The sequence below is a fragment of the Lolium rigidum genome, chromosome 3, assembly GCF_022539505.1.
Source record: "Lolium rigidum isolate FL_2022 chromosome 3, APGP_CSIRO_Lrig_0.1, whole genome shotgun sequence".
NCBI classification, from domain to species: Eukaryota; Viridiplantae; Streptophyta; class Magnoliopsida; order Poales; family Poaceae; genus Lolium; species Lolium rigidum.
This window is the reverse complement of record NC_061510.1, coordinates 2191669-2263757: the sequence shown is the minus strand read 5'-3', so window position 1 is coordinate 2263757 and position 72089 is coordinate 2191669. Positions and strand designations below refer to the sequence as shown.

Genomic DNA, 72089 nt, shown 5'->3' with positions numbered 1-72089 from the left:
GCACCATCCCGCCCCACGCCGGGCAGAGGAAGTAGCTCGCGCAGGCAGCGAAGAATCTCCTAGGCCGGCCCTCCTCCCGCTCCATGGCTGCCACTAGTCGTCCGGCGGGAGCAGCGGTCACTGCACCGCTGAACCATCTGCAGGAGGAGCTTCGACAGCGGCCAAGACTCGCCCCTGTCCGATGCGCCGCCTCCACCCGCTGCTCCATCCGTCGCCATGGTCAGAGGGTCAAATGAACGAAGGAGCTGATTGCTTTTTTATTTTTTTATTTAGGGGCTTTTGTGTAAAAATCTGGACTCAGCCCCATCTCAGCTCATACGACCCACCAAACAACATCTCGACTGAGAATCTCTCACGGAACGTAGGCTACCAAACAAGGCACAAAATCTCAATCTAGCATAGCTGAGGTCAACATGTATGAGGTGAGAAACACATGTTGAGATGACCCGGCCTACCAAACACACCCTTAGTGTTTATGTTCTGCATCATGGCTTACACCCACAGTATTATGAACGACAAGATGTCTAGCACCCAATTGTTACGGCATGCTTCATAATGATGAACTTTTGTGGTGGTGCACACTAAGGGAGAACTAAAATGAGACACTATGAAAATATCTACATCAAATGTATTAGTTGACATGTAACGGGTGAATCATCTACGCAACTAGATCTTCATCATGTGCTCTAGCATGGTGCCCACTTCGTGATGCCTCCAGTTGATTGATCATCATGGCGATGGGCTATCACTACCACTTAGTAACAATTAGTAGCAAACTACTTTTCACCATGACCATAACATGTTACAAACCCCTTTGCAACAAAGATAGACGCTTCAACTTTATTAGTTGTAATTTTTTACGTGGATGTTAGGGTTTTGACGAAAAAGAACCATTCTTACCTACGAACATACAACCATGACACCAGTTAGATAATTGTCTCTCCTGCACCCCTTCGGGGCCTTCCATTGGAAATGCCACACCGCTAAAGTAAGAGAGCAGACACCCCCTAGCCGCATACATGGTACATGCCATGTGTCAAGTGCGGGACCAGTTTTGTGTAAGTGTGCACGTGAGGTCGGTCGGGGCCGCTTCATCAAACAATGTCGTAGTAATGGACAAGTAGACGTGATCGAGAGGGTAAAACGTATATAATTGATGCCCGCATGCAGCGCATGCATTCTAACCGTACAACCATACTACACATAGATTGGCTCTGATACCATTGTAGGGATTCACAATAGAAAACAAAAAATTATAACTTAATACAAACCCTAATATGCCCAAGATATATCCAAGGAGTAATGCAACAGAGATGATATCGGTGACGTACCCTCGTAGACCGATAGCGGCTAACGTTCCGCTAGAATATGGTTGATGTAGACGTACTCTTCGTCGACCCCAGGATCGTGTAGAAGTCCTCTCCCACGACATCGAGTGTTGCGGGTGCAACACCTTGTAGTTTCGCACACGTACGGTGCTCAACGACGCTCCCGACTCTGATCCAGCGAAGTTGCGAAAGTAGATCTTCTGGATCCGGATCCTAGCAGCGCTCCCGCGTACTGGGTGGAGTTGTCTTCCTCCCTATGCAGTTGTTCGGGGAACGCACGGAGAAAAAACTAGAGAGATATATTTCTCTATTTTAATTGTATATTTATTTTGCCCCTATGGATCTCTTTATATTGGGGGCAGAGGGGGGCAATGCTTCATAAGGGGGCAATGTGGGACAAAAAAAGGAGGATGTGGGAGGTAGCCAACACGTGTCCCCTCCTCCTAATCGGCCCGGGTGGGTGGGCCCATGAGGCCCGGCTAGCCACTCCCTCTTTCCTTCCCCATGGGCCCCTTTTTATATGGGGCCCAATTAAGGTAGGGAGGCCCTTTTGAATAAAATAAAACATTTTTAATTAATTAAATATATTTTAATATATTTAATTATTTAATTAACATATTAAATATATTCTTTAATTGCCATTTGCCCGAGACACCTCCCAAACTATTCCGAACACCTTTCGGACAACTCTGAAACCCTATTCCGGGCACGGAAAGCCGCGGCAACATTAACTACAGCATCATCCATGGCACTGGGTAAAACAAAGCATAAGGTCTCTGGCTGATCCAAACAGATAAATAGGAACATATCTGATTTTATGTATGTGGTTCAATCCTACTGAATAAAAAAAAATTCTTTTAGTGTCTAAAATGGGCTGGGCCTACGCTCGAATGTTCTCATAGAAGGCAGGAAAGCCAAGAAGAAAACGACTCGAGTCTGGTTACGATACTTTGTACGGATCGGTCTCTTGTCTAAACACGGTCACGGTCTCCGAGAACCGAGATTCAACTCAATACTCTGCCCTGTACCACCGAAGCATATAAGGGCCGTCGACCGTCTTCCAGCCAGCGTTTCACCTATCGATCGAGTTCCTGTTTCTCGACAGAGTTCCAGATTAGTTCGTTCTCTGTCGAGATCGATGGCTGAAGCTAGTGACATGAACATCGCCTCCCGTTCCCGCGACCGGCAGCACCTCCGCCCAGGGATCGTCATCTGCAAGAGGAAGGCATCCGCCGATCACCCAGAGGCGTCGGCTTGCACCATCGCGCGACGGCAAACCTTCAATGATGGCGGGGAAAAGTTGGCATATCTGGGGACAAACATCGAGCGCGCTGCTGGGATGGCGGTGGCCAAGTCGTCCCAGGAATCCGTACTTGCCGAGGGCTGCCTCGTGAACGACGACCAGCCGATGTGGAAGAACGGCGGCAGCACGATGGAGGTGCCCATCGTCATCGACGATGACGACGACAACGCCAACGGCTTGTCCTGCCCGGAACCAGAACCTGCGTCGCCTTGGTGCGGGGATAACACGGTCGTGTCGCCGTTCGGATACACGACGTGGGACCCCACCGACGGCGGCCGCTATGAGCTGCTGTCGACGTACATGCCTCCGCCCTGCCTCGACGCCGACGAGGAGGATGCCCTGTGGTGGTTGGCGGCCGTCTACACGTCGCCTGATGTATACACATCTCCGAAGGATGTGTTCTGGGGTACACCCGATGGAGTCTGGACATCGTATTGATAATCGGCCGGGGTCGAGTGTCGATCCTGATTGCTTTTTAGGGGATGACGGCTCGCTGAATTAGAATGATGATACACTGCAATTATGTCAGAACATGTGAACTACTACTGGATAATTATATTTAGACGAACCAATTGGCCACTCCTATTTGTCAGTCTGCAACTCCTTCATGCTGATCTGCGGTACCCTCTTCGTGTTATGTTTCTCTTGTGCTAAATTGATTTAGACGGACATCCAAATTTTTGCAATTCTGGGCTATGTTGCCTTGGGCTATTGCATCGCGGAGATCATGCGGGTTGCTTAATGACCTCTCTACTGATTATTGCTGCTCCCATAACGTCGATACCTGCCATAGCAGTTTGGTACAAGGATGCTTGAGGATCGCCTTGAGCTGGTCTGGTTGCCATCAGGTACGCATGTGTCACCATGTAAGCTGCTTCTGGCGTATTGGGCGTTATATGCCCTCTCGAATCTATCGACATGAAGGACATGTCGAGATCTTGGATCAAATGTTCTCCTCGCTGAGCTTCAGGTATGCCTGCCATCCGCGACCTTGTTCTTCCGCGGGGTCCTCTGTGGTTGTTCGTTGAGTTTCCTGATTGCACGCTCAGGTTGGCTCTGCAGTCGCTAGATGCGTCTGCCGCAGCTTTCCTCGCATCGAGTTTCTCTTGCATCTTCTGCAACTCGCGTCTTGCACAGCTGAGTTTATATTGATATGTTGTTAGCTCCTCCGCCGATGCTTACGTTGTCATCGGTTCTGTGCCGTTTATGGCTCTTGCGGCTCTGCAGCCTGGGAAAGCTCCAACTACTCTCTTGGCTGGGCTCCAACATACTTATTTCATGTTCCTCCTGTGAGATCTGTGGGATCGACATAGGGGTTACCGAATGGTTCGAAAGCCTCAGATTGCTCGTCTTCCTCTACTTCACGACCCGACGCTGTTCTGATGGTGTGTCGAGTCTATGCTATCGTCGAGCTTCGAGTCTTGGCTCATCGAGATCTTGCTACGTGGTACTAGACTTAGCATCCGCACATCCTGCAGAGGGTAGGTGACACCGTCGTAAAGATCGGTGAAAACCTCCTTGCTGGCGGTGAGATTGGTGTTGTTGGTGAAGTCGAAGTTGGTGCCTTGAAGCAGATCGGTTTTAGCAGTTGACTCGAAAGTCATACCGCCGAATAGATCGGCGAGTTTCCCGCTGTCAACGGGCTTGGCGAAGTGTAGCGGCGAAATCTCCTCGTCGCCTGAGTCGATGGATGGATTCGACGATCCCGATGATTCAGGCTCGGCCGCCGATAGTCCCGAAAAAATCAGGGCTGACAAGCGATGTGATCCTTCTTTCCCGATGAGGAAACGGAAGCTTCCGAACGTCATCTCCATTGCTTCTCCCAGGTTGACATATGCAAGCAAACGAGCGGGAGGGTGAGTAACAAAATCAACAAGACCAGATTGGATCTGTTTACCTCCTTCCATCGCGTTGCTTGATGCCGATGATGATGATGATGATGATGACAATGCCATCGAGATCAGGACCTTGCTACCTGAAATCCCCACAGATGGCGCCAATTGACGAGGTATCAACTCGTCAATTCCTACAGATTGTAGACTTAGGGTTTCGTGGAAATAGAGTGCAAGTAAAACTTGAAGGTGGTCAGGCGAACAAAGGCGTCTAACTAGAAACAATATGGTGGCTAGTGTTTACAATGATCGATCCTCTTTTTGCCCTCAGCTTCACCTTTATATCACTACTAGGAAAAGGCTTATAGCCGCACTCCTTACCGCCGGCGAGTATGATTTGAAGATGCCGACGGTAAGGGCTGTTAGACCCTCCTAGTGTTACCGCCGGCGAGTTGAAACGGGTTCGCCGGGGGTAGTGCAGTTACCGCCGGCGAAATGTAATCGAAAACGCCGGGGGTAATTTAGCATGTTGTGGGTCTTTTTGGGCCAAAATCAGCGCTGGCATCTGACATTTCTTTTCGCCAGGGATAGATTAGAATCACGTGGCTGCCATACACTCCACGCCGGGCTACTTTTTCGGTAAAACGTGAGGCCCACCACCACCCCTCCTCCGTCTTATCCCCTTCCCGATGCCAACCACCACCACTTCTCCTGCATCCCCCCGGCGCGATGCCGCGCCCTCCTCCTTCCCCATCTCCTGCCGCCGCGCCCTCCTCATCCTTCCCCATCCCCCGCCGCGATGCCGCCGAGCTCGGCGGAGGCCACGACCACCAGCCCCGGAGGCTCACCAGGGCGCCGCGCCTGCACCACATCGACGGCATCGAGGTCGGGGCCTCCGTGCTCCGCATGGACGACTCGCCCAGGGCCACGCCCTCCTCCTCCTTCCCCATCCCCCACCGCGATGCTGCCGACCTCGGCGGAGGCCACGACCACCGCCAGCCCCGGGGGCTCGCCAGAGCGCCGCGCCTGTGCCACATCGACGACATCGAGGTCGGGGCCTCCGTGTGCTCCGCATGGACGACTCGCCCAGGGCCGCGCCCTCCTCCTCCTTCCCCACCCCCCGCCGCGATGCTGCCGACCTCGGCGGAGGCCACGACCACCACCAGCCCCGGGGGCTCGCCAGGGCGCCGCGCCTGCGACACATCGACGGCATCGAGGTCGGGGCCTCCGTGCTCCGCATGGACGACTCGCCTAGGAGATGGCCGCCGTCATCGTCGAGCGGGATGGTGGCGTGCGGCGGCGGTGGGCTTGATCACTTTTTCTTTTCTTTTCAGGGTCCTTGATGTAAACTTGTAGCTCCTGTTTGTATTATTTTTACTTCTAGACTTTTTTGTAATTTGTACACAACCTGGCGCTGCAGATGCGCTGCCAGGCCTTCTTTTTTTTATTTCCAAAAATTGATACCGCCGGCGAGTAGGGCAAATCGGGGCAAAGCGCCAGGGGTATTATCATCTTAACGCTGGCGAATACAAAAACGCCAGGGGTAGCACATTACCACCGGTGAGGTTACCGCCGGCGAGTACAAAAACGCCGGGGATAACCTAAATCTGTGTGCCGGCGGTAACATTATTCCTAGTAGTGTATAGGAGGCGAAGCCGATGCTTTCCGTGTCATACAAGTATACAAACATCGGGCCGCGTTGGGTCTTTCCATATATTATTACAAGTTTCTATATATCGACTCTACTTTCCTTGGCCTTGCATCATCGACTTCATGGGCCTCCAAGTCTTCGGGTCCATAATCCTTCGACTCCATATGCTTGAAAACATAACCAGGGGTATGATACGTCTCCAACGTATCGATAATTTCTTATGTTACATGCTACATTATTGATGATATCTACATGTTTTATGCACACTTTATGTCATATTCGTGCATTTTCTGGAACTAACCTATTAACAAGATGCCGAAGTGCCGGTTCTGTTTTCTGCTGTTTTTGGTTTCGAAATCCTAGTAACGAAATATTCTCGGAATTGGACGAAACCAACGCCCGGGTTCCTATTTTGCCCGGAAGCATCCGGAACACCCGAGAGCCGCCGGAGGAGGGCCACGGGGCCCCGGATGATAGGGTGGCGCGGCCCACCCCCTGGCCGCGCGGCCCTATGGTGTGGTCGCCCCTTCGACCCTCCGACTCCGCCCTTTCGCCTATATAAAGCCCCTGCATCGAAAACCCTTAGAGAGGAAGCCACGGTACGCGAAACCTTCCAGAGCCGCCGCCATCGCGAAGCCAAGATCTGGGGGACAGGAGTCTCTGTTCCGGCACCCTGCCGGACGGGGAAGTGCCCCCGGAAGGCTTCTCCATCGACACCGCTGCCATCTCCACCGCCATCTTCATCAACGCTGCTTGCTCCCATGAAGAGGGAGTAGTTCTCCATCGAGGCTCGGGGCTGTACCGGTAGCTATGTGGTTCATCTCTCTCCTATGTACTTCAATACAATAATCTCATGAGCTGCCTTACATGATTGAGATTCATATGATGATGCTTGTAATCTAGATGTCATTGTGCTAGTCAAGTGAGTTTTACTTATGTGATCTCCGGAGACTCCTTGTCCCACGTGTGTAAAGGTGACGAGTGTGTGCACCGTGTGGGTCTCTTAGGCTATATTTCACAGAATACTTATTCACTGTTATGAATGGCATAGTGAAGTGCTTATTTATATCTCTTTATGATTGCAATGTGTTTTGTATCACAATTTATCTATGTGCTACTCTAGCAATGTTATTAAAGTAGTTTTATTCCTCCTGCACTATGTAATGGTGACAGTGTGTGCATCCGTGTTAGTACTTGGTTTATGCTATGATCATGATCTCTTGTAGATTGCGAAGTTAACTATTGCTATGATAGTATTGATGTGTATTATTCCTCCTACATAAGCGTGAAGGTGACGAGTGTGCATGCTATGTTAGTACTTGGTTTAGTCGTATCGATCTTTCATGCACTCTAAGGTTATTTAAATATGAACATTGAATTGTGGAGCTTGTTAACTCCGGCATTGAGGGTTCGTGTAATCCTACGCAATGTGTTCATCATCCAACAAGAGAGTGTAGAGTATGCATTTATCTATTCTGTTATGTGATCAATGTTGAGAGTGTCCACTAGTGAAAGTCTATTCCCTAGGCCTTGGTCCTAAATATCGCTATCGCTTGTTTGTTACTTGTTTTTCTTGCGTTACTACTTGCTGAGTTACTACTGCATGTTTACTTCCTACAATATTACTACCATCAACCGCACGCCGGTAAGCTATTTTACGGCGCCGTACTACTGCTCATATTCATTCATACCACTTGTATTTCACTATCTCTTCGCCGAACTAGTACACCTATTAGGTGTGTTGGGGATACAAGAGACTTCTTGCTTTGTGGTTGCGGGGTTGCATGAGAGGGATATCTTTGACCTCTTCCTCCACGAGTTCGATAAACCTTGGGTAATCCACTTAAGGGAAACTTGCTGCTTGTTCTACAAACCTCTGCTCTTGGAGGCCCAACACTTGTCTACAAGAATAGAAGCACCCGTAGACATCAAGCACTTTTCCGGCGCCGTTGCGGGGAGGAAAGGTAAAAGGCACTCATACTCCGGTTCCAGGTAACGATGCTTTTCGGCGCCATTGTGTGTGTGCTCGAAGCTATTTCCTTTAGACTCTGCAATTGCGACATTTGGTTTCTTGTTTACACTAGTGAGGCATAATGGACAACAATGACCTTTTTATTCTATTTCCTGATTTAAGACATGGATGGTTTGATGCGAAAATTAAAAAACCCATGGAACATATTAATATGAATGCTTTGAACACTATTGTTGCTAATGCTATGGAAAATTCTAAGCTTGGGGAAGCTGGCTTTGATGAGCATGATATTTTTAGTCCCCCAAGCATTGAGGAAAAAATTTACTTTGATGATACTTTGCCTCCCATTTATGATGATTATAATGATAGTAGTCTTTTGTTACCACCTGTTATGGAGAATAAATTTGATTATGATTACAATATACCTCCTATATTTGATAGTGATACGTCTCCAACGTATCGATAATTTCTTATGTTCCATGCTACTTTATTGATGATACCTACATGTTTTATGCACATTATATGTCATATTTATGCATTTTACGGAACTAACCTATTAACAAGATGCCGAAGAGCCAGTTGTTGTTTTCTGCTGTTTTTGGTTTCAGAAATCCTGGTAAAGAAATATTCTCGGAATTGGACGAAACTTTCGCCCAGGGTCCTATTTTTGCACGAAGCTTCCATAAGACCGAAGAGATAACGAAGTGGGGCCACGAGGCGGCCAGAGGGGAGGCCGGCGCGGCCCAGGCCCCGGCCGCGCCGACCTACCCCTGGGCCCCTCGTGTGCCCCCCGCGTTGACCCTCCGCCTACTTAAAGCTTCCGTCGCGAAACCCCCGATGCGAGAGCCACGATACGGAAAACCTTGCGAGACGCCGCCGCCGCGGATCCCATCTCGGGGGATTCGGGAGATCGCCTCCGGCACCCTGCCGGAGAGGGGATTCATCTCCCGGAGGACTCTACACCGCCATGGTCGCCTCCGGAGTGATGAGTGAGTAGTTCACCCCTGGACCATGGGTCCATAGCAGTAGCTAGATGGTCGTCTTCTCCTTGTTGTGCTTCATTGTTGGATCTTGTGAGCTGCCTAACATGATCAAGATCATCTATCTGTAATACTATATGTTGTGTTTGTCGGGATCCGATGGATAGAGAGTACTATGATTATGGTGATTATCAATCTATTGTTTATGTGTTGTTTATGATCTTGCATGCTCTCCGTTATTAGTAGAGGCTCGGCCAAGTTTTTGCTCTTAACTCCAAGAGGGGGTATTTATGCTCGATAGTGGGTTCATGCCTTCATTGAATGCGGGATCGTGACGATGAGGTTCTAAGGTTGTGATGTGCTTGTTGCCACTAGCGATAAAACATTGATGCTATGTCTAAGGATGTAGTTGTTGATTACATTACGCACCATACTTAATGCAATTGTCCGTTGCTTAGCAACTTAATACCGGAGGGGTTCGGACGATAACCTGAAGGTGGACTTTTTAGGCATAGATGCAGTTGGATGGCGGTCTATGTACTTTGTCGTAATGCCCGGATTAAATCTCACTATATTTATCATATCATGTATATGCATTATTATGCCTTTTTCTATTTGTCAATTGCCCGACCGTAATTTGTTCACCCAACATGCTTTTATCTTATGGGAGAGACACCTCTAGTGAACTGTGGACCCCGGTCCTATTCTTTACATAGCATAAATTCTACTGCAATTGTGTTTTACTATTTTCTTTGCAAACATCTTCCACTCGATACGCTTAATCCTTTTTATAGCAAGCTGGTGAGATTGACAACCTCACTGTTTCGTTGGGACAAAGTACTTGGGTTGTGTTGTGCAGGTTCCGCGTTGGCGCCGGAATCCCTGGTGTTGCGCCGCATCACATTTCGCGACCATCAACCTTCAACGTGCTTCTTGGCTCCTCCTGGTTCAATTAAACCTTGGTTTCTTTCTCGAGGGAAAACTTGCTACCGTGCGCATCATACCTTCCTCTTGGGGTTCCCAACGAACGTGTGAGTTACACGCCATCAAGCTCTTTTTCCGGCGCTCGTTGCCGGGGAGATCAAGACACGCTGCAAGGGGAGTCTCCACTTCTCAATCTCTTTACTTTGTTTTTGTCTTGCTTTGTTTTATTTACTACTTTGTTTGCTGCACCTAAACAAAACACAAAAAAATTAGTTGCTAGTTTTACTTTATTTACTATCTTGTTCTCTATATTCAAAACACAAAAAAATTAGTTACTTGCATTTAATTTATTTTGTTATCATGTCTAGTCATGTACTTGTTTTTATTTTCACTAGTTAGGCTTAATGGAAAACAACAAAAAAAATTAGAGATCTTTATAGTATTTATCTTGAATTAGGACATGATGTGTTTGAAGAGAAAATTAAAAAACCCATGGAACTTTGTTTGCAAAATAGTTGTAGCAAGGTTATTAGCATGAACTCTTTGAACACCATTATTGCTAAAGCTATGGAAGAATTTAAGCTTGGGGAAGCTGGTTGTGATATTTTTAGTCCCCCAAGCATGGAGAAAAATTACTTTAATGATACTTTACCTCCTATATATGATGCTTGCAATGATGAATATGATATTTTCAGTCCACCTACTATTGAGGAGAAAATTAATTATGATTACAATATGCCTCCTATATATGATGATTATGGTGATGAGAATAATAATGATAGCTATTTTATTGAATTTGCTCCCACTACAACTAATAAAATTGATTATGCTTATGTGGAGAGTAATAATTTTATGCATGTAGCTCATGACAAGAATGTTGTATGTGATAGTTATATTGTTGAGTTTGTTCATGATGCTACTGAAAGTTATTATGAGAGAGGGAAACATGGTTATATGCATCTTAATAATATTAAGTTTCCCCTCTTTATGTTGAGAATCTTGAAATTGCACTTGTGTTGCTTTTCTATGCTTGCCACTCTGTTCTTCATGAATTTATTTGTGTACAAGACTCCTTTTCATAGGAAGTGGGTTAGGTTTAAATGTGTTTTGAATTTGCTTCTTGATGCTCTCTTTTGCTTCAACTCTTATTTATTGCGAGAGTATCATTAAAATTACTGAGCCCATCTTAATGGCTATAAAGAAAGAACTTCTTGGGAGATAACCCATGTGTTTATTTTACTACAGCAATCTTTGTTTTATATTTGAGTCTTGGAAGTTGTTTACTACTGTAGCAACCTCTCCTTATCATGTTTTTTGTGCCAAGTAAAGTTTCTATGTTGAAGTTGATGTTATATTTGGGATCGCTGCGCAGAAACAGCATTGCTGTCTGTCACGAATCTGGGCACAGGCCTCTGTAGAAAATTCGAAAAAATCTTCCAATTTACGAGCGTGATCCTCAGATATGTACGCAACTTTTATTAGTTTTGAGTTTTTCCATTTGAGCAAGTCTAGTGCCAGCTTTAAATTCGTCTTTACGGACTGTTCTGTTTTTGACAGATTCTGCCTTTTATTTCGCATTGCCTCTTTTGCTATGTTGGATTTATTTCTTTGATCCATTAATGTCCAGTAGCATTATGCAATGTCCAGAAGTGAAAATAATGATTGTGTCACCTCTGAATGAGTGAATTATTAATGATGCACTAACCCTCTAATGAGTTTGCTTGAAGTTTGGTGTGAAGGAAGTTTTCAAGGGTCAAGAGAGGAGAATGATATACTATGATCAAGAGGAGTGAAAGCTCTAAGCTTGGGGATGCCGCCGTGGTTCACCCCTGCATATTTTAAGAAGACTCAAGCGTCTAAGCTTGGGGATGCCCAAGGCATCCCCTTCTTCATCGACAACATCATCGAGTTCCTCCCCCGAAACTATATTTTTATTCGAGTCACATCTTGTGTTCTTTACTTGGAGCGTCGGTTTGTTTTTGTTTTTGTTTTTGTTTGAATAAGATGGATCCTAGCATTCACTTTGTGGGAGAGAGACACGCTCCGCTGTTGCATATGGACACATGTGTCCTTAGGCTTTACTCATAATGTTCAAGGCGAAGTTTCTTCTTCGTTAAATTGTTATATGGTTGGAATTGGAAAATGCTACATGTAGTAATTCTAAAAATGTCTTGGATAATGTGATACTTGGCAATTGTTGTGCTCATGTTTAAGCTCTTGCATCATATGCTTTGCATCCATTAATGAAGAAATACATAGAGCTTGCTAAAATTTGATTTGCATATTTGGTCTCTCTAAAGTCTAGATAATATCTAGTATTGAGTTTTGAACAACAAGGAAGACGGTGTAGAGTCTTATAATGTTTACAATATGTCTTTTATGTGAGTTTTGCTGCACCTGTTCATCCTTGAGTTTGCTTCAAATAACCTTGCTAGCCTAAACCTTGTATCGAGAGGGAATACTTCTCATGCATCCAAAATCCTTGAGCCAACTACTATGCCATTTGTGTCCACCATACCTACCTACTACATGGTATTTCTCCGCCATTCCAAAGTAAATTGCTTGAGTGCTACCTTTAAAATTCCATCATTCACCTTTGCAATATATAGCTCATGGGACAAAATAGCCTTAAAAACTATCGTAGTATTGAATATGTACTTATGCACTTTATATTTTATTAAGTTGCTTGTTGTGCGATAACCATGCTTACGGGGAACGCCATCAACTATTTTTGAATATCATGTGAGTTGCTATGCATGTCCGTCTTGTCCGAAGGATCTATCATTTTAGTGGTTGGAGCATGCAAAATTGTTAGAGAAGAACATTGGGCCGCTAACTAAAGCCATGAACCATGGTTGAAGTTTCAGTTTTGGACATATATCCTCAATCTCATATGAGAATAATAATCATTGCTACATGCTTATGCATTTAAGAGGAGTCCATTATCTCGTTGTCCATGTTGTCCCGGTATGGATGTCTAAGTTGAGAATAATCAAAAGCGAGAAATCCGAAATGCGAGCTTTCTCCTTAGACCTTTGTATAGGCGGCATGGAGGTACCCCTTTGTGACACTTGGTTGAAACATGGCATGCGAAGATCCGGTAGTCCAAGCTAAGTAGGACGAGGTGCGGACACTATTAGTATACTATGCATGAGGCTTGCAACTTGTAAGATATAATTTACATAACTCATATGCTTTATTACTACCGTTGACAAAATTGTTTCATGTTTTCAAAATAAAAGTTCTAGCACAAATACAGCAATCGATGCTTTCCTCTTTGAAGGACCTTTCTTTTACTTTTATTGTTGAGTCGGTTTACCTATCTCCTTCCACCTTAAGAAGCAAACACTTGTGTGAACTGTGCATTGATTCCTACATACTTGCATATTGCACTTGTTATATTACTTTATGTTGACAATATCCATGAGATATACATGTTATAAGTTGAAAGCAACCGCTGAAACTTAATCTTCCTATGTGTTGCTTCAACACCTTTACTTTGATTTATTGCTTTATGAGTTAACTCTTATGCAAGACTTATTGATGCTTGTCTTGAAGTACTATTCATGAAAAGCCTTTGCTATAGGATTCAGTTGTTTACTCATGTCATTACCTTTGCTTTGATCGCTGCATTCATTACATATGTTTACAAATAGTATGATCAAGATTATGATGGCATGTCACTTCAGAAATTATCTTTGTTATCGTTTTACCTGCTCGGGACGAGCAGAACTAAGCTTGGGGATGCTGATACATCTCCAACGTATCGATAATTTCTTATGTTCCATGCTACTTTATTGATGATACCTACATGTTTTATGCACATTATATGTCATATTTATGCATTTTCTGGAACTAACCTATTAACAAGATGCCGAAGAGCCGATTGCTTGTTTTACTGCTGTTTTTGGTTTCAGAAATCCTAGTAAAGAAATATTCTCGGAATTGGACGAAACTTTCGCCCAGGGTCCTATTTTTGCACGAAGCTTCCAGAAGACCGAAGAGATAACGAAGTGGGGCCACGAGGCGGCCAGAGGGGAGGCCGGCGCGACCCAGGCCCTGGCCGCGCCGACCTACCCCCTGGGCCCCTCGTGTAGCCCCCCGCGTTGACCCTCCGCCTACTTAAAGCTTCCGTCGCGAAACCCCCAGTACCGAGAGCCACGATGCGGAAAACCTTACTGAGACGCCGCCGCCGCGAATCCCATCTCGGGGGATTCAGGAGATCGCCTCCGGCACCCTGCCGGAGAGGGGATTCATCTCCCGGAGGACTCTACACCGCCATGGTCGCCTCCGGAGTGATGAGTGAGTAGTTCACCCCTGGACCATGGGTCCATAGCAGTAGCTAGATGGTCGTCTTCTCCTTGTTGTGCTTCATTGTTGGATCTTGTGAGCTGCCTAACATGATCAAGATCATCTATCCGTAATACTATATGTTGTGTTTGTCGGGATCCGATGGATAGAGAGTACTATGATTATGGTGATTATCAATCTATTGTTTATGTGTTGTTTATGATCTTGCATGCTCTCTCGTTATTAGTAGAGGCTCTGGCCAAGTTTTTGCTCTTAACTCCAAGAGGGGGTATTTATGCTCGATAGTGGGTTCATGCCTTCATTGAATCTGGGATCGTGACAGTAGGTTCTAAGGTTGTGATGTGCTGTTGCCACTAGCGATAAAACATTGATGCTATGTCTAAGGATGTAGTTGTTGATTACATTACGCACCATACTTAATGCAATTGTCTGTTGCTTAGCAACTTAATACTGGAGGGGTTCGGACGATAACTCTGAAGGTGGACTTTTTAGGCATAGATGCAGTTGGATGGCGGTCTATGTACTTTGTCGTAATGCCCGGATTAAATCTCACTATATTTATCATATCATGTATATGCATTATTATGCCTTTTTCTATTTGTCAATTGCCCGACTGTAATTTGTTCACCCAACATGCTTTTATCTTATGGGAGAGACACCTCTAGTGAACTGTGGACCCCGGTCCTATTCTTTACATAGCATAAATTCTACTGCAATTGTGTTTTACTATTTTCTTTGCAAACATCTTCCACTCGATACGTTTAATCCTTTGTTACAGCAAGCCGGTGAGATTGACAACCTCACTCGTTTCGTTGGGACAAAGTACTTGGGTTGTGTTGTGCGGGTTCCGCGTTGGCGCCGGAATCCCCGGTGTTGCGCCGCATCACATTTCGCGACCATCAACCTTCAACGTGCTTCTTGGCTCCTCCTGGTTCGATTAAACCTTGGTTTCTTTCTGAGGGAAAACTTGCTACTGTGCGCATCATACCTTCCTCTTGGGGTTCCCAACGAACGTGTGAGTTACACGCCATCAGATAGCTACTTTGTTGAATTTTCTCCCACTACAATTAATAAAATTGATTATGCCTATGTGGGGAGTAATAATTTTATGCATGAGACTCATGATAAGAATGCTTTATGTGATAGTTATATTGTTGAGTTTGCTTATGATGCTACTGAGAGTTATTATGAGAGAGGAAAATATGGTTGTAGAAATTTTCATGTTACTAAAACACCTCTCTATGTGCTGAAATTTTTGAAGCTACACTTGTTTTATCTTCCTATGCTTGTTACTTTGCTCTTCATGAACTTGTTTATTTACAAGATTCCTATGCATAGGAAGCATGTTAGGCTTAAATGTCTTTTGAATTTGCTTCTTGATGCTCTCTTTTGCTTCAAATACTATTTTTTGCGAGTGCATCATTAAAATTGCTGAGCCCATCTTAATGGCTATAAAGAAAGAACTTCTTGGGAGATAACCCATGTGTTATTTTGCTACAGTACTTTGTTTTATATTTGTGTCTTGGAAGTTGTTTACTACTGTAGCAACCTCTCCTTATCTTAGTTTTGTGATTTGTTGTGCCAAGTGAAGCCTCTAATCGAAGGTTGATACTAGATTTGGATTTCTGCGCAGAAACAGATTTCTATCTGTCACGAATCTGGGCTGTTTTCTCTGTAGGTAACTCAGAAAAATATGCCAATTTACGTGCGTGTTCCTCAGATATGTACGCAACTTTCATTAGTTTTGAGTTTTTCCGTTTGAGCAAGTCTGGTGCCATTTTAAAATTCGTCTTTCCGGACTGTTCTGTTTTTGACAGATTCTGCCTTTTATTTCGCATTGCCGCTTTTGTTAAGTTGAATGAGTTTCTTTGTTCCATTAACTTTCAGAAGTTTTGTGCAATGTCCAGAAGTGTTAAGAATGATTGTGTCACCTCTGAACATGTGAATTTTTAATTATGCACTAACCCTGTAATGAGTTTGCTTGAAGTTTGGTGTGAATGAAGTTTTCAAGGGTCAAGAGAGGAGTATGATATACTATGATCAAGAGGAGTGAAAGCTCTAAGCTTGGGGATGCCCCCGTGGTTCATCCCTGCATATTCTAAGAAGACTCAAGCGTCTAATCTTGGGGATGCCCAAGGCATCCCCTTCTTCATCGACAAAGTATCAGGTTCCTCCCCTGAAACTATATTTTTATTCAGTCACATCTTATGTACTTTACTCGGAGCGTCTGTGTGTGCTTTTATTTTTGTTTTGTTATCTTAGTTCTCTGAATAAGTTCATCCTTGTGTGGGAGAGAGACACGCTCCACTGGTTCGTATGAACACATGTGTTCTTAGCTCATAATATTCATGGCGAAGTTTCCTCTTCGTTAAATTGTTATATGGTTGGAATTGAAAAATGCTACATGTAGTAATTGGTAAAATATCTTGGATAATGTGATACTTGGCAATTGTTGTGCTCATGTTTAAGCTCTTGCATCATATACTTTGCACCCATTAATGAAGAAATACACAGAGCATGCTAAAATTTGGTTTGCATAATTGGTCTCTCTAAGGTCTAGATAATTTCTAGTATTGAGTTTGAACAACAAGGAAGACGGTGTAGAGTCTTATAATGTGTACAATATGTCTTTTATGTGAGTTTTGCTGCACCGGTTCATCCTTGTGTTTGTTTCAAATAAACCTTGCTAGCCTAAACCTTGTATCGAGAGGGATTACTTCTCATGCATCCAAAATCCTTGAGCCAACCACTATGCCATTTGTGTCCACCATACCTACCTACTACATGGTATTTCTCCGCCATTCCAAAGTAAATTGCTTGAGTGCTACCTTTAAATAATTCAAAATTTATCACCTCTTATTTGTGTCAATGTTTTATAGCTCATGAGGAAGTATGTGGTGTTTTATCTTTCGATCTTGTCATTTACTTTTGACAGACTTTCACAATGGACTAGTGGCACATCCGCTTATCCAATAATTTTGCAAAAAGAGTCGGCAATGGGGTTCCCAGCCCCAATTAATTAACTTTCATTAATAATTCTCTTCACATGTTTTGCTCCGATTCATCGGTAAGCAAGTTAATTTTGCAAATAGACACTCCTCCATGGTATGTGAATGTTGGAAGGCACCCGAGGATTCGGTTAGCCATGGCTTGTGTAAGCAAAAGGTTGGGAGGAGTGTCATCCATAAATAAAGAAAAACTAAACTAAAGTACATGTGTAAACAAAAGAGAAGAGGGATGATCTACCTTGCTGGTAGAGATAACGTCCTTCATGGGAGCCGCTCTTGAAAGTCTGATTGATGAGGTAGTTAGAGTGCCCACTACCATTCGTTGACAACAACAAACACCTCTCAAAATTTTACTTTTATGCTCTCTTTATGTTTTCAAAACCAAAGCTCTATCACGAATATAGCAATCGATGCTTTCCTCTTTGAAGGACCATTCTTTTACTTTTATGTTGAGTCAGTTTACCTATCTCTCTCCACCTCAAGAAGCAAACACTTGTGTGAACTGTGCATTGATTCCTACATACTTGCATATTGCACTTGTTATACTACTTTATGTTGACAATATCCATGAGATATACATGTTACAAGTTGAAAGCAACCGCTGAAACTTAATCTTCCATTGTGTTGCTTCAATGCCTTTACTTTGATTTATTGCTTTATGAGTTAACTCTTATGCAAGACTTATTTATGCTTGTCTTGAAGCACTATTCATGAAAAGTCTTTGCTTCATGATTCAGTTGTTTACTCATGTCATTACCATTGTTTTGATCGCTGCATTCATTACATATGTTTATAATATGATCAAGATTATGATGGCATGTCACTTCAGAAATTATCTTTGTTATCGTTTTACCTGCTCGGGACGAGCAGAACTAAGCTTGGGGATGCTGATACGTCTCCAACGTATCGATAATTTCTTATGTTCCATGCTACATTATTGATGATATCTACATGTTTTATGCACACTTTATGTCATATTCGTGCATTTTCCGGAACTAACCTATTAACAAGATGCCGAAGTGCCGGTTCTCGTTTTCTGCTGTTTTTGGTTTCGAAATCCTAGTAACGAAATATTCTCGGAATTGGACGAAATCAACGCCCAGGTTCCTATTTTGCCCGGAAGCATCCAGAACACCCGAGAGCCGCCAGAGGAGGGCCACAGGGCCCCCAGATGATAGGGTGGCGCGGCCCACCCCCTGGCCGCGCGGCCCTATGGTGTGGTCGCCCCTTCGACCCTCCGACTCCGCCCTTTCGCCTATATAAAGCCCCTGCATCGAAAACCCTTAGAGAGGAAGCCACGGTACGCGAAACCTTCCAGAGCCGCCGCCATCGCGAAGCCAAGATCTGGGGGACAGGAGTCTCCGTTCCGGCACCCTGCCGGACGGGGAAGTGCCCCGGAAGGCTTCTCCATCGACACCGCTGCCATCTCCACCGCCATCTTCATCAACGCTGCTGCTCCCATGAAGAGGAGTAGTTCTCCATCGAGGCTCGGGGCTATACCGGTAGCTATGTGGTTCATCTCTCTCCTATGTACTTCAATACAATAATCTCATGAGCTGCCTTACATGATTGAGATTCATATGATGATGCTTGTAATCTAGATGTCATTGTGCTAGTCAAGTGAGTTTTACTTATGTGATCTCCGGAGACTCCTTGTCCCACGTGTGTAAAGGTGACGAGTGTGTGCACCGTGTGGGTCTCTTAGGCTATATTTCACAGAATACTTATTCACTGTTATGAATGGCATAGTGAAGTGCTTATTTATATCTCTTTATGATTGCAATGTGTTTTGTATCATAATTTATCTATGTGCTACTCTAGCAATGTTATTAAAGTAGTTTTATTCCTCCTGCACGATGTAATGGTGACAGTGTGTGCATCCGTGTTAGTACTTGGTTTATGATATGATCATGATCTCTTGTAGATTGCGAAGTTAACTATTGCTATGATAGTATTGATGTGTATTATTCCTCCTACATAAGCGTGAAGGTGACAGTGTGCATGCTATGTTAGTACTTGGTTTAGTCGTATCGATCTTTCATGCACTATAAGGTTATTTAAATATGAACATTGAATTGTGGAGCTTGTTAACTCCGGCATTGAGGGTTCGTGTAATCCTACGCAATGTGTTCATCATCCAACAAGAGAGTGTAGAGTATGCATTTATCTATTCTCGTTATGTGATCAATGTTGAGAGTGTCCACTAGTGAAAGTCTATTCCCTAGGCCTTGGTCCTAAATATCGCTATCGTTTGTTTGTTATCGTTTTCTTGCGTTACTACTTGCTGAGTTACTACCGCATGTTTACTTCCTACAATATTACTACCATCAACTGCACGCCGAGTAAGCTATTTTCCGGCGCTCGTACTACTGCTCATATTCATTCATACCACTTGTATTTCACTATCTCTTCGCCGAACTAGTACACCTATTAGGTGTGTTGGGGATACAAGAGACTTCTTGCTTTGTGGTTGCAGGGTTGCATGAGAGGGATATCTTTGACCTCTTCCTCCCTGAGTTCGATAAACCTTGGGTAATCCACTTAAGGGAAACTTGCTGCTGTTCTACAAACCTCTGCTCTTGGAGGCCCAACACTGTCTACAAGAATAGAAGCACCCGTAGACATCAGGGTACACTCGTGGTATGCCCATTAGGCATACCCATGTCAGTGTAGGGTTACAAAGTCCCAAGGTATGCTTATATGTAGATTCCTAAACATATACAAACTTGTTTGGGGTATTTCGGGCATTTCTTTGCTTGTACTCTAATCCAAGTTGCTACGAACCCATGTCTCAGCTGGACTCTGAGTCGATGGTGGCTTGACCCACCCTCTGTCAATGGTCCAAATTTGTGCTATGTTAGGTACATAGGGTTCTATGTATTTTCACCCCCACCCCGAGCCTTGAAATTTTGCAGATAAATACCCAAACATCTTCAAATTTAAAATGGTCCTAGTGGACTTGTTTTTCGAGGGAAGCCCTAGTTCGTCCCCAAAATTATAAATAACCCCCAATGGTTTGTTTGTAGATAAGGCCTTGTGCTACTCCTAAGTCACAGGCAAGCCCCTAATTGACCAAGTTCAAGTCAAGAAATGACAGAATATCTCAATAGAAATATGCAGCTAAAAGCATCTACCAAAGCCCAAGATCTCAAGAGTCAACATTTTTGACCCTCATCCACAAGATAACAAGAAGCAACCTCCTTTGTGACTACGACTTAAGGGGACTCATGTTTTAGGAATAGATAATCTTACCCAGGGGTCACATTCAATCATATGAGACGTCGATAATGAAGTGAACAATCGACAAAGTCAAGATAAGTCAAATAAACTCCAAGGACCTAGCCATTTAGTGAATTCATAGGAGGAGAAGATGAAAATAAGTCAAGACATGGATGTTCGAGAATAGAATCCCACTAGGCAGAGGGATTCGTGGTCTAGTCCACCACAAACCATAGACGATGCTAAAGAAAAACCATAAACCACACCCTCTCACTTATAACATGTACAAAAGACTATCTTTGCCACCTTTAGTACCTACCATATCAAGGGTAGCCTTAGTCATTTGCCAAGTACCCTTAGGCTATAAATAGCCCTCAGGGGCATGTTGTTGTATGAGACAAAATCGGATTACCCCTAGAGGGGCTCCCTCTCCTCAATGCCACCATCTACAAGACACTAGAAATACAAAGTAATAAGTGGAGAATTATAAGCATAAAAGAGAAGGCCAAAGTGCGCACTATGTCATGACAATGGTTGGGTCACATGGGTGATTATCAAGTGATTGTTCCCCATAGCTCTACATTATGGGTGTGTTTGGCAGCCTGTATCAACCCAGGATTTCCCATCTCAACAGAGATTTTTGGGCATACCTATGTTTGTTAGCCTGGGTGAATACAAATGGGTTATGTCCACCTCATACGGAAAATGCTCCTCAGCCTAGCCTGGTTGTGAAGCTCGAACCCAGCCAAGCTGAGTTCATCCCGCAATCCTTCTCGGAGGCCCCACCAGCGCACCCCCAGACCACAGCCCGACCTCCTCATTTGCTCTCGAACGAAATGAAACCACACCTGCTCGCTCCCGTGCCCCTCCTCTGGACGTCGCCCATGGCCGCCCGCCGCCGCCACCCCTCCCCTAGCCGCTCTGGACGCCGCTCGCCGCCGGCCGCTGCCCCTGGACGCCCCCGTAGCCCTAGACACCGTCCGCCGCCCCTGGATGCCGCCTGGTCGCTGACCGCCACCACACCCTCCCTGCCCGCCGGCCGCCACCACACCCTCCCCTGACCGCCGTGGACGCCGCTCGCCGGCAGCCGCCACTCCCTCGCCTGACCGCCGGACGCCGCCCATCACCTTCGGTGCGCCACGGCCACAAGTGGTGCTGCTCGCTCCCGTGCAGTTCGAGCTAGAGGCAGGAGGAGCCGATTGATTTTTTGTGCTCTGCTTTAGGGCCTATTTGCAAAAAAGGTGTTTTTTTTGCAAAAAACCTACTAGTTAAATACAAAATATTAAATGAGTTTGTATTTTATGGAATATTGAATTAGTGTGTATATTTTATAAAGTGTGTATTTTATACTTACATATAGTCTAGCTTTGTTTCAATATTGAATTAGTGCTAAAATCAATCGAGGTGGTATCCTCACTATCTCATCTCATACATGTGCTACCAAACAACATCTCTACTCATCTCAGCTCAGCTCATACATGTGCTATGAAATAACATCTTATCTCATTTCAACTTGGTTAGGGTCAACATGTATGAGAAGAGATAATTATTCTCAGTTCACCCGGACTGCCAAACATACCCTATATCTCTATCTACGAAGAAGCAGCAGCTGCTACTCCGACGCTCGACCCTATATCTCTATCTACGAAGAAGCAGCAGCTGCTGCTCCGACGCTCGCGAGGTCACGACCTCGCGATGGTGCACGTGCACGCCAGCCATCGTTCAGCCATCAATTCCTTCTCACGTCGATGACAACCTACGGTCGGCTGTGAGTATGTGGTCAGTGGAGCTGCTTAAGCAGGCATGCTTGATTTGCAGGTTTCACTCTTGCTTGACTCCACTGGAAATATTTGTACATTTGCCACCTCATTTGAGTGCCGTGACACATGATGTGGCAAATACACAAAATGCAAAAAAAAAAGTGTGACAAATCTACAGAGTGTGTACCTCGACCCAATCGGTAATTACCAGATCGGTATGGCGTTGATGATGAGTACAGTTTTTTATTTAGAGCATCTCCAGCGGCGCGACGTAAATGGTCGTTTTCGTCCGCCGTGACCGGAAATGCGTCTGGCACCCTCTCCAGCAGGGCGACGCAAAGTGATCGGGCCATCCGCGGAAACGCAAATCCGCTCGTATCCGGCGGACGTTTCGTCGGGCCCGCCTGGCAGCGACCCTGTGTCGATGCGTCTTCTCAAACGCGCCAGCGACTGGCGCCGCTGCGTCGCTTCGGCAGTCTGCGCCACGTTAATGGCAATGCCTCGGCTGCCGAGCGGCCGCAGCCCACCTCCGCCAACCACGTTAATGGCGTCGCCACGCGTCCCGTGGCCACCGCATGCCTCCGGCCTATATAAAGGGGCCGCACCTTCTTCTTCCTCATCCACTCCTCCATAGAAACCCTAGCCGCCACAAAGCTCCAGCTTTCCGCCGCCTAGGTGTTCCTGCGACGCAGCCAGCCCCGCGAGGAAGACCATGGCGGGTCCTGGTGGCCGGCGAGGCGGTCGAGGCCGCGACCCTGGACGGGCCCGGGGACAGGGCAGGGGCCGCCGTGGTGGAGCAGCTACGACCCCACGCTCGCCGTCGCCTGCGCCCTCTTCGTCTTCCTCCGACGTGGAGGGACGCTGCTTCGAGTTCCTCCTCCGCATCGACGACGACCCGCTCGGCATCAAGCGTCTCCCGGACAAGTTCGCCGAGTTCGTCGACGGCGTCGAGCCGGCGCATTTGCAGCTACGGGAGGCCGAGCCGCAACTACGCCGCCGGGCCGTGGAGGTCCTATTCGACGGGCGGGGCAAGATGTACTTGCACACCGGGTGGGGCAAGTTCGCCCGTGACCTGGCGCTCGAGCCCGGCTGCCAGCTCACCTTCCTCTACGAGGGAGACGGTGAGATGGTCGTCAAGGTCTTCGACGACACGGCCTGCCGCAGACACTACCACACCGCCGAATCCGAGTCGGACTCCGATAGTTAGAACGTAGAGTGTTCTTTCTTTGCAGCGAATCTGGCTACGGGCCAGACGAAGCTAGTAGTGGAAGGTTTCTGTCTGTTCGCCTCATCGGTAGAACCAACAAGGGCACCGTCAATCCCCCCGCTGAATTTTCCAGTTTGGGTGACTGGGTGTGCCCTCGAATGTTCTTTCTTGGCAGCAAACATACGGAAATTAACACAATTGGTTTCTATTTTTAAAATATTTATATTTGTGTCCACCGTGGTACAAACTAATGTATTAGTTTGTGTAAACCATGTTCCAAACTATGTATTAGTTTGTGTAAAATAATCTTCCAATTTGTAATATTTGGAACTAAGTTGAAATGAAAAAGAGAAAAAAATTGCGTCGGCCCGCTGGAGCCAACCCCAGACGCAAACGGACACGCGGACGAAAACGATCATTTCAGCGTCCGCTGCGCGACGCAAACGGACGCGCGCGGACACTAAAATGCGTCGCGCCGCTGGAGATGCCCTTAGGAATATGATGAGTACAGTTGGAAATTGGAATGAACAGACCAAGATCTGTCTTGGCAAGTTTCTCACTGATAGAGATGTAAACGGATCGGATCGGATCGGATATTTCTATTACCATATCCTTTACCATATTTTTATGACGGATTCGGATCGGAGCGGATAATGGTCGGATGCGGATTCGGATGCGGATTATATCGGATTACGGATATGGAGCGGATTCGGACCGAACTCGGATCGGAAGCGGATTATTAAGAAAATATACACATAAAAAATAGAAGTATGCTTTTTTATGTATAATATGTTTGTAATTATAGGCTATAGCTAAATGTACACACATGTTTGTACAACAAAGCAAATTGCGCGCTAATAGCATACATATTTTAGCCGATGAACTAACTATATTGTCTAAATATTTAGGGTTGGGCTAATTTTCTCGGATTATCCTCATTGAGGACCTCGGATAATCCGCAAAAAATGGCGGATAATCCGTATCCGTCGGATAGTATCAATACCATATCCTCTACCGTATCCGCCGGATATCCGCTTGAGCACTATCCGCATCCGCATCCATATCCGGCGGATTTCTAAAATTGCATACCATATCCTTAAAAACGGATACGGATGCGGATTCGGAGCGGAAATTATTCGTACCATTTACAACCCTAACGAGGGTAGTCTCGAGCTCTTCGCATGAACGGCCTGTTACGGCTTGGAAGATCATCAAAGAGGCACGTTAGAGATGGACCGTCTATATTTCTCGCGACGGGACAGACTTGGCCCTTTGGGCTCACTTTCCTGGGCCTAATAGTACGTACATGCTAACACAAATCTAGTTCCTGTCTTCCACTCCTAAAATGTTCCTGCTCTTCTTCGACGATGAACTTGTTCAGGAAAAAAAATGCATGATTAAGTTACTGTGCAAATTTAATGAATGATGCGTATCTTCCGGGCTCTCAATCCTGGCGTCAAGACTGAGAAGTCGACTCCAATTTCGCTTCCTCCTCATCCACTGACCCGTACGCACGCATCAACCTAACGATTCCAGCCAATAAGAACAGAAGTAGCATCCCATTATTGCTGATATCAAATCCATTGCGTATCAACTCGAGGCAACGGGATCGTTCTACTATTGGTACAGTTATTGCTGATATCAAATCCATTGCGTCGGATCATGAATCCTGTACGTTTAAATTCGCTCGTCGTGAACTTAATGTGGTGGCACATAAACTGGCACGCTCTGCTGTGTCTTCCGTTTGTAATATTTCAGTAGGTGTGATCCCTGGTTTAATCCGGGATGAACTTTGTAATGATGTTATGTGATCAATAAAGTGCCATGTTCTCAAAAAAAAAAAAGCATCCCATTATTCTCTGGCGGACCCATCTGCAAAGCAGAAAAGAAATGAGGCCGGCGATGCGATCGAACCTATAAGGTCTCCCCCCCGCAAAAAAAAAGGAACCTATAAGGTCTCGTTTGATTTTTATGAATTAAATAGCAATTATTTAGAATTTAGCACACAAGTTGTTTGATTAATAGAAGCATGTCTATAGAAACTAATTTTATACTCTCTCCCTCCGACGAAGAGAGTGAGGAAAATGAACTAGCATAGGTTCATAGTAAAGTTAATTAAAAAGGAGCGGAGGAAGTAGCAATCTTGCAGTGTAAATTCTATATAAAAAATATTAGGCCATACTTCATGAATTTTACTTTTTTGTACAATCAAACACACTTCATCTTCTAACTGAATTCAAGTAGACATAACATCCTAATCATATGTTTTTTTTTCTTCATTTTTTATGTTTTTGCTATATTATGGATTAAAGGAGCCGTAATCTCTCCGAAAGTGGACAGGTCGAGACGTCGAGTTACAGACGACCTTTATTTTTTAAAACTTGAAAATGATATTGCATTTTTTAAAATTTATAAATGTAGCCAATGATATTATGGTGAAAAATATTAATGAAAAATATTAATGTAAAAATATTATGGAGTACTATGGTTTTCAATTGTTACTGTAGCTGTAAATCACCCCGTGTTTTCCTTTCCCATCCTCCGTCCAGCTGTATCCCACCACGCCCTCCCAAACGTTGACCCGGGAGAAAGCAACGGCCGCCCATCCATCCATCATCGTCAGGAATCCAATGCCCCAAACAAAACAAAAAAAAATCAAAATATTCGAAGCGTACAACCGAAGGAAAGGATACGGCGGGCCCCACCAGAAGTCCGGTCCCACCCGTGCAGCCCGTGCCGTTTCCCTTCCCGTGCCCCGGTCCCAACCTTACCCGCACCTTCTGCACCCACTGACACGGTGGGCACCACCGAGACAGGCCCCACCGCTTGCCTGATGTAGCAAACGAAAAGGTCACGGCGAGTTTTCCATTTATTTTATCTGCAGAAAAAACGGTGGGCGGAGTTAAATATACGGAGGCGAGGCGACCCACCGCACGCGCTTGACGACTTCACTCTCCCCCGAACCAAACCGGAGCGCCGCCGCCGCCGCCGCCGCCGCAGCTTGCTCGCCATGTCGTCCGGGGGGATCGCGCGCGGCCGCCTCGCCGAGGAGCGCAAGGCCTGGCGGAAGAACCACCCCCACGTGAGTCTCGATCTCGTACCCCCCTATCGCAGATGTCGCGTCGCCGACGGCTGATCTGTTCCCCTTTTTCTCGTCCGCGCAGGGCTTCGTCGCCAAGCCCGAGACGGTGGCCGACGGCACGGTCAACCTCATGGTCTGGCACTGCACCATCCCCGGCAAGCAAGGGGTAAGCAACCGTCCCGCCCCGCGCCGATCGATTGGTTGATTGGTTGATTGGTAGTCTCGAAACCCCCACCTACTGCTCCGCTCGCTTGATTCTAGATCGGCCCGGCTCGACTATTTCCCGTCAGCTTGATCAGATCTCGTTCGGCCGATTGAGATTAGGGCCTGCATCCGCGTCCCTCTGTACCCGTCAGGCCTTCCGAACTGGAGATGCTACATTGATTTTACTTATAAATCAATAAGCTGTCACTTTTTCCCCATATTAGGGCTTATCATTAGTTCGTCTGACCCTTCGGCGTGCATAGTGCTGTGGCCTGAGTTTTGGTATGGTTTGTTCACGCTTTCTTACCCGTTAAGCATGACCAACTTTACTGCTAGTGGTCAACTTCAGATTTGCTTCTACTACTGTTTCACGCCAACATGCAGCTATCTATAACCTGGACTAGAAACTTCATGCAAGTTGTCCTAGCATACCAATTCCTGCCAGCATGCATGTATAGCTACTTGACGAGATTGCTTCTAACAGGAAAGAACATTAAGTTAACGAATATAACATCTCTTTATAATGAGAGGGAGCCTTGGGTGAGAGCTAGTAGCTAGCTCCATCATTACCATGGCAAAAATGCCCATTTTAGTGTGAGTGTCACTGTTGACATCTACTTAGCATCTGAATACTACTCCTTTATACATAAACTTGTACATTGTTAGGTTATATGCTTTGAAAGGTGTTGTTAAGTGCAGTAACCACTGTATACCATGGTTGCAGTGGACGTGTGCAATGATCAAGGAAAGGTTAACTAGGAGTTAACTATATTGTGTGCAACCCCATTTGGTAGGAAATTTCTCGATGCTCTATTATTAACTTGGCCAAGTCACTCAGGCCCTAATAAAGTTGTGTTAGCATATTAGCAATGGTTCAGAATCTACAAACTTGAGTTCCTTCCAGGTTATTCCATTCTCTGGTAGCAACTGTTCTGTCTTAAGCTAATTTGAGGTGTCTACCGTCAACTATGAATATAAATGAGCCAGAGACTTTGAAACATGTCCATGATTTGGTGTGGCATACTAATATCATGTAGAAAACGATCTAAATCTTTTCCCTTGTCATTTAGGTCGTTTGAGTTCGGTAACGATAGTGTCTTAGTGATTTGGTTCAGGTTATGTTCTTGAATTCTTTCAGATATCAGCCTTGTGATCATTCACAATTTGTTGCTTCTCTCTTTACGTACAGAGTTGTAGACTGTTTGTAAATGCATGGTGTGGCTATAATGGTTTCCATCTTCTGTTTTGCAGACTGATTGGGAAGGAGGATACTTCCCTCTTACCCTTCATTTCAGTGAGGATTACCCTAGCAAACCTCCCAAGTGCAAGTTCCCAGCAAACTTCTTCCACCCGAATGTTTATCCTTCAGGAACAGTCTGCCTTTCAATCCTTAATGAGGACAGCGTAAGCTTGCCAACCATTTGTTAGCTATTATTTGTGTAATGTCAGAATTGATACCATTGTTTACTGTCCGATTTAATCCTTCCAGGGTTGGAGACCAGCTATTACTGTGAAGCAGATTCTTGTTGGAATTCAGGACTTGCTTGATCAGCCAAACCCTGCTGACCCTGCTCAGACAGATGGTTATCACCTTTTTATCCAGGTTAGTCAAGAGTGACCACAGTCAGGGTTCAGCTAATGCTTACTGGTGTCTAACTAGGCCTCCAAAATCATATCAGATATAGTCCTGTAGTAACACCATTTTGGTATGCAGGATCCAGCTGAATACAAGAGGCGTGTTCGGGTGCAGGCCAAGCAGTTCCCTCCGTTGGTGTGAGAGCATTCAGCATTGGCTGCTTACTGATCCATGCTGCACATCCGCCTAGTTCTTGCTAGATCTTAAATGAATGCCTCTGCAAATATGGAATTAGATCAAGTATAACCCGGAATAGGGTGCTAGATCTCTGAGAAGTATTTACCTTCATTGTGGGACCAATTGCGATTTAAGACCGTCTTGGTTGTAATCGGAATTTCTCAACTGTTTGAGTGCTTGTTTTGTGGGTTAATGTCAAACTTCGGTTTGTCCTGTTATCGGAGGAGGATTGTTCTGTGTGTCACTGCAGTTCTAAATGCTAAAGAACATATGTTTTTGGATGCAGCATTTGCCATGTATCTATATATGTGCTTGCCCCTCTTCTCTTCTGATATGTGGTGGATTGAATGTTGTGTTTTACTTAAACCTGTGTGTTGGTGTCGTCAACGAAGCATTTTACAGCGATTCATTGTATTAGAAAAATGACGATCTGAAGAATTGCTGTGGCATATGTTGAGTCGAGCTTGCACTCCTTGCATATGCTGTGCTTTCAGTCATCTTTATCCAGTCTACGTGCATTTCTGTTAATATATCTCCCTGTTATTGTATATATATACACCTCCAAACAAAATAGTATGTCAGTCTGTGTTTTGCACCAAGATATGCTCCTTATTTTTGAAATGCATTTAAAATGCATTTTATAATACTATAAAAAAAATCCAGCAAAAATGTAGCGTCTACATGTTGATGTTGTTTCACGAAAAACAGATATGTTTGTGTCATGTAAAAGAGAAAAAAATTGGTGCTAGAAAAAGTTCGTCGTGAGAAATCTCTCTGTCTTCATCTTTTTTATGCATGATAAAAAATCATTTTTTGTGAAAAGCACATGTCAGTATGTACGCACGAAATTTTATTCAAAATATATTTGGACATTTAAAAATATTTATTTTGGTAGCAGGAGCATATGTACATAAGATCAAAGGTGCATCTTTGTGTATGATGGTGTTTATATATGAAATTATACATCTGTGGCAACATCATTACTTTTAGGCCACAAAAGAGAATATCACAGGTTATGAAATTGTTTTGATCCTATTACCAGTTTGGGAGACGAAATCCTAATGTTATGGATATTGGGGACTCTCAACATAGTAAACTTTGGAAACATCTTTGGAGCCTGAATATTCCAGCAAAAATCAAGATTTTCGGATGGAGGGTCTTGCATGGTTTTATTCCCTGTCTAGGAGTGCTATCGAATAGGCATATTGCCCAATCTAGTCAGTGCCCAATTTGCAACATTGGATGTGAAGATATCCTACATACTTTGTTTACCTGCCCGCGTGCAAAACAGATTTGGGAGAAGGTGGGTATATACCAAGTAATCATGTCCTCTTTGCAGATTACTATGCCGGGCCCTCTTTTAATTCAGCATATGATCATGAATCCCAGTATGTCCCAATCTCTTAAGGGAATTGGAGTGGCCAAAATTATTCTAACTGGCGCTTGGTACTTATGGTGGGAAAGACGCCAATTTACTCACGGTGAGCAACTACAGCCTATGCACAGAAGTGCTATGTCAATTGGTGTTTTGGCGACAAACTATTGGAGAGCCAAAAAGAAAACTATTTAGAGTAAGAAGGAAGCTTGGGTCTGCACAAAAGAGGGATCAATAAAAATTAATGTTGATGCTGCTTATGATGCCGATCTAGGTACAGGAGGCATGGGTGAAATTGCTAGAGATTGCAAAGGAAAATTTATGGCGGCAAGCTGTAAGGAGATTCACTTCGTGGCGGATCCTTTCATGGCAGAGGCTTATGCTTTGCGTGATGGTCTGAGTTTGGCACAATTCCTAGGAGAGAATAAGGTTATTATCCAATCAGATAATGTGCAGGTCATTGAAACTTTGCTGAATGGATGCTTCTCTGCCACGTCTTCCTCGGCTATTTTTGATGATTGCAGGATTCTATCTGCTAGGTATAAGGAAATTCTGTTTGAGCATTGTAATAGAGAGGCAAATCAGGTTGTTCATGAGCTAGCTAGGCATAGTGTTATGAATCATGTCGATGAGTTTTGGGACAATGACCCCCCTAGCTTTATTTTACCAACAATGGTGAACGATGTAACTTCTATCTGATCCAAGGGCAGCAAGTTTTTTTACGCTCTCTTTTTCTTACCAGGGTACCGAAGGGGGCTGGAAGGTTTTTAATGAGGCGGCTTGCTTACCTGTTATAATATATCTGTGTTCAAATTTTTTTTTTTTTGATCCTATGATCCATCTCTGGCAACATCATTACTTTTAGGCCACAAAAGAAAACGAAATTTTATTTAGAAATACTTTTTGGCCTATATAAAAATGGAGAATTCTAGCAGTTGTAGTACTACTTAGAGTAAACTCAATCGACGGTGTGGATCTCATCTCCTGCCGTGCTGCTGGAGCGGACTACACGCTACCCACCAACACCAAGCCAAGCAAGCAGAATAGGGCAGGTCATTGTCTCGGCGGCGGCGGCGCGAAGGCAAACATCGGAAGGATTAGGGTTTAAGCCATGGCGGCGGAGGACCAGGCCCCGCGAGCGCGAGCCCCAGCCAACCCCGACAAGACCAAGAAGCGGAAGAAGCCCAAGAAGGACAAGTGGGGCCAGCCCATCGCCGCCGCGGCCGACGAGCCGGCGGCACAGCAGGTGCACGAGACGCCGGAGGAGCCTGCCGCCGAGGCGGAGGAGGCCGGGGAGCGCTCGGAGAGCTATGAGTGCGGCAAGGTGGTGGCGAGCGGCATGCCGTACACGACCACCGAGGAGGAGATCCGGGGCCTGTTCGACAAGTTCGGCCCCATCCGCTCGCTCCAGCTCTCCCGCTTCCCGGACTCCGGCAACTTCCGCGGCCTCGCCTTCGTCACCTTCGAGGTCAATACTGAACTAGTAGTATACTGCTGTTATATCTGTCATATTGAATTATTGATGCCGTGGCAATGATTTTAGAGTTCATACAGTGGCACATCAGGATTTGCTCTAACTTGCCCCCCACCAGGAGGTTTAGAAACGAACTAACAATGGCCGGCCATTTGCAAATTGCAACAGTTCGCGTTTTTTTCTTTTGCCTGAATCAACTACATGCCGGGACGACAAATATGAACTTACACCCCACTTATTGGGAGTATACTTAGCATTTAGCAGCATAGTGTTTGTAGGCGTCGCCTGATTGTTTCAGGTTGTTGAATGAGCTATGCACATTATGTGTTAGCCTAGGTTTCCATCCTGATTTGTGATTTTAGGGCTGACTGGTTGAATTCCTCATGTTATGGAGTAAACATGCTATTGCTGCTCTCTCTGAAAACTACTGACAAAACTGAAGAAATATGGAAGCTGAAACTTATAACTGGGTAGCTTTAATTCTGATTTTATTTTACTTCATTTCAGTCAGACGAGGTTGCCATGAAATCTCTAGAGCTGGATGGACACAAAATGTAAGTCCCTGCCGAGCATGTCTGTTCATTTCTCTTAAAGTCGTGGCGGCATGCAGGCGAAGTCCCTTCTAACTGATACATGTGTGGCTTGTCCAGGGGCAACAGGTTTATGAGGGTTGAAAGATGCAGAGTAACTGCGAGCTCGAAGAGGCAAAAGAAGTCGGAGCACCAATCTGATCCTGAGAAGCCTGATGGCTGCCTCTCGGCGTATGTTGGCAACCTCTCATGGAACATTACCGAGAAGGACCTGCGAGATTTCTTCAAATCATCAAGGATTGCATCGATAAGGTTTGCCGTCGACAAGAGGACTGGAGATTCCCGTGGCTTCTGCCATGTCGATTTTGAGGACGATGAGTCGCTTGAGAAAGCTGTAGGGATGAATCAGTCTGAGCTGCGGGGAAGACCTGTGAAGATAGCGTATGCGATCATCAACAGGGCCTGAAGGCTAGCTGGTGCTCATAATCCAGCATTAATGAGCTAGCGAGCTTCAGTCTTATGGTCCAGCCCCCTAGACTGTTTCCATAATGTTTCTATAGAACCTGGAGTTATGTCCGTGTCATTTTCACCAAATGCTTGTCAAATGTAATGCTTGTGTAACAAATGCTTATTGGAGACATGTTATCAATCTAGCAACCTTCTCTGCTCACTGCACTTCATTTCATGAAAGACTTGCTGATACATTCCTCTGTCCAGCACAGCTGCGACGATTTTGTGCCTCTACTGAAATGCTTTCCTAGTTCAAGTTGATGCTGAGGCGGTGCTATAACAGGTAGGAGAGCTGTGCAAATCTGTCGCTCGTATGTTTGTTAGAAACGTCAATCTGTAAATACTTTTGGCAGGTAATTGCTTGCAGGGAAAGTTCGTTTTGGTTAATTTTGACAGTGTTCCTCAGGCACACCTACACTCTCGTCTTCTGTGATCTTTTCGGTTCTTGGTAAGAGTGTCTCTGATGCTCTACTTAGACAGTACTACCTCGAATTATTCATGTTGGAGACATGCGTGTCAACACGGATAATAGATTTGATTAGGGATAGGGTGGTTACGCTGTCTTTATCAGATTGCCCGTTCCTGGTGGTCCTAGTGCAGGAAAGATAACTGGAGCACATTGGGGCGAGGTTCTGACTACTGTCGCTTCATTTCGGTCCTTTGCATCGTGAAGCTATTATGCATTAGTGTGGTGCACCCTTCATCAATCTAAAGGTACCGATGATTGTTAATTTAGGATCTATCAGAGATGACCACCTTACTTAAGCATCTTTCTGCTTCATTTGGTACTGGACTACTGGGGTGGATTATGGCACTCACTTCGAGAGGGATTGCGATGGGGTTTAGTGAGATGTTAACCCCCGCACGAGGCGTATCGCTTGTCTTGAACATATTTGTACAAAGAGTGAAGTCTAATAGTACAACTTTTAGAAATGTATTGAAATCGTCAGATTCACCGAAGCCTCCTAACACCATCTTTGCAGTTGAGAATTGGGAGAGCCATCGAAGGCCAAATCAAATAGTGAAGTCTAAGAGTACAACATGGGGTGATATGTTTGTCTCACCGAATATTGGCTAACTATGTAGTGTAAGAAACATTTGTGGGCTAAATCTTATCAATCTACCACAAAACTTCTATCCTCACTACACTTGATTTTGTGGGAATATTTGCTGATGCATTTGTTCTGTTTGGCTCGGTTGCGATGTGTTTGTGCAACTGCTGAACCGCTTTTCCAAATTTAAGTTGATGTTGAGGCATTGGTAACCTGCGGTAGACTTGTCTACCGTATGTTTTTTAAAAACATCTGTCTAAATATTTGGCATGTATGGAGTACTACTTGTATGTTCCTCGGACAGGCCTGCTGCTACGATTTTTTTCTTGTTATTGTCACTGGTAATCTCTGATGCTCCACTTGACAGTACCATCCCAACCTGTTAATGTAGGAGACATTGCCGTGTCAACACTGGTATAATACAGTAGATAGATTTAATTAGGGATAGGGTGGTTACGCTGTCTTTATCAGATTCCTGGTTCCTGGTGGTCATAATGCATGAACTGAATTCACATTACTGTCGCTTAATTTCAGTCTTTTGGTGCAATGGTGCATGATGATTTACCCTTTGCTTGTAAAAGCTCCTGATTATTTAGCATCTCACTTAATTAAGCATCTTTAGGCCCCATCTGGCACCATGGTGGGTTATGGTAATCAGTGCGCAGATGGATCGCGCGCTCGCGGTAGGAATTATTGAGATGTTAACCCTGCACAAGAGGTCTTGCTTTTCTTGAACGTATGTGTCCAAAGAGTAAAGACTAGTAGAAGTACTCCTTACTTTTTCATGGCACCAAGGGAGTATAACATTTGAAAATGTATCGAGATCATCTGGTTCACCGAAGAGGCGAAGCCACTTTAACATCAATCTTTGCAGTGTAATTTTTTGTTGTTGAGAATTTTGCAGTGTAAAATTGGGAGAAGCACCGAGTGGCAAATCGAAGCGGGAAGGTTGGCGCTTGTTCCAAATGCCAAAGGAAGTAGCGGCCGGCCGGAGGATGGATAGCCAGAGAGCAGACGCGATCGCAGGTGAGGCTTATGTAGGCGATTTGCACAAAAATAACCTAAAGGTGAAAGGAAAGCACAGACTAACCCCCGGCGAAACTATTTCACCCATCTAACCCTTTTGTGTGGCGCCCCCCACGTCGGCGCCACACATGCCAGTGTGGCGTCCCTCCTGCCGGCGCCACTCTCCCAGCCGACGTGGCGCGCTTGACGCTGAGCTGGTCCGCCGATCCGACGTGGCAGCATGTGTGGCGCCCCTCCCATCGACGCCACACATGCACTTACAATTGCCCAAAACATATTGTGAGACAATTCGTCTGGGACTTAGTCGTTTTGGCGAGGCTCTATGTGTGGCGCCGATGCCACGGGCGCCACACTAGCATGTGTGGCGCCGATGCCGCGGGCGCCACACCGCGCCCGCCCCCAGCCCGACCCTCTCTTTCTCTTCTTTCTCTCCTCTCTTTCTCTCCTCCAACCGCCGCCGCCGGCCGCCTCTCCGCCGCCCCCCACCAAATCCTCCACGGATTGGACAGATCTGGCCAGCCAAATCCATCCCCATACAATCCTCAAGGTATTCCCCTTCGTTCCCCTTCGATTCATCCAAGATTTGCTCCGGTTTAATTCGTTCCCTTCGATTCATCCTAGATTGGAAATTTTGGTTGTGTTTGAACCATAGATTTGTATGCATGTGTTTGAACCATAGATTTCAACCATAGATTTGTTGGAACCATAGATTGTATGCATGTGTTTGAACCATAGATGTTAAATTTTGTTAGATTGTATGCATTGTATCCAAAGATGTTTGAAATGGCTATGGTGTTCTATCCCTAGATATGAATGTATGTGTGTATAGAACCTTATGTATGTATGTGGTGAAAAGGCAAAATTGGAGCTTAGCAAATGCATTCTATTGTCTTACATATGTCTATTATGTATGTATGTATGTATGTGGCGAAATTCATATGTGTGATGTATTTGGATATGAACTCTCATGTATGTGTGATGTATAGGTGATTCGAAAGTTAGATATATTCTCATGTATGTGTTGCTCATTTTTGTTAGTGGAATGACTCATAACATGGTTGTGTAAACATGTAGGATGGTGTGGCTTCTGGATGAAGAGTACGACAGGGAGCACCGAGCTGTTCATATGACGGAGAGGGGAACGGATCTTCACCCTTTGAAGATTCGTTACCATCGCACAGTGGATATACCTTATGACGAGAGGTACACGGAGTTCATCCAGCCTACCGGTCTTATGCCGTTCATATCCCTTGTAAGCCGTGGGGGGCCGAACATGAACGCCGCGGCACTCACCGCTCTTGTCGGCCAGTGGAGGCCGGAGACGCACACCTTCCACTTGAGGGCCGGCGAGATGGCCCCTACTCTCCAGGATGTTTCCATGATCCTTGGACTACCTATTCAGGGCGAGCCACTGTGTATGAACACAGCTTCTGATGGGTGGCACGGACAGATGGAGAACCTTATTGGCAGGGCTCCTCCGACGCCAGCAAATCCAAAGGAGAGAGTTCCCGCCGGCGCGTCTTTCTCTTGGATCAAGACTAACTTTGCACAATGCCCGGAAGGGGCCAACGAGGACACTCGGAGGACGTACGCCCGCGTGTACTTATGGTACATGATTTCGAAGACTCTCTTTCACGACAGTGGGGGAAGCTGGCCCATTGGTGTTGGGCTGAAGGCGCTTATCGTGTTGGACAACCGGTGGAGTTGGGGAACAGCGGCACTTGCCTACCTCTACCGGCAGGTGATGACTTGTTCTATGTACTATTTTCCTATAGTAGTGTGCTAGACAAAGTAGTAACCAAATGTCTTATGTACGCAGTTGGACGAAGCTTGTCGCAGGACTGGGAGCAGGACTGGGAGCGGCGGTATTGGTGGATGCTTGCTCCTACTTTCCGTATGGAGCTGGGACCGCATATCAGTTGGGCGGCCTAGGGTACTCAACGAGAGGCCATGGCCTCATTACCCGAACAACCCTGATCGGGAGCCCACTTGGGCATATCTTTGGGACTCAGTACACTGCGGAGTTGGACACTCTTACCGCTGAGCAGGTAACCGATCACTCTTTTGCAATCCTAGTTTTCATTGATTCTACTGGCATGTTCTAAATTCTGAAATATTTGTATGGTGCAGGTGGAATGGGAGCCATATGGTACCTACTACCGTATTGGCGCGGGGATGGCTGACCTCAACCGCAAGTGCACGGCGGAGGCCCCGTTCCGGCGGATGCGCTGCCCACTCATATGCATGTGGCTTGTTGAACACCACCGGCCGCAGAGAGTGATGAGACGAGTTTGGGCTGTATCAAGAGTGCCCACCTCGGTGGCAAGACACGGACAAGGCGCTTCATAGGTAAACTTCTGGAATCGGGCGACGGAAGATTCTCGATAGAAGAGGTAGAATCTAACTTCTTGATTCTTGCGGGCTTGATAGGCGACGGCGGAGGAAGATCACAAATTGGCCGATCCACCATAGCGGCCACATCGCAGCGTTCCAACATTGTTTGGAAGCGACACGGACTGCTGGCCCTCTGGAGATTGTGCCTCACGACTTGGCCGCTTTCAACAACTACCTCCAATGGTTCCATGAAAACACGCGTATCGAGTTAGTGAAGCGCGCGTATGCTGACTACATCTTGGACGACCCCATCGAGTTCGATGAGGTTGCGCAAAGCCAGCACGACACCTATGCTCGCGAGAGGAGATCGACTTCTATTGCTTCCGAGCTGAACTTCGTGGTAATGGATTCTCTCACTAAATAGTACATCATCTAGATTTCCATGTGCTCGCTTAAATTGTGTATGCTATGTTTTTCACAGCGGTCGGAGATCCAAAAAACAGCTGACGAGTGCGAGATTATGTGGGACCAGAGCCACAGAGATGAAAAGCCTGTCGGACCGTTGCGACATTTTATTAAGGTATGATCACCAACTTTGAATGTACGCAATTATGTTCTGGTGGCTTTGTAACCGTGAGTTCCATGACGCAGAACACTGCACGAAAGATGCGGCGGTTAGTGAACTTGCTAGGTTGCCGCGAAGGCGAAATCCCTACATCCTCCTCTTCGAAGAACCGCAGGTATGGACTATTTTGTTGCTGTCAAACATGTTCTTACTAATTTCAACTTTTGTAATCTCATGTGTTCATGTTTGTGAAGATTCCTCCTGACGACGACTTGATTCTGAGTCAAAGCATACCTCCAAGCAAGCCCCACGGTCAGCTTACCAGTTGAAGCCAAGGGGCAATGCTCCAAAACGGTACACTCCGGAAGATTATGTCAACCGAGGAAAGAAGGTTGTCACTGAGGAGGATGAGGGGCCGGTGCGGAGATCATCTTTGTCGAGGATGAGGAACGACGAGCCGTTCTCTTCGAGAGGAGGAGCGAGGAGGAGCGAGGAGGAGCGGGAGGAGCAGGAGGAGCACCGGGAGCAGCGAGCAACAAGAGCCACGACAGCGGACGAAGAGGATGGCCGTCCGGAAGCGGCCGGTGAGGACGACACGTCGAGGACGACACTAGGATGTGCTCCGTGTTGTTGTGAACTATATCTTCATAAGTATCGAATTGTGAACCCTATGTCATTTCGAACAATGTTTGTAATGCTACTTGTTGTTTGAATTTACTTGCTACGATGTAGACTACATCTTCGATATTGCTACTTGTTGTGTATGTTCGAGATTGGTACTTGCTTGTGTCCAATGAAAACTGTTGGAGTTTGGTAGAATTTTTACGGTTTTTAACACAAGTCAATGTGTGGCGCCCTTCACGGTGGCGCCACACTTGCAGTGTGTGGCGCCCACGGCATCGGCGCCACACATGCCAACTTATATCCGAGTATTGGGTCGAAAACATCCGGGGGCTCCGGACGATAAGTCCTTAACCGTTTTGGCGATGCTCTTTGTGTGGCGCCCGTGGCATCGGCGCCACACATGCTAGTGTGGCGCCCGTGGCATCGGCGCCACACATAGAGCCTCGCAAAAACGGCTAAGTCCCGGACGAATTGTCTCACAGTATGTTTTTGGGCAATTGTAAGGGCATGTGTGGCGCCGTTGGGAGGGACGCCAAACATGCTGCCACGTCGGATCGGCGGACCAGCTCAGCGTCGAGGGAGCCACGTCGGCCGGGTGTGTGGCGCCGACAGGAGGGGCGCCACACTGGTATGTGTGGCGCCGATGCGTGGGGCGCTACACAATGGTTAGATGGGTGAAATAGTTTCGCCGGAGGATCAGTCTGTGCTTTTATTTCAGTTTTAGGTTATTTTTGTGCAAATCGCCGGCTTATGTACCTTCTCTCTGGAAATAAACTACTCCTGCGATCCCAATTCCGATCATTGCTGATGTGCTATGCAACTATCTGAGGGTAAACGAAACATGCCATCCCATCGACAGCACGACTATCGTCAGATGGCCGCAAGGTTACGCGTGCATTCACTTCAGTACCGATCGAGTCCTGGCAAACGCACGTGGGCAGCTAGCGAGACGATCACTGCACTCTTTGTTTCTGCCCGGCAGCGCGGGGCCTAGCTAGGTTGTTTTTGTTTCATCCATGCTTCTGGTAGACATGATTTCTACTTACATCAGCTAACAATGTCGAGATTTACACTTCTACGACGACGACGATGCAAAGATTAGAGGAGTTGGACGTACGGACACGCTATATTTCCGTCAAGTTGTCGAGGCAGATCTCGATCTCCTTATAATTACCACCAGTTCACCTTCACCACACGCACCCAAGCAATTAAGTGCGACGTTGGATCGCGGTGGATGGACATGCCCCGTTGCCACGCCATGTTGGTCAGTCGTCAGATCTTGCGCACGCTAGCTTCTGCGAATCGGATGGATGATTCCTCATGATCTGCTGGCTCGTGCTAGTTTTGGCATCCACCGATCTAGATCGGGAGAGAACCGTGTAGCGCAATCTACCCGAACATGGGACGAACATCCTCTTGCGTGGAAGAACATGGCGCATAACATGCGTGGAATCCCTAACTAACCGCTGAAACTCCACAGTCGTGAACAATGCAGCATCTACCCAGATCCACAGTGTCAACATAGCAAAAGGAACATCGGTGTGGAAACTTTTTTTTCGTGAAAAATGGAAACACATTGGAAATTGAAACAGAAACCGAAAATGTTTTGGTTGAAGCGAAAACTGAAACGGAGATTTCAGGCTAGATTTGTTTTCTCGAAAATAAGCCCTTTATTACTTAACGTAATGGATGGCCTCTGCATAAATGGGATGCACACAGCCGCATAAATATCTGTTACAAACCACACTGATTTTAAAAAACGACCACAAAGTTCATGAAAGATAAAAGACTAGCTAGGTGGATCCAGCCGAAGGTCACACTGTCACCCATGTTTGGAAAAAATATCCCTCGCCGCGTCCTTCAACCGTGAAGATACCTCCGTAAAAAGGTCTCGATGCTCTACCCGCTGCAAAGGCACCCAAGAAAAGAGTATAGCTGTGCACAGGTAAATGATCAGCATAAAAGAGGAAGAAATATTATTGAAAATCTTGTCATTTCTACATAGCCACAACAACCAAATAATTGCAATCGCTTCCATCCTAATAAGACACTTGAACTTTACATCCACACCATTGAACCCTACAGGATGGATATAAGTTAGATCCTATTTAAACGGCTGACCATATAGACCTAGCAAACTTACAATGAAAGAATAAGTGTTTGATAGTCTCATCATAATGACAGAATGCACACTTTTCTACTTCCATGCCAGCTGCGTTTGACAAGATTATCTTTAGTGAGAATGACCCCACGACGAAGATATCACGCAAAAACTGTTGTTTTAAGTGGTATCCTCATCTTCCAAATTTTTGAATTATTATCGACCGAAATATCAGGCTGAATAAGAGCATTGTACATGGATGCTACTGAGAATAAAACATTCCCGGTAAGATTCCATCGAAACACGTTCACTCCCTACTTCAATTGAACTAACTCAAGACACTGTAACAATTCCTGCCAGATGGAACTCTCATTTTAGGGTAGATCCGCATGGCCCTTTTCCATTACACATCCTTGTCAAGCCGAACTTCAAAATGGCTCGTCCCGTAACCGGCGACCATGTAATCCTTCCCACATTCGAGGAGGGTTCCCACATTTTGATAAAATTGAGCACCGTGCTAGAATTAGGAAAGGGTTTTGTTGGTTATTTTTTCGACGTCTTTTTACATGGTTTTGGGGGTTCTCTTGGTTTCGGTGAATATTCGCACATCCCCACACCCGCGCTGTATTCATATATATTTTTAGCAATATTTGCTTGATTTATGCATTTGTTCTTGGTTCCAAAAAGAGTTATATGAAAAAAAAATGTGGCACCACTTTTCTCTCGGTTTTATCCCTTTGTTTTCGTCGAAATTGTCCATGGAAGCACGTCATCAGCAATGTAGCATCCACCTAGATCGACATCGCGAAACTAGCAAAACGAACTGGGATCATCGGCTGACGCCGATCGAGCGGTGCACATACATCACTGACGCCGCACGCACGGCACGCGGCCAACGCTAGTCCAGCTCGGACTCGTCATTACCCGGGGTCCACCCCAACCATCCCTTGGAAAACAACATCTGCATCTCGATGGATCGACCGAGGTCCTTCCTTGCAAGCTGGCTGCTGCCTGGCCGGTAATGGTCAGTACTCGATGCACATCTGAATCGGATTCATAACAAACACAGTGGCGATCAATAATCGAATTGTGTATCGGATTAGTAGCAATGGCCTGCAGTCCACTCATACCTTCTCAGAAGATAATACACAGACACACACAAGAAGAGCGTCCGATTTGCCGTTTTCGAACAGAACAGAGCGTCGAGATAGCAAGCCTTTTCGGAACCAAACAATGCCTTGTGTTGGAGTGCCACTTGGCTTCCAAAACCGGAGCGGTTCGTCCATCCATGTGCTTCCGTCCGAACAAAAAACGAAAAAGAAAGTTTTTGTCCGATTCAGAAAAGACCAAGATAAACTGTTTATTTTGTTAGGCTTGGGAACAAGATCTCCGCGTGGCCCACGGCGCAGCGAGAGGGCATAAATACGGAGCCATCGCAACAGGCATCCAACAGAAAGTAATAAATCCCAGTAAACAAAAAAAAAAGCAATCGTAGCGTGGGAAGGAGGAGAGAGAAAGCGCGCGAGCGAGCGAGAGAGAAAGAAACAGCATCCATCTCAATCGCGAGCGGCGCAAGAACCCATATCGCATCCCGATCCCCAATTCGCCCGCCATGGAGCACCACCAGCACCCGCCGTCGCCGTCGGCGGCGGACCCCAACTCGAAGCCGCCGACGCCGTCCTCCACCCACGCCGCGCGCCTCCCCCCGGGGGCGCAGTCCTCCTGGCCGCCCTCCTCCCCGTCCGGCGCCACAACGCGCGCGGCCGCGTCTTCCGCGTCCTCGGCGCCGTCCACGCCCGCCTCGCGCACCGTCTACAGCGACCGCTTCATCCCCAGCCGCGCCGGATCCAACCTCGCGCTCTTCGACCTCCCGCCCGCCGGCGCCGGCGGATCCGCCGCCGCGTCGCCCTACTGCACGCTCCTCCGCGCCGCGCTCTTCGGGCCCGACACGCCCGACCGCCTCGCCTCCTCCGCCGCCGCCTCCTCCCCTTCCTCCCCCTCCCCCGCCAGCGGCAACATATTCAGGTTCAAGGCCGAGGTGCCGCGGAACGCCAAGAGGGCGCTCTTCGCCGGCGGGACCGACGACGACGACCTCCGCTTCCCAGGCATCTTCACCGCCAAGGGCGCCGGGCCCAGGAAGATCCCGAGGTCGCCGTACAAGGTTAGTTTGTTAGCCTTCTTCCAATTTCATGGATCTCTCGGCGCGAAAGATTCCGTCTTTCCTCTTCGGCCGCTCTAAAGAGTAGGATTTGAAAAGCTGTGTGCTACTGAAAATGTAACGGAAATTTTCATTCTGTTGCTTCTAGGTGCTAGATGCGCCCGCATTGCAGGACGACTTCTACCTAAACCTGGTGGATTGGTCTTCGCACAATGTCCTCGCTGTTGGATTGGGGAATTGCGTCTATCTGTGGAATGCCTGCAGCAGCAAGGTCGGCGGCCAATGCAATCCTTGCAAGATTTCTTCGCTGAGACTTGGAGAATAATATACTAAGCAAGTTAATCACCGTGCAGGTCACCAAGCTCTGCGATTTGGGGGCGGAGGACACGGTTTGCTCCGTGGGCTGGGCGCAGCGTGGCACTCACCTTGCCGTAGGGACTAACCAAGGCAAAGTTCAGGTTAGGCGTTACTCCAATCTGAAATGATTAGATGATTTGTTCACGGCTCCATCAAATTTAGGATTACATTTCGACCCCAATTTTCGCCCAAAACAACTCTGGAAACAGTCTTTCGCCCCGCTTTATAAAAAAAAAGCCAAATGGCTGAAACCGAGACATATAATACAGTAGTACATTGAGTTGTGCAAATTTCGGAAATTTGCAATGCTACTGCAACATCCCAGTAGCCAGCAGGCTCTGCATTGCAGTACTTTCATTAGTTAGTAGATGATGGTATTTCCTCTTGATCCTCTTGCTCGCATCTGAAATGATTACATAACTTGCTCACGCCCTGCATTGAGCTGTCCATCAAATAATTCAGTGGAACATTGAGCTGTGAGAATTCAGGAAATTCTCGCAATACTACCACAGCTTACCAGTAGCCAGCACGCCCTGCATTGCTGTACTTTCATTGGTTACTGATGATAGTATTTCCTTTTGACTGTACTATCGCCTTTTAGAAAAAATCACTCAGATACCACAGTAAAAAAAATCGCCTTTTTATAGAAAAAATCATGAATATACACCAAGTCTTACCATTCAGATACCATTGTATGCTGGTTATAATTGAGTTCTGTGCAAAACCTGAATTACTGTAAGCGCCACATTGAAATATGTTGAAGTAAATTTGGTCCCGTTTAGCTCATATCCCAGTTGGTAAAATTGACCAATCCTGTTGGCGTTAGTTATTTGTAGAATAATTTTACGTTCCAATGGTGTACTGTAACTGTGATTCTCGTCTTATGTAGATATGGGATGCATCACGATGTAAGAGAATGCGAACCATGGAAAGCCATCGCATGCGAGTTGGTGCTCTTGCATGGAACTCTTCATTGCTTTCTTCTGGCAGTCGCGACAAAAACATCCTTCACCATGATCTCCGTGCTCCAGACGACTACGTTAGCAAACTTACTGGGCATAAATCTGAGGTAATATTTTCTTAACTATTCATATAATGTGGCATCTTATGTTGACCATTACAATCTTTTATCTGTTTGTCCAATGTTTGAATTATTCTATCAGTGCTCTATTTTGCAATTTCTAATATTGCTTAATTTATAAATTTCTGAATTTTTCAGGTTTGTGGGCTCAAGTGGTCGTATGATAACCGTCAGCTTGCTTCTGGTGGCAATGACAACAGAGTAAGATGCATGTCCATATGTTTCGTCGCAATGAACTATGTGGCACTTCGATTTCAAGATGTTTTTTTTTCTGCTCATACCTTTTGTTTTCTGTCCCAGCTTTTTGTTTGGAACCAACATTCAACACAACCTGTGCTGAAGTATACTGAGCACACAGCAGCTGTGAAAGCTATCGCTTGGTCACCTCATCTAAATGGCCTTCTTGCATCTGGTGGAGGAACTGCAGATAGATGCATACGTTTTTGGAATACGACCACTAATACGCACTTGAGTTCCATGGACACAGGAAGTCAGGTAATTCGCTTGTCTATCCTCTCAACAGTTTACATGCAGCCTTTTTTTTCTGAATTTAAGTTGGGTCTATACTTTGATATTCAAATATCATGATCTGGATACTTTTGGAACCTCTGGACTTTATTCGTACAAATGCATTTGTTTCCTACAAAAATAATCAGAGAAGATCTAGGGTATGTGTTTGTATTGTGGCCAAAGTGTGCCCTACCAATTTTTTAGTCATGACTAAAAGGTTGGCTCCTGTTTGGATGGTTGCCAAATTTCTGGCATGCCAATGCTCCACTACCAACTCGTTCATTTTTCGAAGCCAATTTTGGCCAACTTGTGGGCAAGGAAAGGCTTAACCAAATTTTTGGCTAGCCAAAATCTTGGGTAAAAACCAAACACACTCCTAGACTGGCTGGCCTCTGCATACTTGAACATATATAAAAAAAGTATGTGCCATGAACTCTTTTGGAAAATAACGTGGGCAATACAATATCTCCATAAGTGTCGAGAAATTTGATGTTTCAATTGTTCACGTTTGAGACTGTCAGATATTATGTGTTTTGAAGACTTGTGGATGTGGTAGAACTAAACATGCTGCTTTTTTACATGTTCTCATGATGCTAAATGTCTTAACAGGTCTGTAATCTTGTGTGGTCCAAGAATGTTAATGAGCTTGTTAGCACACACGGATATTCTCAGAATCAGATAATTGTGTGGCGGTATCCAACAATGTCAAAGGTATGCCCCAAGTTTATTGTGTAGCTTAGTTATTCCATACCTTTTTTCTGTTTTGTACTAATTGAGGTCAATTCTATCCCAATTTGCAGCTTGCCACATTGACAGGCCATACATTCAGAGTATTATATTTAGCCATCTCCCCTGATGGACAGGTGAAATTCTCTCTTTGAACCATACGGACTTGACTTTTTTTTTTGGTTCTGTTTGGGGTGCCTGGTGTAATTTCTTCTCACTGTTTTTTCAATCTCGATGTGAACAGACTATTGTTACCGGTGCTGGTGACGAGACACTGCGGTTTTGGAACGTGTTTCCGTCTCCCAAGTCCCAGGTACTTGCTTATTCTTGAAATGTGTGTTTGATATCTATATAATTACACCTCAGGAGGCGTTATTCTAATCTTCTTGCCCCACACTTATGTTACAGAGTGCTGACAGCTTAAGTAGCATCGGAGGCACATCATTTGTTAGGAGCTACATCCGGTGACCCGAGGAAAATGCAGTTTTGCCAAGCTTGTAAGATTATCACATCGAGTGTTGATGATCACCAGCACCATTTCGTTCCACTTGTAGCACCCGTCCCTGCCTCCTCCGGATCGTCAGCCATCAGAGGCTAGCGCCGTTTTAGAGATAGCACAGCACAGGATGATTGGCTGGCTTGCGCGGGATCCGGCTGAAACTGTACATAGTTATTCAGGGGCGGCGACGTCGCGGGAGTGAAAGATGGCAGATGTTGATGCACAAGAAACATGGACCATCAAACTGTTGCATTGCCTAGATTACCACGACCTCTTGTTTACGTTCCTATTGGAACTGTCCGACGATCAAATTGTTTCTAACATTGACTGACGCTTGAAGCCCTTTTATTTTATTCATTCTGTTTTCTTCTTAGGACAAATTCATCATGTTGTTTTAGAAATTGAGAAATTGAGAACTGAACCATACTGGTCAGGTTGGCAAGGCCTGTGAATTCAGATTTGTGCCATCTCTTTTGTTGCCAGATGGGCAGGTGGTGAAAATCCACATGTTTATCAACTGATTTTCTGGCAGCATCAATATACTGTTTGCAATCGCTGTTCTGCCCGTGATGTGACACTGATTAATTGGTTCTGGTTGGACGTCGCGATCGGACAGTACAGGATAGCCCTCCCGAAAGGGCAATGGAAAGATGTGGTTATGTGGTGAGCCGCTAGGTCCCCGTGAACACTCGTATCTGTTGTGAGATTGGTTAGCACAGTTGGGTGGTACTTGCAAGTTGCAGCACCGTGCACAGCTAGAGGAAATATTCCATCGCCATTGTTAAGAAAGATGCTGCCGGATTGGGCCATTAGGCAAGCATGTTTTAATCACCAACAGCTTCTCTCTTGAGTTTGTTATAGCTATTACCTATTACACTCCTATCATCTTTGTTGAACTGTCCAAGAACTTCTTTCGAGGGATCGAGTTAGTTTTCAGATGGGTCTCTCTCTGTAGGACAGGGAATGTGAACAGGTAGGTTTACCAATCATGTGTCCAAATGTATGATAGAAACTATGTTCCTTTTCCTCCTCCTTATCAACTCTTCCCCTCTTGTCGTAGACTAGTGACCCTTCATTGAAGATGTGTGGCCTCCTCGAAAGATGCGAACCAACTAACTAAACCAGCCATGGCTCCATGGCCATGAAACATGGTTTTCCGCAAACAGTCGCAAGAACCAACATATCACCGAACTAAACAAAGCTAGTTGCATAATTATTTGAAGCTGTGAGGCACGCACAAGCTACTCCACCATAGATCGGATACCCCTCCTCCTTCTGGCCCCGCCGACGTCAGGAGGGGTGGAAAACCTGATCTATGAGTGGAGGTTTTAATAAGAGTAGTTTTTTTTTATAAGATTAGGTTAGAGTTTTAGGTAGCCATCTTCTTTCGGTTCTCAAATTAATGGATATGACATCGGTTACAATAATTAATCTTCGTCCCATCTTTCGACGACGAGATCTTCCTCCCATCGTCAATGGTGGTATTGGAAGATTAAACTTCTCTTGGTATGGTTCTTTGGATCTGTCTTCGCCGAATCAATCTAGGATCTTTTCTCATGGTTGCCGTCCTCGCATTATTTGTCCCGGTTGTACGTCCTCGACAATGGCGATTCATATTCTCGACTTTCCGGTGATGTCGAATAGGATGTTCGATTGCCTTTACCTGGCATACTGGTGTTGGTACTCTTGCCAATGATGATTGACTATTTCAGCGGCTGCACGTGTGCACGTAACCTTAACATTGCGGTTAAAATTAAAATTAAGGGATAACATTTTTTTGGTATTTTCTGTGGTTTAGTATCTATCTTTGGCTACCTACAGGAAAGTACAAGATTTTATCATGGAAGAAAAAAGAGTTTGAAGATCTCGAAAGTTTATTGGTTTATTAGACTTTTTTTTTGTAATAGTTGAAGTTCGCTCATGTATCTTTACCATGTACTATTTGTTACTATAAATATATATGGTGTTGATTGTAAAAAAAAAAGCTAGTTGCAAGCAATGCAACTGCCCTTTACGGGACAATTATAAGATTTTTTTAGGGAGAGGGGCAATTATAAGATTTTTTTTAGCAACTCACACACCTCTATTCAAGAAATAGGACATGTTTAAACCACTTGGTGGCACTAAGAGCCATACTTTTTTTTTCGATAAAGGATGCTTTATTAATTTGAGAAGCAATTACATCCATCCTCTGCATAACCAGGATGCACACAGCCGTTTAAGTGTTTGATTCAAAAGATGAAAAAACTAGGCGAAATACATATCGAAGCGATGAATCATATAACGCCTAAGGTTAGGGTGGTGCTTCAGTCCGTAGACTATGCTGCCACCCATGTAGGGAAAAAGTATTCCTCGTCGTAGCCTCCAACCGTGTACAGACCTCCGTAAATAGGTCTCGGTTCTCCACTCGCTGAAGAGGTAACCACAAACGGAGAATATCTGTACATCTGTAGATGACCTGCAACAAAGAACAATTTTTATCGTAAAAAATCTTGTCATTTCTACTTGGCCAAAGCGCCCAGATAACTGCTAGCGCCCCCACCTTAAGAAGCAACTTGAACCTTGAATCAACACTGTGAAGCTAATTGCCAAAGACATTGGCCACACTAGTCGGGGGATACAGGGTAGACGCTAATTGGATGACTGACCATATAGATCTCGCAAATTGGCACTGGAAAAATAGGTGTTTAATGGTTTCATCTTGATGACAGAAAACACACCGTGTACTTCCGTGCCAATTCTGCTTAACAAGATTATCTTTGGTAAGAATAACACCTCGACGAAGATACCATCCAATTTTTATAATTTTTAATGGTATCTCCATCTTCCAAATTTTCTTGTTATTATCAACTGGTAAATCAGAATGGAAGATTGCATTGTATAAAGATTTGACTGAGAAAGTACCATCCACATGAAGATTCTATCTAAATTCGTCCGGTTCGGGCGATAGTTGAATATCTCCCAGCCGGTGAATTAGTGCATTCCATGCCAGTAGCCTTTGTCCAAGCAAAACCCGTCTGAACGTCACATTCGGTGGTGAGGTAGCCATAACAATGGCAATTGTATCACCTTTGCGACAAACAATACTATACAAAGCAGGATATTATTCACTTAAGGGAGCATTGTCTAACCAAACATCTTCCCAGAACCGTATCTGTGCTCCATTCTTAATCGAGAAAGTACCATGTCGAAAAAAGATATTTTTTCTCGCCATGAGACCAGCTCAGAAGTGTGAATCCCCAGGTTTTCAAACCACTTGAGATAGCGTCTTCGAGCCGATATACTTTCTCCGAAGAATAGTTTGCCAAATCCCATCATTGGTAAGTAGCTTAAACAGCCATTTACCTAACAGAGCTGAATTCTTGACCTCCAGGTCGTGAACTCCAAGCCTGCCTTGATCTTTGGGACTACAAACTATACTCCATTTAACTAGACGATATTTCTTTTTCTCGTTGTCCCCTTGCCAAAAGAATCTGGATCGATAATAATCGAGTTTATGCAGAATTCTTTTAGGTTGCATAAAGAATGATAATATATACAGTACCATGTTTGTCAGTACCGAATTTATGAGTACCAATCTTCCCCAGGGACAACAATTTACCCTTCCAACTACTAAGACGTTTTTGTAATCTCTGTTCCACAATTTTCCATTCAGCAATTGTAAGTCTCCGATAGTGGATTAGAATACCCAAATAGCGAATAGGAAATTGGCCTTGCCCACAACCAAACAACTATGTATATAGAGTCGTATCATTTTGGGCATCACCGAAACAGAACAATTCACTTTTATGAAAATTGATTTTTAATCCAGACGACTGCCCGAAAGCCGCCAAAATTAATTTAAGATTGCGAGCTTTTTCGAGATTGTGATCCATAAATAGAATTGTATCGTCGGAATATTAAAGGATAGATAAACCCCCATCAACCAGATGTGGGATCACACCTTCAATCTGACCATCAGACTTGGCCCGCTCTATGAGTATTGCCAGCATATCCGCTACAATGTTGAATAACATTGGTGATAACGGATCCCCCCGGCGTAACCCTTTTCGTGTTTGGAAATAGTGGCCGGTGTCATCATTGACCCGGATTGCCACGCTACCTCCATACACAAAATCGTTTATTAGAGCACGCCACTCTGGAGAAAAAACTTTCATCCTGAGTGTCTGCTGTAGAAAAGACCACTTGACCTTATCATACGCCTTTTCAAAATCTAATTTTAAAATAACCCCATTCAGTTTCTTGGTATGCATCTCATGTACCGTCTCATGCAAAACTACCACTCCATCAAGGATGTTCCTTCCTTGCATGAAAGCGGTCTGTGATGGCTGAACGACATGATCCGCAACCGTATTAAGTCTAATAGTGGCCACTTTCATAAAAATCTTGAAACTTACGTTTAAGAGGCAAATATGTCTATATTGTTGAATCATTTCTGCCTCATTAACTTTCGGTAACAAAATTACTTCACCAAAATTTAGACAAAATAATTCTAGTTGTCCTGAGTCCAGAGCACTGAACAAATCTAGGAGGTCCGGTTTAATAGTATCCCAGAATGTTTGATAAAACTCCGCTGGAAAACCATCAGGACCTAGTGCTTTGTTGCATTCCATTTGGAAAATAGCCTTCTGAACCTCTTCCTCAGAATAAGGTGCTGTTAGTAGGCCATTTTCTTCTATAGAAACTTGGGGTATGTCATCCATTAAGTCCTCCTTAAGAGAGAAGGAACTTTCCTCCGGAGGACTAAACAAATCTTTATAATAATTAGTAATGTAAGACTTGAGTTGCTCATGGCCTTAAATCACCCCTTCATCTTGAATGAGAGAGTGAATACGTTTTTTCCGATGTCTTCCATTGGCCACGCCATGGAAATATCTCGTATTCGAATCTCCTTCCAATATGAATTGGGCTTTGGATCGTTGATACCATTTGAGTTCCTCTTCGCGGAGAAGACTCGCTATTTGTGCATTGGATTGATTCTTAAGATCAATCTCTTTCGTAGACAACGGTCTCACCTCCGTCAAAGCCTCTAGCTCATCAATCACATTTGATAACCGATCCTTCTCTTTTTTAAGTAAACCAGCCATATGGGCAGCCCAACCAGAGAGATGTTTGCGCATTGCCCGCATCTTATTATTCCATCTCAATATTGGAGTGCTACCCCCGACTGGTCTCTCCCAAACCTTCTTAACCATCTCATGGAATTCCTCTCGATGTAACCAGCCAAGTTCAAATTTGAACGGTCGTTTACAAACTGGTCGGGGATTCCTATTAGTTAGAAGGATAGGAGCATGATCAGACAATTTTTCAATACGTTCTAGAGCACGGACCGACACCATAGGATATTTATCTTCCCATTCGATATCCATCAACACGCGATCTAGTTTTTCGTATGTGGGTTCAGGCAAGCTGTTGGCCTAAGTAAACTGTCGACCGGACATAAACACCTATCTTAAGTCAAGGCTATCAATGATAGCATTAAACAAGAAAGGCTAATGTCCATCGAAAAGGCCTTTGCTTTTCTCATGAGGAAATCTCAGCAAATTGAAGTCTCCGCCTATCAAAATCAGATACGGATTATCTTTTGCAAGATTTACCAACTCACGTAAAAAGTCAGCCTTAAAGGCGTCTTTGGCAGCACCATACACAACAACCAGACTCCAAATGAAACCGTTTGCTTTGTTCTGAATATCGAGTTTAATGTGATACTCGCCATCAGAACTAGCTAAGACAGTCATAGTGTCTATACGGACGCCAAGTAAAATGCCCCCGGACTTACCACGAGGCGGGCGAGAAAACCACTGAAAGTTAATCCCGCCTGACAAACGGTCGAGAAAACTCTGTGAGAAATTTCGCCTACCCATCTCCGATATAGCAATAAAATCTAAATCATAATCTCTACAACCATCGGTAATGTGAGAATGCTTAGCCAAGTCACCAAGACCCATTGGTAGCGTAGAATCTCGCCAACCTATGTGCTTCTTCTTTCGTCTCCCTTCTTTCATGGCTGAAAAAAGTATCACCTTTCTGTCTCAATCTCTCCCTTATTTCATGTAACACATTTCTATTAACACGGAATAAGGCTCTGTTGGCATGATCTTCTCTCGTTGTCGGGTCTTTAGGTGTTGTGTGGTGGCTTCGGACTTTTGATGTATAATTTTTATCAAATCTTTATTGAATAAATTAATAAATAAATCCGTATGCACCAGTCGATGAATAGGTTGGGGCTCTGTCTCCATTTCGAAAAAAATTAACACCGAGATACTTGCCCTGCAAACCTTTGATCACTTCAAGGCAATCTGTGACCACCTGAATCGGTCCGATATTTAAGACAGGAAGAACATAACACAGCTGATTTCTATGGGCCCTAGCGTTATAGGGCCAACTATCAAGCTGTGTTGACGCCCAGCAAGGAAGGAGAAGATGATGAAGAAGGGAAATTGGTGGATAATGGCTGTAGGTGGACCAGCCAAGCGATTGAAGTCGGGACCCTTCTCTCTCTGTCTCACGCACCAACCAAATTATTTTCTGCCTACACCATTTTGGGTGTCGTCGACGCATATACTTTCGACACCCGGTGGATACGTCCACACACAACATGCTACATTACATAAACCAAAGGACCTGTAAATCTGGCATTGCTTCAGATGGCAGCCGCCTAAACTAAACTCTAATGAGCTCTTTGAAAATGTTCCATGCCTTATAGATGTGTCATATTGTCGCAGCCGAGTATGCGACTATACTGCATGCTTATTTCCGGCCGATAATGTAGTACTACCTCGGTTCCGATTTAATTGATCCTAGACACCATCTACGACATGCTTGCGTCGCCACCACTCTGGGTCGATTAAATCGGAATGGAGGGAGTACTATGTAGGTTTGCAGAGTCCACACTCCACCAGATGGTGTGATTTGTCAAAGCAAGATGTTGCAGAGATCACCGTTTTCAACTAGACTATGATCGTTTATTTGGTGGAGGAACCTGAAGCAAGTAACTCTGCAGTACAGCTAGCACATCAAACAGTTGCCCTACCAGACGGAGGTCGATCGGCGTACGCCGCCGCCGCCTCCCACTTTTCATTTCGTTTTGCTTTTCACTTTGATGCAGTCTGCTTTCGGAAAGCTTGAGGTCCTACCAGCCGTAGGCAATGTCCATTTCCAGAGCATGGTGGTATCCCTTGAAAAGAAGCCAATGATGTGAATAACTGAATGTGATGCTCCTTTTGTTTTCCAAGCTTGCACTCACACTTGAGCTGCGTGCCGATATGCTTTGTTCCTGCTTGCTTTCTGATTCTTTTTTAAATGTGGCGCGTACGTGTGGAGGCGTACACACTGACTAATTCGATGTGGCACCTGTGTAGGCTAGTTGTGTCAATTATATGTGCTCCTGGTGGTTGCGTTTGCAGTAGTCTTGTTTCAGAATAGCTTAAGCGGAGTGGGAGTCTTGGTGAAGTGCTGCACTTCTCAACTGTTATTTATATGACGTGTTGATACCAACTTGGGCTAGCTTGCTGTTGGTATACTGAATGGACGTGCATATAAAATGCCAGTCTAACATTGCTCATCTGTTATGTAAAACATCTTCAAGGAGAACTAGTTTCGCAGAGCCTGAAAGTCACTGAAGAAGTATACACTGTCAGTCTAACATAACAAGCAGGTTTAGGAAGCAGGTTCTTTTTTTTTTTAGAAACACAGTACAAACGCAGACGCTCACATATACGCGCATACACTCACCCCTATAAACGCACACACGCACACCCTACCCCTATGAGCACCTCCGGAAGACTGAGTCGGCGGATTGGATCTTGAAATTGACGAAGTCACCACAGGCGCCTCACTTGTCAGGATACGGCTGGACTGGGCTGGAACTAGAACATGGTTTACTCAAAATTGGAACAACAACTGAAATAAAGGCAGAATCTAAGAAATTGTAAGGCAAAACTGGAAAGGAAAAGACATAGGAAATTTAGGGTTTATATTACTCGTGCCTCCCTTCCACCCCTCTCTGAGCCTTATAACACAGCCCAGAGCCACGAGTTTAGTCTAGGTTATTACAGATATACCCTCAGGCTGAATAGTACTAACAACAGGTAAGATACACAGGAGCCGCTGGATGGCAGATCAACGGACTAGACACGCTGCCTGACATTGCCCTCCTCTTCAAGTCCTGACTTCAAGGAAGGAATCCTGGGAATGTGGCCATCATGTAGTGGGCGTCTTCCCACGTTGCTTCATCTGCCGCCATGTTTTCCCAGTGCACCAACCATTGCGGCACAGCTACGTCGTAGTCTCCAGCCCTGCGTGGAACCTGTCGAGTTTCCAGAATAGCTTGAGGTTTTACCTTGAGCTTACCTTGAGGTGTCAGCATTGGAAGTTTGGCATTAGGAACTGCTTTTGGGCCCAGGTGCTTCTTGAGCTGATTCACATGGAATACATCATGCAGTAATGTTCCGGGTGGCAATTGTAGCTTGTAAGCTAAAGTACCCACCTTCTTGAGTACTCTAAAAGGTCCATAATACTTGGATGTAAGCTTTGGAGCATTCCCCAAGCCTAGAGCCTTCTCACGATAGGGTTGCATTTTGAGATAAACAGCATCACCTTCAGCAAAGTTCCTAGGTGTTCTGTTGGTGTCAGCAAACTTCTTCATCTTTGCTTGAGCATACTCCAGATTTTGCTGCAACATCTTCAGCATGTGGTCTTTTTCACGCAGGTTTGCTTGCGTTTCAGGTGAAGCATCTTCAGGTATAACGATCTCTTGAATTTGAGGTGGAGGGTACTCATACAAAGCCTGGAACGGCGAGGTTTTAATGGCTGTGTGGTAACTGGAGTTATACCACCATTCTGCCAAGGGCAACCATTCGCTCCACTTAGTTGGTGCCAAGAATGTCATGCTTCTCAAGTACTGCTCGAGGCTTTGATTGACCCTTTCGGTCTGACCGTCCGTTTCCGGGTGGTATGCAGTAGAGAAGCGCAGGTCTACCCTTAGAGCGGTGAAGATTTCTCCCCACTTCCGTTTGGGAATGTTGAGTGGCTGCAACAATCCGGGATAGGGAAGCCTTTCTGTCTTAGAAATTTGGCAGACAGGGCATTGGTTGATGTTCTCATCAATGAATTGCTTCATGCCAGGCCAGAAGAATACTTGTTTGAGTCTATGGTAGGTTACTCTCTGCCCTGAATGTCCCCCAAAGCTTGAGGCATGGAATGACTGAAATAGTTTTTGTTTGAGGTCAGTCGATGCACCAATGACAATTCTGTTCTTGTATCTGAGAATACCAGCAGTTAGAGTATAAGGAGGGCGGCTATCATATTTGATTGCTATTTCTTGCAGCAACTGCCTACATTTAGGATCATCTATGTAACTTGCTTGTACATCCACTACCCAGGAGGGCACTGCTGCTGTTACTGCCAGGCATTCATCAGGTGGAGCATATTTTCTAGATAAGGCATCAGCCACCAAGTTCTGGCTTCCCTTCTTGTATTCAATCATGTAGTCAAACTCAAGCAACTTCATCATGAGCTTATGTTGGATGCCTTCCAACAACCGCTGGCTTGCTAAGTATTTCAAGCTGCGTTGATCAGTTTTGATTGTCAGTTTGTTTCCCAGGAAATAATGTCTCCATTTCTTTAGTGCCTCAAGGATTGCCATTGCTTCTTTTTCATAAATAGATAAAGATGCCGACTTAGGTCCAATTGCCTTACTGAAGAAAGCAATTGGTTTGCCCATCTGCATTAGAACTGCTCCCAGACCAGTTGCGCATGCATCAGTTTCGAGCACGAAAGGTAGCTCAAAGTTGGGAAGAGCTAGTACTGGGGGAGTTGTCATAGCTTCCTTCAGTTGTTTGAAGGCTTGATCTTGTTCTTGTCCCCATTTAAATCCCTCTTTCTTCAGTGCTTCATGCAGAGGTTTGCAGATTATGGCATAATGCTTGACGAAGCGCCTGTAGTAACCCGTGAGCCCAAGAAATCCCCTGAGTTGGGTTACTGTTGTTGGTTTGTGCCATGAGATGATGTCGACAATTTTACTTGGATCCGTAGCTACTCCTGCCCCTGAGATCACATGACCAAGATACTCAACTGTTTCTGTTGCGAACATGCATTTCGACATTTTAACCTTGAGTTGGTGGGATCTCAGCAATTGGAGAACCGTAAGCAAGTGTTGCTTGTGTTCTTGGAGGCTTGAACTGAAGATAAGAATGTCGTCGAAGAATACTAAAACGAATTTCCTTAGCAAGGGTGCAAATATGCTGTTCATGAGCTCCTGGAATGTGGCCGGCGCGTTTGTCAATCCAAATGGCATGACCAAGTATTCATAGTGCCCGAGATGAGTTCGGAACGCAGTTTTGGGTATATCCTTGGTGTTCATGCGAATCTGATGATATCCGGACCTTAAGTCCAATTTGGAGAAGATTTTTGCGCCTTGTAATTCATCCAACAAGTCTTCGATCACCGGTATAGGGTATTTGTTTTTGATGGTTAGAGCATTCAGCTGTCTGTAGTCCACACACAGTCGCCAAGTCTTATCTTTCTTTCTGACTAAGATTGCTGGTGAGGAATAAGGGCTTGTGCTAGGCCTGATTTCACATTTCAGAAGTAGTTCCCTGACCAATTCTTCCACTATATTTTTCTGCTTGTGAGGCATCCGATAGGGTCGGATGTTGGGTGGTGTTGAACCTTCTTGAAGAGGTATAGAATGGTCACATTCTCTGTGAGGAGGTAGGCCTTGTGGGTCCTCAAATACATCAGGGAATTGTCCCAAGATTTCAGATATAGCTGCTGTTGCATTCTTCTTGATATCCTGCAGGTCTGTGCTTGATTCTGGATTGAGCTGAAGCACATATGCAGATGCTCCTTGTGCTAATAGCTTGGAGCATGCCTTTGCTGTTATCAAACAGTTTTTGCCCCTCACTTGGTGGTCATACAGAGTAAGCCATTTTCCTTTTGAGAATACTGAGATACTTCTCTGTTCCCAATCGATGAAATTTGGACTGAAGCGTTTAAGCCAGTTTGCACCCAGAATTATGTCATAACCTTTCAAAGGCAGCACATGGAAGTCATTGGTGAATTCAGTGTTTTGGAGTTTGTAACTGCACTGAGATACAATATGAGTGCAAGCTAATTCACCGCCTCCTGCCACTTTTACTGTTCGAGGCCGAATAGGGGTCGTTTGGAAACCACTAGCCTTGACAAAATCACTGTCTAAGAATGTATTAGTGCTTCCAGTATCAATTAGCGCCATGGCCTGTTTCCCTGCTATCATCATTTGTACAGAGAGAGTGCCTTCCCCTGGCATCCCATGCAGTGCTTGGACTGATAACTGCATTATCCCATCCACAGGTCTAGGTTGTTGTGCGGGAGGAGGAGGAGGAGGATCTGCCACAGCTTGTTGTATTGGAACAACTTCTTGAAGCATTTCTGCTGGTGCTACAGCTTCTTCTTCTTCCTCGTCATCACTGTGACCTTGCATCTCAATAGCATGAATTATGTTCTTCATACCATCGCATTTATGGCCATAAGACCATTGCTCAGGGCAGTACCAACATCCTCCTCTTTCTCTGTTCCTGTTAGGAGCCGGCCGAGGTCTTTGGTCTTTTGGCATAGGTGGCTTGAAATTGCTTGAAGCTGTTGTCTGCCTGTTAGAAATCACGACAGAGTTTTGTCTTTTTGTGACTGACAAATAAGCTTGTTCCTCTTGGCGAGCATACCAGAAGGCTGATCGTAAGTCCGGTGGCTTGTGTGTGATAACAGCATGTTTGAGAGTATCCTTGAGGCCAGTGATGAATCTGAGTGTGAAGAAGTTTTCAGGCAGGTAAGGATGATCTTTTTTCATTCTCGTCATCCATTCTTCAAATGCATCAATATAAGCATTTACTGTGGTCATTTGCTTCAGGTGCTGAAAGTTGTCCATGGACTCCTGGGCGCCAGCATCAGGAAATCTGTCCAACAAGAGCTCACGAAACTGTTGCCAATTCATCAATTGAGGTTGCACCGTGCAATTGTTCAGCCATAGTTTTGCTTTGCCACGGATGTGTGCCGCTGCCCACTTCATTTTGTGTTCAGCCGTGATGCCTGCCAGGTCAAAAACTCCTTCGCAGTCTTGAAGCCACTGGTAAGCATTGTCACCATAAAAAATTGGTAGTTCTACAGAGGGTGTTCGAATGTGAGGTTCAGTGTAAGGTGGAGGATAATGGTTGTTTGTAGGAGGGTTTGGGTTTTGGTGCGGAAAGGATGTGTGGGTGGTAATGGGTGGGGTGTATGTTTGAGTGTGGTTGGGATAGGATGATGTCTGATGGTGTACCCCTCCCGTGTAAGGAATCTGGTAGGAGTTTGTGTTGTAAGGTGGATAGTAAGGATTTGGAGTTGGTGGTAGGTAATGAGGTGTGTATGGTGGCTGAGAAAATTGGTTTGGAAACGATGCCTGGTAGTACTGAGGCTGGTTTTGTGGGTTAGTGTATTGGTATTGGGTATTTGTGGGAGTTGAATGGATGGGAAAGGAGACAGAAGTGTTTGTATGTGTTGGATTTGGAAAAGGCTGTGAATTTGGGGAAATTTGTATGGGAAAAGGTTGAGAATTTGGTGGTGGGATTGGTGAAGGAAAAGGTTGAGGCTTTGGTGGGTGGATTGGTGCGGTTGGGAGGGCCTGACAGACAACAACAGGTGCTACCGATCCTGAATCAAAATTATCGATGGCGGAAGAGGGAGGGTAGTTTGTGTTACCGAATTGGAGTGGCCTCGCGGACGGAGGTTGAGCCGACTGCGTCGATGCTGAGGCTGACGAGTCCGATGGTGTTGATCCCTCGGTGATGGGACTCAGGCGAGGCTGGTACGGCGGCGGCGTCGAGAAGCTCGCGGATCCTGGCAGGGCTTCCGATGGCAGCGGAGGAGCGACGGTTTGCTTGCCCAGCGAGGTGCTGATTTGCGTCACCATGGCCACTAGGGTACTCATGTCCATCTGCATCTTGTCCATGGATTGCTGCTGCATGTCGAGACGCCGGTTGATGGTGAGCACTTCGCGCGGTAGCCGGCCGCTGATTTCTTCCTCAGCACGTGCTTGGTCTTGCGCGGCGGCGAGCAGGGCAGCCTCTTCTTGCTGCTGCTCGAGGCGCTCCATGGATCTGGTTCGAATGATGGAGGTAGCCATGGGAGAGGTGGCGGCGGAAGTGGAGGTGGGTGGTGACGGGGGAATTGTTGGGTCTGAGCGAAGGGAGACCCCGGGGGAAAAAATTTTGGGCAGAGGATCGTTGCTCATGATACCATTTTGTCAGGATACGGCTGGACTGGGCTGGAACTAGAACATGGTTTACTCAAAATTGGAACAACAACTGAAATAAAGGCAGAATCTAAGAAATTGTAAGGCAAAACTGGAAAGGAAAAGACATAGGAAATTTAGGGTTTATATTACTCGTGCCTCCCTTCCACCCCTCTCTCGAGCCTTATAACACAGCCCAGAGCCACGAGTTTAGTCTAGGTTATTACAGATATACCCTCAGGCTGAATAGTACTAACAACAGGTAAGATACACAGGAGCCGCTGGATGGCAGATCAACGGACTAGACACGCTGCCTGACATCACTGTCGACGGGAACGTCGCCTTCCACTGAATGTATATTCCGCCTTTATGAGACACACAGATGTCAAACCTGGAATTTGAACTCTAGTGGGCTGGGGATACAACCATCCTCCTAACCACCCAACCTCAGGTTGGTTCTCCTTTAGGAAGCAGGTTCTAAAATCACGCGGGGTGAACACAAAGGAGCGGTGTTTCCCATTTCGCAATTTTAGGAAGCAGGTTCTGAATTCTGGCATGGATCAGACCCGAATTGAAAATCCACTCAAAAGCCTATGCTAACAGGCAACTTGTGGTCAGTCGAGACGACCCGTGAGGAAGATCTCTCGTGCCTTGTTGCCTGCCCGACACTAATCTACACTTGCAATTTGGTGCAGGATCTCGTTGACGGACTGATGATGATAAACAAAGCCATGATTCCGAAATATATATGATTGGTATGGCTGGCTGCTAATCCAACAAGCGGTGCGCCGGTGCCCCATCTTGGTTGCTCGTCTATCATGTGGAAGATCTTCAACAAGGGGAAGACTAATTCGATTCACGGGTGCATATGAACTCGTTGTTGACAATCTACACAAAAGCTATGAGTAGTGTAATTGGCAACTGCTGCCTGCTGGTTTATGAAGATGACCGGAGGAAGATCTTCCTAGCTTGCCTTCGCCTGCCCGACACTTGATAACTACAACCACGACTTCAGAGGAGGATTCCGTCGACGCGTCGATGGTGATAAACAAAGCTATGATTATCGACATGACAAGCATCGTTTGTTCCGGGATATATATGATTGGTACCGCTGACTGCTTTTCTAACCAGCAACGCCGCACCGGCTAAGCCGTGTACACTTTTTTTTTCGAAATGGGGAGTTTAACCCCGGCTTCTGCATCATGATGATGCACACGGCCTTTTATTAATATCAAGTATAAAGAAATCTTACATCTCATGCATCACGAACATCGCCTATAGTTGATACAAAAATCAACCATCGGAATAACAAGAGCATAGTAAAACTACACATCATTGTAGCCTACTAGTATGACGTCAACCAGCCTGACACAAGATATCCTGAGCGACCGTCAGGAGCCGTGTGCATCCAGAAACCATGGCATCCCGTAAACCCTCCGGCGAAAGGAGTGCCCATAGTTGAACCCAGTGAGCCATCATGTGGATAACCTGCAAATAATGAAAAGATTGTTTTTTGTTAAAGATAATATCATTTCTTGCCCTCCAAATAGACCAACATAAAGCGGAAACCCCAACACGGATGAACGCTTTAGATTGTCTATCTACTCCTTTTAACCAATTACCAAACATATTTGTTATATTGGTTGGAGGTGGAAGATTAAAAGTGAAATTAACCGTACGCCAAAGCAGTCTAGCTAAAGGACAATCAATGAATAGATGTTCAGCAGTTTCTTGTGCACCACAAAAAACACACTTCGTACAACCATTCCAGTTCCGTTTAGCTAAATTGTCTTTGGTTAACAAAACCTTATTACTAAGGAACCACATAAATATCCGAATCTTCAAAGGAACTTTAACTTTCCACAAATATTTTCTCAAGTAAGGGGTATGATCGCTCATAAGATCTTCATACATAGATTTTACCGTAAAATTACCATTGGATGTCAATCCCCAAACAAAACGATCCCTCTCATCATTTAAATTTACCGTCATCAGTTTTTGGCATAACTGTAACCATGCAGCCCATCTGTTCCCCAGCAAAGCCCGTCTGAAACTAATATTCAATGGGTTTTGGGCTAACACATGAGCCACTGTTACATCTTTGTGGCGTATAATATTATATAATGACGGATATTGATTAGCCAAAGGGGTTTTCCCTAACCATACATCTTCCCAGAAACGGGTACTCATTCCATTACCAATTTTGAAGAAACCTCTATTAAAAAACTCCTCTTTTACTCGCATTAAACCCTTCCAAAAGGAAGAATCTGTGGGCCTTGGTTGTGCTGCCGATAGAGTCTTATTCCTTAAGTACTTATTATGTAATAATTCCTGCCACACCCCATCTTCATTAAACAACTTAAACAACCATTTACTCAATAAGCATTTATTTTTGAGTTCCAGAACTTCAATACCTAAACCACCTTGATCCTTAGGCCGACAAATAATATTCCATTTTGTGAGCCTATATTTTTTCTTATTTTCATCAGATTGCCAGAAAAACCTAGACCTATAAAAATCCAATCTTTTCCTTACCCCGACGGGTACTTCTAAGAAGGATAACATGAACATAGGTAAGCTGGTTAAAACTGAATTAATAAGCACCAATCTGTCCCCATAAGATAATAGTTTTCCTTTCCAGCATCCAAGTTTGCTTTCAAACCTTGATTCAACTGGATACCAATCAGAATTTCTAAGTTTTCTGTAATGAATCGGGATACCTAAGTATCGAAAGGGGAGAGATCCAACATCACATCCAAAGATCTGTTTGTATTCGTCCTCTACATCCTTCGCCTTTCCAAAGCAAAAGAGCTCACTTTTATGGAAATTAATTTTCAGTCCCGACAGTTCTTCAAATATGCAAAGAATTAGCTTCATATTCACAGCTTTAAGTAAGTCATGTTCCAAAAAAGGATTGTATCATCGGCATATTGTAGTATAGAGATGCCCCCGCAACAAGATGAGGAATTAGCCCTCCGATTTGACCATCATTTTTTGCACGTTCAATCAAGATGGCAAGCATATCTACAACAATGTTGAATAACATTGGGGACAAAGGATCCCCTTGCCGCAAACCTTTTTTTGTTTGAAAATAATGACCAATGTCATCATTTACTTTAACTCCCACACTCCCACCTTGTATAAATTTCTGAATTAAGCTACACCATCCCGTAGCAAAACCTTTCATTCTCAAGGTTTGTTGTAGGAAAGACCACTTAACCTTATCATATGCTTTCTCAAAATCAATCTTAAATAATACCCCATCTAATTTTTTAGTGTGAAGTTCATGAATCGTCTCATGTAAAATGACAACCCCTTCTAAAATATTTCTTCCTGGCATGAATGCGGTTTGTGTAGGCTTAATAACCTTTGGGGCAATCCCCGTTATTCTATTTGTTCCTACCTTAGTGAAAATTTTGAAACACACATTTAGTAAACAAATAGGCCTATATTGTTGGATCTGTACCGCATCCTCTTTTTTGGGTAATAAAGTAATGACCCCAAAATTAAGTTTGAAAAGAGACAACTCTCCTGTACTTAACTCATTAAAAAGTGCCATTAGATCCGTTTTTATTACATCCCAGAATTTCTGATAAAACTCCGCCGGGAAACCATCAGGACCTGGTGCTTTATTATGTTCCATTTGTGATATCGCTTCAAACACCTCCTCTTCAGTAAAAGGATTTGTTAGAATAGCATTCTCATTAACTGAAATCTGTGGAATGTCCTGCACCATTCCTTCAATTAACGAAATGTTTGTTGGTTCCGGTGGCCCAAATAATTTTTTATAAAATTCAGTGATATACACTTTAAGGTTGTCTTCTCCAACAATTATTCCTTCTTGTTGTTCCAACTGAAAAATTTTCTTTTTCCGGTGTTTACCATTTGCAATCAAATGAAAATACCTCGTATTATTCCCTCCTTCCTGTATGTGCTTAACTTTTGCGCGCTGAGCCCACTTAGATTCTTCCTCCTGTCTTAACTTACGCAATCCTTCATTTGCTTTTCTAAGCTCCTCTCTTTCATGCGAAGTCAAAATATTAATTTCTGCTTTAATATCCAACTGATCTATTATTTGTGAAAGTCTCTCTTTCTCTTTTTTGTATTTCCCACTTTGATTTTTCGCCCATCCTTTAAGAAATTTTCTAATGTGCCTTAATTTATTTAACCAAACATCAATAGGATTAAAACCAGTTGTCACCGAATTCCACTCTTTTTGTATCATCTCAAAAAAACCCTCCTGTTTCAACCAATGTAGCTCAAAAGAGAATTTTGAGATATTACCCAGATGAGCTTTGACCCCTGAGTCAATGAGAATCGGTGTGTGGTCGGACTCTGCCCTGGTTAATGCACGAACTGTCACTAAAGGAAATTTCTGTTCCCAAGAAATTGTTGCTAGAACTCTATCTAGCTTCTCATATGTAGGTTCCTCTCTACGACTTGCCCACTAAGATAATGTTCTTCGCCTGGCGGACTTCTCTACGACTAAGCCGTGTACACATCTCTTCTTTTTCTTTCTCGATCGTACGGCCTTGCGCGCGTTGTACGTGGACGACGACGCGTGTATATATACGCGAAGGATTCGGTTTGCTGGATGGACAGGGAATGCATGACTGACACAGCTGTTCTTCGCCTGGCTATATGCCGTAATTATGCACTTACGACATCTAAGATAATGTTGATCAGCGTCTCCCGATCTTTGGGAGATGGATGCAGCTAGCTGGTAAGAGAGGGAGGTATAGGGGCATCAGCATGCCATCTCACGTGATCCATCGAGTATTCGAGCTGCGTATTTCCGTCCTAGTAGCTGGCCGGCGGCGGCGATCGAGCGAGCGAATGGCCGTGCGGCGGCACCGACAGATGAGCTAGACAGGGTAGGGCGCACCGCACGGGTGGCTGTGGTCTGTGGGGGCTGGCGCGGCGTCGCTGTCGTCGGAACTCCACGAGTGGATTTCATAGTCGATACTCGATACACCTCGTAACCACCGTGCCGCGCCCGCCCGGATACCTCGCGAGCTATCTGCTCACCTGCCCGCCCGGCCATACCAACCGCCGGCCCGGCGGCTGCGCGGCCACTCCTCGCCCCCCACCGCCGCCGTGGGGCCGCCATGCCCCTGTACATGCTCGCCCGCCGGGCCGGCTACGTACGTGTCGCGCGCCCCGTACCAGCCGGGCGAATATTTCGATCGTTATTTGTACTCCGCAGAGTACTTGCCGGCCCGGCGGACGTCGAGTCGGATTAGCTCTTCTCCTGTCACGTACTCCTACACTAGCCACTTAGCCAGTACTATGGTGGTACTACACTTACGCATCTCTCTCGTCAGTCGTGTACAGTCGCGCAAGGACGGCGGTACGTACTAGTGCTTTGAAACGCCGAGACAGACATGGACTGCTTTCGTTTGTCGGACGGACCCTTCATCTGTAGCTTTACCTCTCATAACAATGATGTGCCTTCCAGGCTTCCAGTCGATTAGATTGGTCAAGCAAGGCTTGAGCAGTCGGACAGAACCCTAGTAATACGACGTGTTCTCATGCAGTCAATCGGCTGCTACCAAGGCGCTCCTCTGCTGCTACCAAGATGCTTGTAAGATTAGCTGAAATCGGCCAGCTTACACGGCCGACCTCTGAAAAGTATAGTCCAATTCTGCTAAGGCTCAGCACGTCCGTCAGGATAGTTAAGCCCTACGTTCTCCGGAGGCGTTCCGTTGCTCCGTCTCCAATTACGTTATTCTCCTACCCGATGTCGCACTAAAATCTCTACTCTACACACCCGTGCTGTGGGATCACACTCTCAATTCGCCCTATAATTCAGTAGAATTGGACACAATTGTTCCGCAGCATCACACTGGCAGAGGAATCAACGAGCGCAGTCGTGAGGAGGAAGGGAAAGTTCTCCGGTAACTGGTCGTCAAGATTGACGCGGGAAAGAGCATCGCTAACATATAACTAGGTATAGTTCCACGTCAATTAAATCTGATAGGGGTAGTACAAATCATCGATGCCACGCTCAGATTTTTTTTTTTTGAATATGACACGCTCAGGCAGGTGTCCTGCCTAGGTTTATCACTGTCGACGTTGGCTTCTTCTTGGGCCTTCACTGCATGCCAATGCGCTTCACGTATCCGTTGCCTTTGGTCAGTCTCCACTCCTGCTCTTCTCATTGATCGCTCTCGTCACGTGTTGCCCCCAAAGCTGGTGCGTGGGGGAACGCATTGACAATGGCGTAGACTGACTCTCAGATTTTGCATGTTGAACTGTAAGCCTGATGAACATTTTTCAGTTAACTGTAGCTACTGCCGGCAACCGTTAGATAGGTTTCACTTGAGTGTCTTATGACTAGTTTTGTTAATAATCGTCAGCTCGTTGAGTGTGTTCATGAGTTGACAAAGTTGTAGGCTGGTGATCGTTGTGTCGTGGGATGGCACGGACTCACGCACGATCCACGGCATCGTCGAGGAAATCGCTAAGCGAACGTGGGATGGCATCGTCAGCAGGCTTAGTCGTGCCCCTGTTTTTAGGATCATCGGTTACTTCGTTTCTGCTACAAATAAGCCAATGGCAAACGAAGAGCAGCAGTTGGTGTGCGCTGCACAAAATTGTCGTGTGCTCCTTCCTCTCTCTGTTGTGTGTGCGTGAACAAATCTGAGTTTCAACGCTTACAATTGATATCAGAGCAGTTACCAATCCTGGCGACCATGTCTAGCGCTTCTCCGGCGAGCAAGGAGAAGGCGCTGAAGGAGAAGGAGGCGTTGGGAACTTCAAGGAAGGACAATGTTTCTCGCACACCGCAACCGCAGACACACACGCAAAGCCGTGGACGGGACCGTACACGCATAAGTGATGACAATGAGATCATCGTCCACGAGCGCTCGACGCGGAAGCGCTACACTCTGAGCGGCACCATCGTCTAGCCCATGATCACTCCGACAAATTATATGAAGTGGGCTCTGCCGCTCTGGTCATGCTGATCAACCTAGAGGCCAACGACATGGCCACACTTGTGGCTATCATGCGTTCCGTACCGCCAGAGATGGTGGGCATGCTCGCGGTGAAGAAAACGACAACGTGGGAGACCGTCAGGAACATGTGTCTTGGCATCGCTGGCGTCAAGGAGACCACGACGTAGCACCTCCGCAAGGAATTCACCTAGATCTAGTTCAAGGGTGGCGAAGGATTGGAGGCATTCGGCATGCGCATCAACACACTCGCCAACAACCTATGCATTCTCGGGGACGTCGTTGAAGAGGTAACGGTGGTTTTTTCCTTCCCAACACATGTAGATCGCCATCTCTATCGAGACATTGCTTGGCGTCACCCTTCTCACGGTTGATGAGATGATCGGTCGTCTCCGTTCTGCGGAGGAGCGAAACGTCCTCGGCTCGAGAGGCAACGATGGGCAGCTGGAGGAGCAGTGAAACGCCTAGAGGAAGGAACATGGCGAGAGCTCTGGTGGCTCTAGCGGCGATGGAAAAACCGTCAAGGGAAGAAGAAGGACAAGCAGCGTGGCAATGACGGGCGCAACAACTCCAACGGTGCCGGCCACAACGACACGTTGTTCGAGGAAGACGACATGTCCACCTTCAGGTGATAAAACTACAACAACTTAGTCGGCCACTACCACGCCATTCGAGGAACGCGACATGTCCACTGTCAAGAACAACAGTGAACATGAGCAGTGCTCCTTGATGCGCGTAAATGTACACGTCCGTTGGGAACCCCAAGAGGAAGGTATGATGCGCACAGTGGCAAGTTTTCTCTCAGAAAGAAACCAAGGTTTAATCGAACCAGGAGGAGCCAAGAAGCACGTTGAAGGTTGATGGTGGCGAAATGTGATGCGGCGCAACAACGAGGATTCCGGCGCCAACGTGGAATCCGCACAACAAAACCAAAGTACTTTGCCCCAACGAAACAAGTGAGGTTGTCAATCTCACCGGCTTGCTGTAACAAAGGATTAAACGTATCGAGTGGAAAATGATTGTTTGCAAGAAAATAGTAAAACACAATTGCAGTAGATTGTATGCAATGTAAAGAATAGGACTGGGGTCCACAGTTCACTAGAGGTGTCTCTCCCATAAGATAAAAGCATGTTGGGTGAACAAATTACAGTCGGGCAATTGACAAATAGAGAAGGGCATAACAATGCATATACATGATATGATAAATATAGTGAGATTTAATTGGGCATTACGACAAAGTACATAGACCGCCATCCAACTGCATCTATGCCTAAAAAGTCCACCTTCAGGGTTATCATCCGAACCCCATTCCGTATTAAGTTGCCAAGCAACAGACAATTGCATTAAGTATGGTGCATAATGTAATCAACAACTACATCCTTAGACATAGCATCAATGTTTTATCCCTAGTGGCAACAACGACAACACAACCTTAGAACTTTCGTCACCGTCCCGGTGTCAATGCGGGCATGAACCCACTATCGAGCATAAATACCCCCTCTTGGAGTTAAGAGCAAAAACTTGGCCAGAGCCTCTAATAATAACGGAGAGCATGCAAGATCATAAACAACACATAAACAATAGATTGATAATCACCATAACATAGTATTCTCTATCCATCGGATCCCGACAAACACAACATATAGTATTACGGATAGATGATCTTGATCATGTTAGGCAGCTCACAAGATCCAACAATGAAGCACAACAAGGAGAAGACGACCATCTAGCTATCGCTATGGACCCATGGTCCAGGGGTGAACTACTCACTCATCACTCCGGAGGCGATCATGGCGATGAAGAGTCCTCCGGGAGATGAATCCCCTCTCCGGCAGGGTGCCGGAGGCGATCTCCCGAATCCCCCGAGATGGGATTCGCGGCGGCGGCGTCTCCGGAAGGTTTTCCGTATCGTGGCTCTCGCATCGGGGGTTTCGCAACGAGGGCTTTAAGTAGGCGAAAGGGCAACGCAGGGGGCCACACGAGGGCCCCACACCCTAGGTCGGCGCGGCCAGGGCCTGGGCCGCACCGCCCTATGGTGACGGCCCCTCGTGGCCCCACTTCCTTAACTCTTCGGTCTTCTGGAAGCTCCGTGCAAAAATAGGACCCTGGGCGAAGATTTCGTCCAATTCCGAGAATATTTCCTTACTAGGATTTCTGAAACCAAAAACAGCAGAAAACAGCAACTGGCTCTTCGGCATCTTGTTAATAGGTTAGTTCCGTAAAATGCATAAATATGACATATAATGTGCATAAAACATGTAGGTATCATCAATAAAGTAGCATGGAACATAAGAAATTATCGATACGTTGGAGACATATCAGCATCCCCAAGCTTAGTTCCGCTCGTCCTGAGCGGTAAAACGATAACAAAGATAATTTCTGAAGTGACATGCCATTATAATCTTGATCATACTATTTGTAAACATATGTAATGAATGCAGCGATCAAAACAAAGGTAATGACATGAGTAAACAAGTGAATCATATAGCAAAGACTTTTCGTGAATAGTACTTCAAGACAAGCATCAATAAGTCTTGCATAAGAGTTAACTCATAAAGCAATAAATCAAAGTAAAGGTGTTGAAGCAACACAAAAGAAGATTAAGTTTCAGCGGTTGCTTTCAACTTATAACATGTATATCTCATGGATAATTGTCAACATAGAGTAATATAACAAATGCAATATGCAAGTATGTAAGAATCAATGCACAATTCACACAAGTGTTTGCTTCTTAAGGTGGAGGGAGATAGGTAAACTGACTCAACAATAAAAGTAAAAGAATGGTCCTTCAAAGAGGAAAGCATCGATTGCTGTATTTGTGCTAGAGCTTTTATTTTGAAAACATGAAACAATTTTGTCAACGGTAGTAATAAAGCATATGAGTTATGTAAATTATATCTTACAAGTTGCAAGCCTCATGCATTGTATACTAATAGTGCCCGCACCTTGTCCTACTTAGCTTGGACTACCGGATCTTTGCATGCCATGTTTCAACCAAGTGTCACAAAGGGGTACCTCCATGCCGCCTCGTACAAAGGTCTAAGGAGAATGCTCGCATTTTGGATTTCTCGCTTTTGATTATTCTCAACTTAGACATCCATACCGGGACAACATGGACAACAGATAATGGACTCCTCTTAAATGCATAAGCATGTAGCAACAATTATTATTCTCATATGAGATTGAGGATATATGTCCAAAACTGAAACTTCAACCATGATTCATGGCTTTAGTTAGCGGCCCAATGTTCTTCTCTAACAATTTTGCATGCTCCAATCACTAAAATGATAGATCCTTCAGACAAGACGGACATGCATAGAAACTCACATGATATTCAACAATAGTTGATGGCGTTCCCCAGAAGTATGGTTATCGCACAACAAGCAACTTAATAAAATATAAAGTGCATAAGTACATATTCAATACTACGATAGTTTTTAAGGCTATTTTGTCCCATGAGCTATATATTGCAAAGGTAAATGATGGAATTTTAAAGGTAGCACTCAAGCAATTTACTTTGGAATGGCGGAGAAATACCATGTAGTAGGTAGGTATGGTGGACACAAATGGCATAGTAGTTGGCTCAAGGATTTGGGATGCATGAGAAGTATTCCCTCTCGATACAAGGTTTAGGCTAGCAAGGTTATTTGAAGCAAACTCAAGGATGAACCGGTGCAGCAAAACTCACATAAAAGACATATTGTAAACATTATAAGACTCTACACCGTCTTCCTTGTTGTTCAAAACTCAATACTAGATATTATCTAGACCTTAGAGAGACCAAATATGCAAATCAAATTTTAGCAAGCTCTATGTATTTCTTCATTAATGGGTGCAAAGCATATGATGCAAGAGCTTAAACATGAGCACAACAATTGCCAAGTATCACATTATCCAAGACATTTTAGAATTACTACATGTAGCATTTTCCAATTCCAACCATATAACAATTTAACGAAGAAGAAACTTCGCCTTGAACATTATGAGTAAAGCCTAAGGACATATTTGTCCATATGCAACAGCGGAGCGTGTCTCTCTCCCACAAAGTGAATGCTAGGATCCATTTTATTCAAACAAAAACAAAAACAAGAACAAACCGACGCTCCAAGTAAAGAACACAAGATGTGACTCGAATAAAAATATAGTTTCGGGGAGGAACTCGATGATGTTGTCGATGAAGAAGGGAATGCCTTGGGCATCCCCAAGCTTAGACGCTTGAGTCTTCTTAAAATATGCAGGGGTGAACCACGGGGGCATCCCCAAGCTTAGAGCTTTCACTCCTCTTGATCATAGTATATCATTCTCCTCTCTTGACCCTTGAAAACTTCCTTCACACCAAACTTCAAGCAAACTCATTAGAGAGTTAGTGCACAATCAATAATTCACACATTCAGAGGTGACACAATCATTATTTTCACTTCTGGACATTGCATAAAGCTACTGGACATTAATGGATCAAAGAAATAAATCCAACATAGCAAAAGAGGCAATGCGAAATAAAGGCAGAATCTGTCAAAAACAGAACAGTCCGTAAAGACGAATTTAAAGATGGCACCAGACTTGCTCAAATGGAAAAACTCAAAACTAATGAAAGTTGAGTACATATCTGAGGATCACGCTCGTAAATTGGCAGATTTTTTCGAATTTTCTACAGAGACTTGTGCCCAGATTCGTGACAGACAGCAATGCTGTTTCTCCGCAGCGATCCAAAATATAACATCAACTATAACATAGAAACTTTACTTGGCACAAAAACATGATAAGGAGAGGTTGCTACAGTAGTAAACAACTTCCAAGACTCAAATATAAAACAAAGTACTGTAGTAAAAACATGGGTTGTCTCCCATAAGCGCTTTTCTTTAACGCCTTTCGCCTAGGCGCAGAAAGTGCAAATCAAGTAACATCAAGAGTAGAAGCATCAACATCATAACTTGTTCTAATAATAGAATCAAAAGGCAACTTCATTCTCTTTCTAGGGAAGTGTTCCATACCTTTCTTGAGAGGAAATTGATATTTAATATTACCTTCCCTCATATCAATAACAAGCACCAACGGTTCGAAGAAAAGGTCTTCCCAACACAATAGGACAAGATGCATTGCATTCGATATCCAAGACAACAAAATCAACGGGGACAAGGTTATTGTTAACCGTAATGCGCACATTATCAATCCTCCCCAAAGGTTTCTTTTTAACATTATCAGCAAGATTAACATCCAAATAACAATTCTTCAATGGTGGCAAGTCAAGCATATCATAAATCTTTTTAGGCATAACGGAAATACTTGCACCAAGATCACATAAAGCATTACATTCAAAGTCATTGAATTTCATTTTAATGATGGGCTCCCAACCATCTTCTAACTTTCTAGGAATAGAAGTTTCAAGTTTTAGTTTCTCTTCTCTAGCTTTTATGAGAGCATTTGTAATATGTTTTGTAAAGGCTAAATTTATAGCACTAGCATTAGGACTTTTAGCAAGTTTTTGTAAGAACTTTATAACTTAAGAGATGTGGCATTCATCAAAATCTAAATCATTATGAGCTACCGCAATGGGATCATTGTCCCCAAGGTTGGAAAAAATTTCAGCAGTTTTATCACAAGCAGTTTCAGCAATTTCAGGCAGTTTTGCTCGCTTTGCACTAGGAGTAGAAACATTGCCAACACCAAATATTTTACCATTGATAGTAGGAGGTGCAGCAACATGTGAAGAATTAGCATTACTAGTGGTGGTAATAGTCCAAACTTTAGCTACATTATTCTCTTTAGCTAGTTTTTCATTTTCTTCTCTATCCCACCTAGCACGCAATTCAGCCATTAATCTTATATTCTCATTAATTCTAACTTGGATGGCATTTGATGTAGTAGTAATCTTATTATCAATATCATTATTAGGCATAACTTTCAATTTTAAAACATTAACATCAGAGGCAAGTCTATCAACTCTAGAAGCAATAATATCAATTTTATCAAGCTTTTCCTCAACAGATTTGTTAAAAGCAGTTTGTGTATTAATAAATTCTTTAAGCATGGCTTCAAGACCAAAGGGTACACTCCTATTATTGTTGTAAGAATTCCCATAAGAATTACCATAACCATTACCATTAGCATAAGGATATGGCCTATAGTTATTACCAGAGTTGTTCCTATAAGCATTGTTGTTGAAATTATTATTTTTAATGAAATTCACATCAACATTTTCTTCTTGAGCAACCAATGAAGCTAAAGGAACATTATTTGGATCTACATTAGATCTACCATTCACAAGCATAGACATAATCACATCAATCTTATCACTCAAGGAAGAGGTTTCTTCAACGAATTTACCTTCTTACCTTGTGGAGCTCTTTCCGTGTGCCATTCGGAGTAATTTA

At 44.9% G+C, this 72089-nt stretch overlaps 3 protein-coding genes across 3 annotated transcripts; all 3 read left to right on the top strand.

Moving 5' to 3' along the window:
- The first annotated feature begins 26471 nt into the window (after positions 1–26471).
- LOC124701090 (SUMO-conjugating enzyme SCE1-like) lies at positions 26472–28901 on the top strand. Its single transcript, XM_047233139.1, has 5 exons — positions 26472–26577; positions 26660–26743; positions 28033–28185; positions 28271–28384; positions 28496–28901. The coding sequence occupies exons 1-5, from the start codon at positions 26506–26508 to the stop codon at positions 28556–28558; spliced, it is 486 nt and encodes a 161-aa protein (XP_047089095.1). The 5' UTR covers positions 26472–26505; the 3' UTR covers positions 28559–28901.
- Positions 28902–31049: 2148 nt separating this feature from the next.
- LOC124694174 (phragmoplastin interacting protein 1-like) lies at positions 31050–32643 on the top strand. Its single transcript, XM_047227191.1, has 3 exons — positions 31050–31437; positions 31951–31997; positions 32094–32643. The coding sequence occupies exons 1-3, from the start codon at positions 31081–31083 to the stop codon at positions 32437–32439; spliced, it is 750 nt and encodes a 249-aa protein (XP_047083147.1). The 5' UTR covers positions 31050–31080; the 3' UTR covers positions 32440–32643.
- A 9154-nt stretch (positions 32644–41797) lies between these two features.
- Positions 41798–45972, top strand: LOC124694173 (protein FIZZY-RELATED 2-like). The gene is made up of 10 exons (XM_047227190.1): positions 41798–42346; positions 42492–42614; positions 42697–42801; positions 43590–43769; positions 43920–43982; positions 44082–44276; positions 44901–45002; positions 45092–45154; positions 45262–45330; positions 45426–45972. The coding sequence occupies exons 1-10, from the start codon at positions 41798–41800 to the stop codon at positions 45483–45485; spliced, it is 1509 nt and encodes a 502-aa protein (XP_047083146.1). The 3' UTR covers positions 45486–45972.
- The last annotated feature ends 26117 nt before the right edge of the window (positions 45973–72089 follow it).

What these genes read in the sequence shown, in the direction of transcription:
- LOC124694174 (XM_047227191.1), top strand. Translation starts at nt 31,081, where the DNA reads ATGGCGGCGGAGGACCAGGCCCCGCGAGCGCGAGCCCCAGCCAACCCC. An exon ending in TCGCCTTCGTCACCTTCGAG is followed by an intron (nt 31,438 to 31,950) that starts GTCAATACTGAA and finishes ACTTCATTTCAG; the next exon opens with TCAGACGAGGTTGCCATGAA. An exon ending in GAGCTGGATGGACACAAAAT is followed by an intron (nt 31,998 to 32,093) that starts GTAAGTCCCTGC and finishes TGGCTTGTCCAG; the next exon opens with GGGCAACAGGTTTATGAGGG.
- LOC124701090 (XM_047233139.1), top strand. Translation starts at nt 26,506, where the DNA reads ATGTCGTCCGGGGGGATCGCGCGCGGCCGCCTCGCCGAGGAGCGCAAG. An exon ending in GGCGGAAGAACCACCCCCAC is followed by an intron (nt 26,578 to 26,659) that starts GTGAGTCTCGAT and finishes TCGTCCGCGCAG; the next exon opens with GGCTTCGTCGCCAAGCCCGA. An exon ending in CCATCCCCGGCAAGCAAGGG is followed by an intron (nt 26,744 to 28,032) that starts GTAAGCAACCGT and finishes TCTGTTTTGCAG; the next exon opens with ACTGATTGGGAAGGAGGATA.
- LOC124694173 (XM_047227190.1), top strand. Translation starts at nt 41,798, where the DNA reads ATGGAGCACCACCAGCACCCGCCGTCGCCGTCGGCGGCGGACCCCAAC. An exon ending in TCCCGAGGTCGCCGTACAAG is followed by an intron (nt 42,347 to 42,491) that starts GTTAGTTTGTTA and finishes TGTTGCTTCTAG; the next exon opens with GTGCTAGATGCGCCCGCATT. An exon ending in CTAACCAAGGCAAAGTTCAG is followed by an intron (nt 42,802 to 43,589) that starts GTTAGGCGTTAC and finishes CGTCTTATGTAG; the next exon opens with ATATGGGATGCATCACGATG.